The 72,089-nt window shown below is 40.7% G+C and overlaps 1 protein-coding gene and 1 long non-coding RNA gene across 2 annotated transcripts; both read left to right on the plus strand.

Annotated features, from left to right (window-relative positions):
• The first annotated feature begins 18,478 nt into the window (after positions 1 to 18,478).
• Positions 18,479 to 33,754, plus strand: pkib (protein kinase (cAMP-dependent, catalytic) inhibitor beta). The gene is made up of 3 exons (XM_072447096.1): positions 18,479 to 18,611; positions 32,075 to 32,226; positions 33,194 to 33,754. The coding sequence occupies exons 2-3, from the start codon at positions 32,085 to 32,087 to the stop codon at positions 33,274 to 33,276; spliced, it is 225 nt and encodes a 74-aa protein (XP_072303197.1). The 5' UTR covers positions 18,479 to 18,611; positions 32,075 to 32,084; the 3' UTR covers positions 33,277 to 33,754.
• Positions 33,755 to 64,457: 30,703 nt separating this feature from the next.
• On the plus strand, positions 64,458 to 65,975 carry LOC140361387 (uncharacterized). Its single transcript, XR_011927005.1, has 3 exons — positions 64,458 to 64,521; positions 65,253 to 65,407; positions 65,793 to 65,975. It is a non-coding gene; the product is annotated as an uncharacterized lncRNA (long non-coding RNA).
• The last annotated feature ends 6,114 nt before the right edge of the window (positions 65,976 to 72,089 follow it).

Consider the following 72,089-nt stretch of genomic DNA (forward strand, 5'->3'; position numbering starts at 1 on the left):
GATAAACTAAAGAGCCAAACCAGAGCCAAACTATAGCTAAACCATGTCTAAACTAGGACTAAATTAGTGCTAAACAAGGACTAAACCAGGTCTACATCATTGCCACAGAAGTTATAAACACAGACTAACCCATAAAAGCATAACAAGATATAATACCACCTACCAGAACTGAAGAGTAGTCCGCACACCACCAGAACAAGCTCACGTACCCCCAACAGTACATGTGCCACAGTTTGAGAACCACAGCCATTACAGAACAACGTCCATAAATGTCAGGTGATATTACACGGCCTTTTCATTTGGCCTTCTTTTTCATTTGCAGGGTGGACGTCTTTAATCCTGCCGCGATAAGGATTTAAATTAAAAGAGTAACCCCTGAGCACTGCTCCTGAGCGATTACATGCACATGAGCTAATTTGCAAAGCCTAAATGTATCTGTAATTATTTGACGGTGCATGGGCTTGGAGCAGCTATAGGGGATGCTTAATTCTGCATGAGTAGATTGTTACAGTTACAAAGTTATAAAGAGCTGCAGCAAATGTTCGTACTTGTCGTTTAGACTCATCCGCAATTAGTCAAACAATTATTTCTGTTGTACATTGAGACATTTTAAATACATTATCAGCCAAATAAATGTTTAAATATTGTGACCAATAGGTCACAATTTGGGTATTGCCTAGGGCCTCACGATACAACACAGCTCTACATATGGGATGCAGTTTGAGTTAGAAAGGGTCAAAGGTCAGAACAATTGTGATTCGATTACTACTGTTCTGAAAGAGACGACCTCACGTGTGAATGAAGAAAAAATACTATACAAGCATTTTAACATGGTAAAAGACTTAATTTGGCATAATGTGTCTCTTTAAAAGCACTTACACAACCATTATATTGAGTGCACAAGTTAATGCTATATACCCATCAAATCTTGTTTTTAATCTGCCCTTGCCTCCAAAGACTGAGCGATTTATCTTAATCCCCAGTAGAAAAATTCCCCTCATTAAAGCCCAGGCAGCAGATAAAGCCTATTTCCAACTGATATCAAGCCAATTGAGGCTATTTAAGGTGAGGGAGTTGTCGGTGGGCTGTATCTCTGGCAGTCTCTTTTCTTTTTAAAGTTGCTTGATTAGCCCAGCATTTAGAATCAGAATCAGAACAAGGTTTATTGCCATTAAACACAATTCACAAAGTAGGAGCTTGCTTTGGCCTTAAGGTGCAACATACAACAATGAACACTGATAATAGCAAAATATATCAAAAAAGGCATGCATAAAAGTTGAATCTTGAATAAAAGGAGATAAAACTGGTTGGCCAGGTTGTAGTCGTCTGGGCTTGAAGTGATAAGCCGGGGCCCTTTCCACACAGAGAACTGCTGCTTCAGACGTGTGTTGTACTGAGATCTAGCTCTCGACACCTCGCTGCTATATCCATACTTCTGAATCCATACTTCTAAATCCCTAACCTTAGCGGCTCTCTCTGTCACCCGCCCTGTGCCCTGTCTGCAGCTGATTACAAAGCATTTTATCTTTCGAGAAACCAGGAACTTTGCTGTTAGCATACTAATTGTTGTAAGCTTTACTCCACTCTGGCCTCTGAATGTTGTTTTCGGCGAATGATTGGGATGCTAGGAAAACTTTAGGAGAGTGAGGAATAACTTAGCTCTATCTTAGACTGCTGCAGACTATTTAAAATGAACTAGTTCTGTTTTTCACACTTTTATGGTTTGAGGATTGTATGTTATGACCACCCACCAACATACTGATACTCATAACTGTTTTATGTCCTAGTTGGTCACTTGAAGTTGAGTTATGAGCCACATCTTCTATGTTTTGGTCCACAGCAGATTGGAGGAAGTCGGCCTAATCATTGTCATGACTTATCCTGGGAATCTGTTTTGCCTTTATATTGTTAACATAGATATCGGGATTGTGCTGTCACACATCTGAATTAAATTTAGCCTAGCGTTAAATCAATGCTTCATACATTAACTTAATGGAAATTCAATTTATGTTTAAATACTGTGTGATTTATGGATTTTTTTGTCATTTGTTGAAGCAGTTTATGACCACCTTTGTATTATTGTTAGTGTCATGTTGGCTCGTATACATACATGATTCAATTTCGATCATAATACCAGTACTGATCCAGCAGTTAATCCTTTACTTTTATGTTAACATTGTTTTGGCATGTATCTCTGTCAATGTTTTGCACTGCTGCTGCTATAGTTGGTACTTTAACAAATGTTTTTTTACTCTGTAAACTTTTGTTTGTTGTGTTGTTTGTGATTAGCCTAAAGTGCATATAACAGCTTCTCATGTTTTTCTAATTGTGTCTTAGTTTGATGAGAGTCTGTGCTTTGTATTTGTCATAGTTTTATGTCATTTAAATTGCTGTTTGTGATGAAAATCTCATAAAATTACAAGAACCACATTTTAGTGTCTTAAAATGGGCTATGCTAACTTCAAATGTCAGTCATGGATTCAACATATGTTCGTCCTGTTTGGTATTTTGTAGTTATTCATATTAATTTTGTATTTGATTTTTGTATTTTGGTAGCTTGTAGGTTTAGGTATTTCATATTTTATGCCAGGACAAGATCTCATGATTTCGCAAGATATGAAATTCCCACAAGATTCTACACACCAACTTTGAAAATAATTGTAAATTTGTAAAATTCAGAAATGTTGGCAACACGCAAAATAAATGTATAATTCATTACATCAATCTCGTCTTGTTTCGTTGTTGTGGACTCGATTGTTGACGATTTTTGTAGCATGGTTGAATGGGATGTAGCTGAATGGTTGTTTGCATGCTATTCACAGCCGGTAATCTCTAACAAACACTTCTGTCGTTCTTCTGGGAATTCAGGACAAAAAAAACAACTATCTTTAATTTAATCCAGATTAAACTGAAAGTCCCAATGTGGCAAACAGCCATAACATGGTCCAAATTAATCCTATAAGATAACAAGTGTAAAAGAAAGATATGGATGGACCTATTAAGCCTTTTTTGTTCCTTACTTTTTATTTATTTTTCACATGATTATTTAATATTGTTGTCAGACTGCTATCATGTTAATTTGAAAATTAAATGCTCGTATCTGAAGCTAGTCATTCATTCATTATTTGCCTGTATTGACCAGTGACCTATACAAGTTTAGTCAGATCGGTTGCTTCTATAAAATTCCATTGACCTTTAGCATGACCTATAGCTTGCTGCTGTTCGGATTACTTTGATCTCCCTGCCATTAATGACAACTTGTCCAGTCCTCACCTGTTGTGGAAGACCAGACATATTTTTAGACGGAGACCAGACGGGCCTCTGATGGTAATGGAACCAGAACCGGGGCTATTTTTAGCTTTGATGCGTTTTCTATTTTCCAAAAAGCATGATAAATGGCTACCTCCTAGTATTTCTGGGAAAAAAAAGTAGCCGTCTTATTATACTTTACCATTTGCTATCATTATCTCTGCTCCAACTCAGCTTGAACTGATCTAAACATTTAAATAAATAGATAATCAATACATTTCAGACATTGAAGCTGTAAATGTAAAGCTGTTTTTGTGTGAACTTTAAAGTGTTTTTTTTTTGTCTATCACTAAACGCTCTCATTTTATGTAACCAAGATTTAAACACCATGATCTTATTGCCTAACCATTCCTGAAAATGCCATCTGAATCACCTTTGCAATTACACCCCTATGCAAAATAAATCATTGCTTGAAGATTAATACATACGTAAGATGAATACTTTGTTCCACTTCAATCCCTTTATGGAAATCCCCTTCCATCTTGGAACGTTGCCGTTATTTATCAGCGTCATCCATTCTAGCATCTCCAACTGATTAGACCAGGCATTTGTCCGAGTTTAGAGCCTTTATTTTCTGTAAAGACAAAAGCTGCGTTGTCGTTTCCAATCCTCGCCACACAAACACTGACCTTTTCCTCGGATCCTGCCCACACAATAGCGTCGGAGGCCTCGCGCTCCGCCGTCTGTCTAATTACACAGTGGAATCCGGCACGCGATTAATGAGCTTTGTCAGACTTAGAAGTATGTCGAGAGTTCGTTTTTGGCAATCAGGAAGAGAATTGATTTGGAGAGAGTGAGGAATGCAGTGGTCTTAACTTTGAAACACACACAGGTTAGCGTTAGCAGGTTTAAACACGGTAAAACAGCCGTGTGCTATGAATTACATTTTGATCAAGATTTAGTCATTTCTTTTTTATATATTTTATTCAGTTTTTTTAATAGAATAACCACAGAATAGAACACGAGAGAGAGTGAAAATAAAAATAAAAACACAAGTACCAGTTGTAGACATCAACTAAGCATCAATAGAAACAAAATCCTGGCAAATAAAAATAAAGGGAGTGTTTACAGAGCGCAGCCGAAACTGCTTGGCTATTTTGTGCTGCAGCTCCTGAAACTGCTGGGCTATTTGGCCGCGCCGGGTCAGGGTTAGGGTTAAGGTTGATTTTTGGTGAGCTTGATTTTTGGTGAGGTTTGTGTGATCCATTTCTTTGTGATGGCCTTTTTTCCTGTTGCCAGAAGTATGTTGCAAAGGTATCCATTTATTGTGTCCATGACAGGAGTTTTGAGGCCCAAGTACAGAGTTCTATGGCGTGTTTTGTATAGACGCAGCTGAAGTCGGCTGAATGACATTGATAAAAATGTGCTTGTCTTCAATGGCTGCTTTGGGCTAACACACCCTGCCAGCTTTTGCATGTTTTTTCCCCTTTTAATTAGACAAATTATGATAGAATTGAAGATCAAGATCAATCCATATGACAGAAGAAATACATTTTCTTTTGATCTCTGCAGGACAAATAATTGCAGACTTTGCATGTTTCTAATTGTGACCTTTACAAATTATGAGATTGCAATTATTTATTCAAGCTGATTGGTAAATGTTTTCACAAAAGTAAACACGCTTTCAGTTTAAGATTGATTTAGGCAAGTTGGTATGGTTCTGGTTTGATGGTGGTTACTTTTGTAATGTTCATAGTTCCACAATACTAAATTGGTATTTGTAAGCACAAATTATGAATCAGCTGTTCTACAAAATGAAATGAGAAAGTAGGGATACTTTTGAAAGATCAGACGTTTGGCCGTCATGCAGTTGAGCTTAGAAAACCTAAATTGATCAATGTGAATTGACTTTTTTGTTTTTATGTCTGGATTAAGTCTCAAGTAAGTACTAAGTCATCTAAAGTAACAGGGCTTCTGATCCAAGTCCAGTTCTGAGTCACTGGAGTCATTTTCAGCAAATCAATGTTCAAGTCATCAATATAGTGACTAGGGCTGGATATCATGGCCAATTTCCTAAATCGATTTGATTTCGATTCATAACGTCCTGAATCGATTAATCATGATTCGATTTGATTCAATTCGATTCAATTCAATCTGCTCTTAAATAATGAAAATGGCTCAATCGTGTTACAAAATACAAATGCACTTTATTTTTTCTTTTCACCATAAACAGGTTTTAAGTGCAAACTTGTAAATTGGGCAGTTTAAACTTCAGCTGTAAACAAATCTGTCTCAAGTCTCAAAAGTGCAATTTTGAAACATAAAGTCGTTTTTAGACCTGCTTGTGGGGCTCAGTTCAGTGTGTTCAATGTGCATCAGCTGCATTATCTCTATTGCACGAACCATTATTTGCAGCGTTGTCCGTCACGACTGCTGGGTCTTTGCTGGTCAGCCCCCCACTCCTGTATGGCCCCCGTCAACATATTAGCTATATTATTAGCTAAAATGGCCGAGCAGTTTCAGGAACCGCGGCACTGCCATATAGCCTCATGGCTAACCTTAACCCTAACCCTGACCCTAACCTTAAAACGGCGCTTAAACGCGGTCAAATAGCGCAGCAGTTTCAGGAGCCGCGGCGCGCGGCCGGCTCAAAATAACATGCTAGTTTCGGCCGCGCGCCGCGGCTCTGTAGACACGCCCATATTATTAGCGGTGGCTCGTCAGGTCACTGTCAGGTACGACTGCGTTGACCGTGATGTCCAGGTGTCACATGTTATGCCGACTCTCTGCAGATTCTGCATTGTTGTTAGGATTGCGTATTTTCACACACACGGGATAATTTTCTGTCAGATGTTTACGTTGCACCATAACGTAGTGTGGATCTAGCGCATGAACAAGCCGCTTGAAGCGTTCGTTTTGCACTACCGAGTACGGGCGTAAATCTTTGCAGACAAAAGTTGCAATGGCCTCGGTTATCTTTATGACCAGCGGAGAATCAGCTGGTAATGTTAGTGATTCCCTCAGTTTCATTTGTTTTGCCCCTGACGGCTTGTTGTCTGGGGCACTACGTTAGCGTAGTGTGATACCTTATCAAGTGAGGTTTGTAGTATTTCTACAAACCACTTTGGTTTTATCCTGCGAGTTTTACCTGCGTCTTGCACGCTTGACAAGCAGATGGAAACGCGCCACTGCTGCACCATGCACAAGACTGCTGGGGTTAACTTCATGGGGAAAAATCGATCTCATGCCTTATGAATCGATATTGCAAAATTTTAATTACATCGATCCAAAATTGATCAAATTGATTTTTTTACCCAGCCCTAATAGTGACCCAAGTCTGAATCTAAGTCCACACCTCTTCAAATTAGTTTTATTATAGGTGTAGTTCACAGAGATATTCATATTAAATGCTGATGCTAAAAAAAGTTTTCACCATATCAACAAGTTTACAATAGAAGCAGGCTAGCTTCGTGGTTCCATGGCAACGTGTTGCTAGTGTATGTTATGGTTTAAGATAGCCTTAGTTATTTTAGTAGAAATAAAAATAACCCTCAAAAAAGAGGTTCAAGAATGCTATGTATAAAAATACCTGAGCATCCAGGCTTCAGCCACAGTTGCAGTGCAAGAAATCCCACATTTCTGGTGGTGCAGATGAATCCTCTTTATCCTCATTGCACCTCTAATCACCGCCGCGACACAAGGGGCTGACACTTGTGCTGATGCAGTCTGGCAGAGTGTATGTGTGAAAGCGCCTGGGGCCCACGGCGGCGCTCTGGCCTGGGTGCACGTGCCGACTCCCATGATGCATCAGTGTTGACATGACAGTCTAGTTCTTCACGGCGCCCACGGTCCTCGCAGCTCCCTCATAACACCAGTGAAGCAGTGAAATGTTGAGGCGAGAGTGTCCGGCCCTCGACACGCGGGGAGTATGTAGGGCATATGTGTGGAGTTTATGTATATAGGACGCACATGGGGTCAACTCAAGTGCATCAGCTTATAGGGAGGGTTAGACCATGAAGACACAAGAAAAACATGAAGTTGTCAGAATGTCAGCAAGTACATATGGCATTGGAATAACAATGATAATGTTGCTTGCACATTTTTATAATATGTGGGAAGGACCCTGTGATCTGAACTGTTTTGTGGTAGCTGTTCTCCCCCCTAAATGTATAAGTTGCATTTTTTGGGGGAAATTTATTTGATAAAATCCAAGACCAAGAACAGACATTTCATCTTGAAATTCAATTTAAAAATAATAACAGATTAGAGAACATGGTGAATAGGTGTACGTATGCTAACGTAACAACAGGCCTTTATAAAAATAGTCCAGCGGGGAAGTGTTTTTGCTAATTATGAGATGGATCAAGTGGCTTTTTACAAGGGTCAACAACAGCAACATCACATTAGCCTATTATAGCGTTTAGCTCACTTGACGGAGCATTAGCGTGGCAGTCTAAACTACAACACGCACACGGGAAGTAAATTAGGTGTAAATTAGGTGTGTTTACAACGTGTGTACATTTAACCAGTTTGAAATTTGGAACATGTTTAATATAAGACAAACGTTATCCATGGGTTTCAGTTACACATATCCGTACGTACTGTTGTTGTTTTTAAAGTGCTCCCTACATGTCGGACGATTCATTGATTATTATTATTTTGAATTTAGCTAAGAATTTAAAAAATAAATAAATCACAGAATAGCACAATTTTTCTGTTTATAATTTCACTTCCTGTTTGTTATTGATGACATCACACTGGGAAATTACCCAGCAAATACTGGGCAAAAACTCATCTAATGTCACTATTTTATTTATTTGACGAATTAAATTAAATGAGAGCATCTTTATTTTATTGAATATATGTTTAGTGAGTCCAAAAAGTAGTTTCTTTGTGTAAATTATGCCTGAACTTGGACTAGAATGAGTGTCCTTAGTGTGATGTCACTTCCTGTCATTTTCTACTGATTTTTCTATGTTTTCTCCACAAATACCTACTTGATTAGTTTAAAACTATAATTTATATGTACAACAGTTAGAAATACTCCAAATAAAGTCAAAATTAGAAAATCGTCATAGGCACTTTCATCAAATCAAAAATAAATTCCTAACTTCTTACATTTAGAATACATCAAAGCAGTAATATTTGAATTGATTAAAAAGTGCAGTTTTATTTAGCAAATTAATGAAAAAAAAGTTTCCGTATCTTCCAAATTGTATCTTCCCATCTGTTGTAAACGTTCTCTCCACAGTAAGCAGCTCTTTCCTCCTGATTTTCAAAGAGCGTATTGAGTCCTGTTCCTCCCGCCTCATTAGATCCTTTACACCTCCAGATATTTTCTACACTTTGAACCAAAATACACTTTTTATTATTATACCGACGCGTGCCTTTCCCTCCCGACGCATGCTGTACGGCGTTCTTGTCTTCTTTTCCTGCTCTCTGTGGTAAAAGTGCAATGTATTAGTCACACACACCAGGAACAACAGAGTGAAACTGAAATTTAAAGAGGACAGTCACATTTAAACTGGTTTGAGCCCAGTTCAAGCTGAATGTAGATCGTTCCTGTCCTAGTCCTAATTTAGTCCTGGGTTAGTTCAAGTATGTCTAGTTAAGGTTTAGTTCGGTGTTTTGCCCACTGTTTAGTCAGTTTTGATGCTGCATGGGTGTAAGTGTGCAAACAGCCTAAACATGGTCACAAATAGTGCATTCATCTCTATCCAAGGCTTAGCTGTGGCTTTCTTTTCTTCACATTTTTAGGAAAAGGCGTTTCACATGACATCGCGAGCCCTTACGCTCCATTAGCTTCTTTCAAAACTTTTCCAAAGTCCTCTGCAGAGCACTTCATGCTACTCATTTGGGACACAATGCTCCAAAGCTCGCCAAAACTCTCTGCACACTGTATTCACGCAGAGGCCTGAGACGCATGGGCTGTTTTCCTCATTAGTTTTGTCAAATGGCTAATATCATCAAGCGCTAACACAGAGCTAAGCTAATGTACACATAAAAACACAGACAAATCAAATGTTTTTAACCAGGGATCTACAGTTCAAGTTATAAACAATTGTCATGCAATTATCACGAGTAATTATATCATGTGTAAAAATGGTAAAATATGATTTAAGGATTTAACTCATTATTAGTTTTACTCCTTCTTAATTTTCCATTTCTAGTTTCCAATTTTTTCAGGTTGTTTTGAAAAAAAGGAAATCATGTGCATGTTCAAATCTGGTTCTGAACACTTTGCTGCATGTCATTCCCCAGTCTCATCCCCATTTCACGCTGGACTGTCCTGTCAAATAAAACCTATGGGCAAAAAACATAAAACCGCTGAAGTTTAGAGGCCAACCTCCAAAAATGAGATCCGAAAAGGTATTGATTATAGTATTTAGTGTAGGTAATTGTTCAGTGTGAACCAAATCTTGATTATTATTTTTGTATACACATATTTTGCAAAATATTTTCCTACCAGTTATTTTTGAAGCACATTAAAATATGAATTTATGTGTTGGTTGAGTTTGTATAATTAATGCAAAAATATTATTGCTTTTTTTTGCTTTGTGACATTATAGACTCCTCAGTTCCTGGTCTCTCCTGGAACCTTCTGTTAGATTAGAACTTACATGTCTGGGGCACTGTTTTTATTTGTGTAGTAAGAAATGCATTGATTTAATGCAAATGTTATCAACTGTCTCTTCCTGGGGCCTTTGTATCCTTTGTTTCCTACACCATTTGCCTCTCTTCCTGTAAGACCTGCCTGTAAAGAAATGTAAATGTTTCTTTTGAAGTGAGTCATGTGACCACTGGGCTGACCTGTAATCATGGATCTATTATATTATTGCCTGTAATCTATAAAATGAACGTGAACCCCTTGGTGGGAACCAGAGCAATGTAGGAGCAGACAGACGTGTGGACAAATCGGCTCTACATGAAAGTGACTGACGAGTCCACACGAGGGAGAGTTTATTTCTGATTGAACAACATGAGTAAACATTTGAGACAAGACAACTCTATTGCTCTATTGTAGAGATGCACCGATTCCAAAATTCTTGGCCGATACCGATTTCCTTTTTTTAAGGAGATCTGACCTGCCAAAACCGTTTTTTCCGACTGATTTTCTATCTAGCTACTGATTTTCCCACAAAATACCCAGTATTATATATATGAAAAAGGTGCATGTATACAGGACACACATTTTATAATATAAAATCTAATTTATTTTGTGGATATATATATATATATATATATATATATATATATATATATATATATATATATATATATATATATATATATATATATATATATATATATATATATATATATATATATATATATATATATATATATATATATATATATATATATATATATATATATATATATATATATATATATAATTGCCTGGAGAAGAGTGGGGGACACATAGAGGAAAAAGGAGTCCATTTCTCCTGCAGAAGATGCAGCTCATTCATCTAATCTTCATGCTCCAATGGTTCCAGATTGAAATCAAATGAACTATTTTCATATAGTAATTTATACATTTGTAATTCTACACATTCTTTTGAATGAGCTGGAACCCTCTGCAGAAAACGCAGGAGGTGTTCGACGCGCGTTTACATAGACTTTGAATGTAAACTGGACACTTTTTTTGGCCGCCGCTGTCTTAATGAGTCTTGCTAGTTTTTAGCTGTTTTGCTCTGGGCGTGTTGAGCTGCTACGCACTGCGCATGCACGCATGCGGGTCAGTTTGATCGGCCAAAAACCGGCAATTACGACATGGACCGGCCGGTCACCGATTCGGGCCGATTCGACATAAAACTGACTTTTTTAATCGGCGGCCGATTGATCGGTGCATCTCTACTCTATTGTTATACTTTATTTCTTGATGAACATTATAAGTGAATTTCCAAGCATGATTCAGGCTTAGTAACTAACTTCATTAAGGGTTAAGACTTAGAACCATAGTTAACCAGTTACTAAATTAAAAAACATTTACTAAGCCTGAATCATTCTTGTTCACTGTGAATTAAGTCTTTGTTCACGTTTTTCTAAGGCAGGATTTCATGTTACCACCTTAAGTCTTTTCAACTGACAACAATCACACCTTTGGGTTTCAATAACAGCAACACTTTCTGAAGCTTCACTTTAGTTTATTTATACTGACAGAGAAGAGGTTGAACTTTGTGTAAACCAGGTGAACAAATCTGACGGTTAAACAGTGAACTCTGACCTGACTCAGCTCAGTTCAAACACAAAAAATGAAAACGTAAATGCACTCTGGATATATAGATGTATGTATATTTTATTATTTAGCATATTCCCCTTGTAAAATGTTTTTTCTGAAGGAAAAACACTATATTTAATGCTAGGGATGTCTTAAAAATGTAATTTGGTAAAACTTTTTATATATATACAATTTTATATGACACGTTTTTAATATTTTTTCTTTAAGAATGTTAGCGCTTCACTTAAATTTTAATTCTGATGTAATGGCACATTTCACAGAAATAGCTGCATAAACTTGATTTCAACAGTTGAAACACTGACTAAAAGCTTACTTCCAAGCCTCCCCTCCTCCACCTCACGCCTTTCCAACAATGCTGGAGTTTCCATGGCAGCTGGAGCATGTTAAGCTTCAGGATAACCATAAAAAGAAGAGGAAGGGGGAAAAAAAGACGAGGAAGACAGAAAGACTGGAAGTAATCGTACAGTCTAAAAATAGCTCTTCACCAATAATCTGCTGCATTTTTTATTCAGCTCAAAGTTCTGGTGTTTGTCATGGTAATGCTGTTAGTACCAGAGTGTGTGTCCGTGTGTGCGTGTGTAATGCCTGATTGACACAGTGGTAACTGCTCAGAGCTTAATGCAGTGTATTGACTTCTACAAAGCTCGATCGATGGCAAACTGCAAATGGTCTCGTGTGTGGCCGACTCAGGCATTTGTAAACGTCTGAGGGACAATGTTGTGATCATTATTTCTGAATTGATCTAACTGTTCACTGTGTGTTGGAAAGGGGCCATACTTTGTATTGGTTGTGCAACTTGTCAACTATGGCTGCAGCTAACAATTATTTTAAAAGTCGACGAGTCAGCGTTGACTTTGTAAATGTCTAAAGTTCTCTCAGTCCAGTCCCTGGCAGTTGGTTCCATCCTTGTCCTTCATTTCCTTTTTATTGATTTATTGCTGAAGCCACAGAACTTTCCACAGGTATCCAGCTATTGTTTCTAATGTTGGGGTTTTACATCCAAGATACTACATCATTTTAAAGTCAAATAGAATGTCTGTGTTGAAGACAGTCCCCAGTGCCTTACGCCAGGTGGTTGCGGTTTGGGACCCTATGATGAACGCCAGGCAGAGTAAAGGCCAACACACACCAGAACACTTTGCCGTGCAGCATCTATTTATGCACAAAATGACCACGAGCCTTGATTGGAACTTGTTGAATTGGGACGTGGTGCCTGGAAACACGTGTCTCTCCTTTCGTTAATCATTTGCTGATAAAATACTATTTGAAGCACTGCAAGAGTTCTTTTAAAGCCTTTTAAGAATCGTGATGTGCTGCGTTTAGTGTTGACGCATGTTTTGAAATGATCCCTTAAATGATCCCTTAATAGGGCGCACTGGTTTTAAGTACTAAGTCTTGTTGTTCCCACGTTGGTCCTGAACCGCACTGGTGTTGGAGCCAGTGTACACCCGTCGTCATTGATGTCTGGCCAGTATTTATGAATAACAGGACAGTCCTAAAACACATGATACTGAGCCACAGTTTCTCCTACCACCAGTTTTTCCCTGTGAGTAAAGAGCACTTTGACATGGAGTTATAAAATACACTGATACATTTTCAATAGAAAATGTGGTGTCTATAATCTGGAATACTCATAAACCATGATTTTTGGGTGAGGTTTTCAGTTTTGTTCTCCCCCCAACTATAATTGTACAAATAATTGTAATTGTGACATCCCTATTTGTAATGTGTGTTTTCAGATCAAACATTGAGTCACAGTAAAATACATTTCAGGACATAATAAGCATTGTTTTCATGAACAAAGTGATGTTTTTGTTTGCAGAGGACGGTTCAGAGCTAGTGTTTTGATAATCATATTGTTGTCTGAACACATGCATTTTTTTTAAACAAAGGCAATGGCAGTATGAAATCAAAATGTCAAAGTTTAAGATATTCCTTGATAAAACAATTTGTTCATAGATATTTTCATTGTAGAAGCCTTTAGTCACCGCATGTCAACCTTTTATTAGGTTAAAAAGTCTCGATGCACAATAGAACTAATAGTTTCATTCACGACTAAAATATTCATTTTTTGCAGCCCTGACTTTGTTACTTAATCAGTTGCAGACTTAGTGTCTTTGATCAGCTCTATTTCAGCCAAATGGTCAGTGTTTTGCCAGAGTGAATATTGTGACCTGTTGCAGAACGTTGCTCTGACTTTCAATGATTATTTATATTTATTTCTCTCTCTAAAACATGTTGCTGCGACATTTCTCACCTCTGGCGTCTGTTGAATGTGTTTGTGGGCCGTAAACACACAGAGTATTCAACCCGCCCCTTTGTTCCTGCTGGTTCTGTTTTTGCCTCTGTCCATGGTGCTGAAAGCCTTCTATTCACATAGCAGCATAAAAGCAAACTGTGGCTGTGTATTTAGTTTCTGAAGAGCGGATGGACATTATTAGCATCATTATTAGCATCAAGGGCTGTGTGAGCTGTTGGACGGGGCATTATGCGCCGTGAGATGTTCAAGTGCAGTGTAGTACTTGGTCGAGTAGAGTTAAACAGTATGACGGCGACAAAAGTCAGTTTGAATAGTTATTCACAAATTGATATCGCTCATGTTATTTAAAGATCAACGAAAGCTTTAAATTAATAGAAGGCTTTTTCTGGTTAAAATCAAGGACCCTTTCTGGATAAATAAAGGTGAATACGATAAGTAATTAAATGTATAAAAATGCGCTCCACTGAGCTAAAAAAAAAAAAAGAAAAAAAGCTACAATTGATTGTGGCGTGCCTGTTGTTGAGGCTCTTTACAAATGCAGACATTTAAACTGAGCTTTTCAAATCCTAAGTGACCACTCTGGTCACTCTGACAGTGCCATGTTCAGTTTTCAGAAGATATTTCTCAATTTATCTGAGCTATTAGCTAAAAACTTCCTTCCACTGGCCATTACAGACTTGAACAATGCCCTATGAACTTTGATCTAAACATTTATTTTAATCACTTAATCTTTAATAGCTTTCTTTTAGTGTTTATAACATGTTCATTGCTTTATGTTTTACTGTAGGAAAGATTCAGTTGTAGTCATCTGGACTACAACTGATGACTACAACTGAATCTTTTTCTACAATTGAACACTCCTGGGCAAATGAGGGATTACACCGACATCTTTCTTATGTTTTACTGTTCACTTTGAGCTTTTTGCACACATTTTCTAAGATAACTAAAGGCACTGCTTTTGGCTCTGTTATTCAAGTTAGACTGAGCTTTATTTTAACACAATCTGACTATAAAGAACTTGACTTGGTTGAAACAGGTGAGCTGTTTGTGCGGTTAAACCGGTCCTGTTGTTCAAAGTAAGCTAACAAGCATTGAATAGCATTCGTCAGTGGCTGCCCACGAGTCCGAATGTTCATTAGTCCGAATGTTCATTAGTCCGAAGGTTCACTAGTCCGAAGGTTCACTAGTCCGAAGGTTCACTAGTCCGAAGGTTCACTAGTCCGAAGGTTCACTAGTCCGAAGGTTCACTAGTCCGAAGGTTCACTAGTCCGAAGGTTCAGTAGTCCGAAGGTTCAGTAGTCCGAAGGTTCACTAGTCCGAAGGTTCACGGGCACGAAATAGCATAGCAGTTTCGGCCGCCGCGCTGTGGCAAAATAGACACTTCGGTCTTCAAAAGCTGAATTTCCTTTTTGACTACCAATCCTACGGTGATCGGATCACACGTATTTCTATACTTATGATCAAATGAAGGCATAGAACGGAGAATTCGGATCACGCATATTTCTTATGATCAAATGAAGGCATTCGAGATGTTCCCTTGTTATTTTTATATACACAGTACAACTTGCGGTGCCACCTAGGGATGCGTACCGCTACGACGGACCGGATCTGGACTTGTAAAAACGTTTCGGTTCAGGTCCAAAAAACCGAAACCCCGGTGATTCGGTTCTGGACTCATATAAAATTTTGCACTCAAATACTATATCCTTTTTGTTCTAGAATCTAGACTATCTTAAACCTTCCATTGATCGTGAAATTCACGCTGGAAAACACGTAAACACTGCCATGCGCCGCTGTCAATAGCGCACACGGACCCTAATTAGCGACGCACGCGTCTTCCGGGCATAAGTGAAGCCGGCGAAATAAGTTTAAAGATGCGAGAGACGGGAGCGCCTCGTACGTGTCGAGCTGCGCGGAACCGTGTATCCACATGTGAACACTGAAGCCGGTGAGATCGCTGGCTTCATCTGAACTGTTTTAAACTGGGGTGCGATGTTGTGATTGTTTATGGATTGCGTGCGTCGTCGCGTGTTAAAGGGGCGGGGTCAGCGTGGTCTTGTCTGGGTGTAAATATGAATGAAATAACTTAAGTGTTATGTTGTGGTGTGATGTATTTGGCATTAAGTAAATACTAAGTCAAAGTAATATTGCTTAATTGCTGCATTCATTAATTGGAGTTTATATTTTGCAATAGTATTTTGTATTTGTATTCTACAGTTGTTAAATATGGTCTGGTGTTTAATGCTGCTAATATGATGTATTATTTTGATTTGTTGTGTAAAATATTTTCATATTCTACTTTTGATACTGCTAAGTTAATTGCTTTATAGTGATTCAAGTTGACTCTTACGCTAGTTTTTGTAACTCTGTTATTTTACACTGACTTAATTATTTACACTGGTGTTTTGTCTGTTTGAAGGTTTTTACCTGACTTTTGATACCAAAGGATCTGCAAAATTAAAGATGGAAATGTGTCTAAATGCAAACATTGTATCAGATGAAACAGCTGCTTTGACCCTTGACCCAGACTGACCCTGTCAACAATACTCAACATGCTCTTGTTGTTGAGTTGAGTCTTGAGTTGTTTCTCAAGTAAAACACATGAATGTGTGTTAACTGTTAAGCTATAGTTTAGCTTCTGTTAAAAACAGTGAATAAACCAGGCAAGTTGAGTTTATTTCAATCTGCAGTTAAGCCTTGTGTTTGATAATCGTCCTTGTTCAAGTGTCTTCAACTTAATTTAGCGAAGTAGCTTGTGTTACGCTGTTGTAACATTATGCAAAAATGGCATGGTTTAGGTCCGGACTCATTAGGTCCGGACCTGAACCTAAACCTCTGGATTCGAATCCGGACTTGAACCTGAACGTGGGTTTAGGTATGCATCCCTAGTGCCACTTGTGAGCAGCTGGTACACTAAACGTTGTGACGAGCCCCAGTGCGTGTCTTCGTGCTTCGTGCGCATTTTACAGACTGACTACACACCGATGCCGTCCATGCACCTTCACTTTAGCCCTATGAGGAACTTTCGGACTAGCGAACCTTCGGACTAGCGAACCTTCGGACTAGCGAACCTTCGGACTAGCGAACCTTCGGACCAGCGAACCTTCGGACCAGCGACCCTTCGGACCAGCGACCCTTCGGACCAGCGACCCTTCGGACCAGCGACCCTTCGGACCAGCGACCCTTCGGACCAGTGAACCTTCGGACCAGTGAACCTTCGAACCTTTAAAACCTTGGGACTTGTGAACCTTCGGACTCGTGGGGGGTAACCCATTCGTCAACAGTTTTTCACTTGTCACACTCACCTTTTTATTGACAATCAAAACACCTAAACAGGACCATGAGCTCAGGGTTAGCCTCGAGTGATATTAACATCTATAAACTTAGTGGGTCGTGGTTGCCACTAGAGCTTGGAATTGTCATAAATCATAGAATTTCTGTTAGTCAAATGTTAAAACAATGCAGATTTGGTGCATTTGGTGATGCTGAATTACTTAACGTTCATTAAAACATTTAGTGTGATAAATGTATTTACAGTAGTGACCCAGCAGTTCAGATTCAAATTCATCCAGAGGTAAATCCCTATTTCTGCTTTTTGTGTCACTAGAACGCTGAATATTTGGATGTTTGGATGTCAAACTTAACAGTATGTGCATTGCGTTACCATGGTTACCGTTGAACTTCATAGATATAAATGGTGTTCCCTCCATCATTATGTCATTGTCAAGTATCCATAAGGCTGGTAAAAATGTCAAAATGTATACTGTATTGGAGGTTATGATTTAAAGGTGCACTAGGAAACCTTTCTGGTAACAGGTTTCCACCTGTTCGAAGGTGTAATGGATTTGCTTGGAAAGCTAATGCTAACTTTTACTGGCACTGGCTAGCTCACTGTCTTTCAAAGCTAATGCTAACTTTTATTAAAACGTATAGTAATGTTTGTAGAAAAAGGTTCAGTTTTAGAAAAAAACAAGAGTCATTCTCTATCTGCGAATTTAGACCGGAAACTCAGATATTTATCCTATTCTGTGGTATGTGGATGTAACGTATGTGTAAAGTAAATGCTAACTTTTATTGGCAATGGCTAGCTCACTGTCTCTCAAAGCTAATGCTAACTTTTATTAAAATGTAAATGTTGAGTTAAGACTACCTTATTGTTTTCAAGCGTAGTTATCAATCAGTTTAATGTTTTAATTTATTTTATTTGAATTTAACAAAATTAGCATTAGCATTGAGGCACATAGTCTTCCCTTTCTCCGGTGAAGTATTTTCCTCATTTGTAAAGTCTTTAACGTTGTCAGTGACACCCACCCACTGCTCGCTGTCCACTGCCTGACCTTTAAGTATTTATTTATTTCAGCACGACTCGGGGAAACTCCATAGAGATTTAATTAGACAGGAAGTAGTGACGCGCCTTGTGCACAGAGCCCAATAATACCTTGAAAAACATATATTCTTACTGCGAGCGCGGCCGTCTCTCCGCAGATCTGACCTGTAACTTGGTCTAGTGGTGTCATCTGCTTGTCCCCATGGAGATAATGCCATATTGAGAAATATTTGAAGCAGAAAAGCTAGCACACCTTTAACCATTTCCGTTGGCAGTTATATCTGTTTGTATGGACCGAACAGTTTCTTTGATTCCGGGTGAAAGTGAAACATGTGAAGAAGCTTTTGTGACTGATGTCCTCGTCTCATCAGGGATTCTGTTGTGTTCTTTCAGGTGGTGAGCTTGAACGCAGATAACTGATCTTCAGCTTAACAAAGAAGTGCTGTATAATGGTTTCAAGTGGACTGCTGAGGCCAACGCTATAGGCTCTGAAGCTGCGCAAGCCCAAGTCATCTGAGGACAGTCCAGAGGTAACACACTGCAACAGCACACAACAAGCTTTATTTAAAGGTGCACTTGGTCACTTTTCTGGTATGTGATTCGCCACCTGCTCTTCTGTCTCCATGTCATCATGCTTTGACACTCTACATTTCTGACTGGAGCAAAGGTTTCAGTGGAACATAATGTGATTTCGAAATGATGAATGCCACCGAAAATTTAAAATACAGGAGGTTTTGTCAAAGTAAAAGCACTCAGCCACATGTGAGTGACGTCAGATTTAAACACATTTATCATTGGACTTTTACATGATTTGTTTATTTGATGGGAGATTATGACATGTGGTCAAAATCCAGATTATTAGGATTATTGAACAAATACTTACAGAAATGATGAGCCCACACATTCCTCATTTTATTTTATTATTATGAGTAGCTCAAATACAATTTCAAAGTAACAAAATTGAATATGTTGACTATGGTCTACTTCCATTTACCTCCCGTCGCCTCCATTCAGATTTGAAAATGGTGACAATCAATAGTAAACTGTGTCTGTCCGGCATGAACTGCATTGGGTGTTTTTATTGCTCAAAAATACATTGAAAAACATGTGTGATTTTTGGGAGCAAAGTCACCTCTCCATAGAACTGACCGTTTACTTTGTCTGCGTCTCTCCATGGAGATAGATATGCTTAATGCTGTACAGTGAAACATTCAGGCAAAGCAATGACAGAAAAGATGAGTCATAAATGATAGTATTTGTCATTCGGTCTGGAACACTTTTCTGCCAATAGGACAATTCTAGCAACATTTGGAGCCACAACCTTCGGGTGTGTTCAGGCCGAGGAGTCGAAGGGGGCTGCTTTATCTGTGGTGGGTCGGATCTGCTGCATGTCCCGTTCAAGTGTCCCACGCGTCAGAGGCCAGAGTTGCAAGAAGCTGAAATCTGCTTCTGTCACAATTCGCAGCGCCTTAAGCAATCAGGAGCTTCTTCCGAGCAGTGAGAAGCACACCGGATCTAGTCTAAATTAGATCCAGTTCCAGATAAAGGCGTGCTGTGTGATTCTGATGCCATGTCTGTGTCAATGATAAACAAGAAAAACTTCTTCTTCTAACCCTTTTTTTGTTTTGTTTTTTTTACTGTGGATTTACATTTGGCATCTTGTCATTTTTTTGCACATGTTCTCATAAATCTAAAAGATGGACAGAGCCAGGTTTAAATGTCCTGCTTCATTTTGGACATATTAGATACAAAAACGTGTACAGAGGGGATTTTTTTATATCTTAGAACACTAGATATTGGAGTAAACTAGATTTGACTGAGAATTGACATAAAAATTCAAATGTTGCCTCATTTTTTAGTGTAATGTCATCCCCTGCTAACAATGACATAATTTGTAACCCAGATTCTCATTGCGTTCATTTACTTTCTCTCTATGATCTCTATAAACAATAAAAACAACAAACAACAACAACACACCAGGCAAAAACTGCAATGTCATGTTTTTTTTAGTCACAAGTGTCCAGCCCAGACTTGCCCTCCTCTGTCATTTCGCCTCAGTAACAGCGCTTGACCCGAGCTCTTCCGTACCTGCTTGTGTACCGTCCCCTTGGTGAAGAAAAGCCACCCCACACACTTGTTGGCGGAGAAGGATCTGGGTCAGTTTTCTTGACTGGATAATCCCATCTACCGGTATCTGTGTTGTGGGATTAGGGACAAAAATAGAGCCGTTCGACTGATGGGGCGCTGGTCATTCACTTTAAAGCCCAGACAGGGATTAATCCAAGTTATCAAACATATGTTCTAATTGTGGACAGAGCCAGGCGAGCGGAGCTAATGACACTGTGGTGGAGCCGCAGGTCTAATTGTGTTATAGGGCAGGGAGTTCTTCTTTTTATACAGTGCATGCATGTTTGAGTCATATTCATTGTGCTGCAGTCAACGTTGTTTTTAAGCTTTCAAAAGAGCCATGGCATGCTCAGCTTCTCCGACCAGAGGCTTCGTAACATGTTGGGCAAAGTCAAATACTGAATCCAAAACGCTTCTTTGTAGATATTTCCCCTGTTTGGCTAAACAATTTACTAGTTTAAGTTAGAAATGAGTCCACTGGAAGAATGAATCCGGCTTCCAACGGCCAGAAAAAGAGCAAGGTTGTGTTGTAATGTTTTTTTTTTGTCCTTAGCCAATCAGAGACCGGCCTGATGTCATGTGATCCAGTTAAATCTGCCTAGTAACAGATGACTCACTGGTCTGAGGCTGAAAATGGCCTTAAAATACAGCCAAATAATAAAAAAATACTGATATTAATAAGCATAATTTATAATATATTGACTTGTATTGGAAACTTGTATTTAAAGGCATAAAAATACAGTTATAAGATGGAAATGACTGCAAAGCTATTGAGAAGAGATACAAAAGAAACATGATCAAAAGTAGTAATTCAAAAACACTGACTGCTTGGATTTTTTTTTTTACTTTTGATGATGTAAAGTACTTGATTCTACTTTAGAAGGTGATGTTTAACAAGCATAAAAAGTAAAACCAATATACTTTTGTTCCAGTGTAAACTGTTAATCTGCAAATGTCCGCAACATTGACTGACCCCGGCTGACCTGAATCTGTAATTATGTGGATTAACATTGTAAACTGTCACTTCCACCGAAAGTCGTTGTTTTGTCCCTGTGGAGCGGTTTAAAAAAAGCTTTGGAGCCTGAAGCCAAAAACAAACAGTGCACCTGCCAATTCCTCATTAGAGCGCCATTGTCTGAGCGCAGCCCCCGGTTCAGCCCGTTCAGCCCGTTCAGACCGTTCAGAGCATCAGACCTGGTTCAGTCCGTTCAGATCCGGTTCAGCCAGTTCAGACCTGGTTCAGATGTAGTTCAGACCTGGTTCAGATGTAGTTCAGACCTGGTTCACACCCGGTTCAGACCCGGTTCAGACCCGGTTCAGACCCGGTTCAGACCCAGTTCACACCCGGTTCACACCCGGTTCAGACCCGGTTCAGACCCAGACCCGACCTGCCTCTGTCGTACTAAATAAATGTGAGGAGTTTGCCAAACACAAAGCACAGTAAATGTTTGATGCATTTATTGCAGTGATTAATGATGATTACTAAGTTTTTTAGTGTCATTTTGTCAGAAATATAATTCATTACATTGAATCAGGCCAAGGTGTATGGGATATAAATAAACATAATATTGCAGTTGTATTTTTGGAGATATGCAAATTGGAATATTTAGCATGTTAGTATGTCAAAAGGCTACATAAAGAACTAATTAAAAGCACAAGTTTATTTTTTTCACATTTAGTACAATACTTGACCCTCAACATCTACAAGCAGTTTTTTTTCAACCCTTTCAGATAATAAAAATAATAAACATAAAAACAGACACACATTAACTAAACATCAGAAGAAACTAAATCACGGCACATTTACATTAAAATAAAAGTCCCATTTAGTCCAAAGTCTGTCAAATTTGTCCATTTCCAATTTAATTCCGAACATAATTTTTTTTAATTTGTCTGTCTGTCACGATGTCAGTGATGATCATGATGTCACGATGATCTTTGGAGAGGTTTGTGTCAGCCATTTCTTTGTGACGGCCTTTTTTACAGCTGCCAAAAGTATTTTCCAAATGTATCCATCTATTGTGTCCATGGCAGGGAGTTTGAGGCCCAAATACACAGTTCTGAAGTGCATCATTAACTGGACACGCCCAGAACAAGTGACAGTGTTTTTTCTCCTGGGGCCACAGTTTCTCCAACAGTCTGCATTTCCCTGTGAATAATGAGCACTTTGTCTTGGAGTTATGAAAAAACTCCTCCACTGCATACATTACATACAGTACATGCATTTTCCACTGTTCATCTAAACAAGATGACCTCTTTCCCATTTGTTTTTAATATATTCAGAAGAGTAGCGGTCCAGTTTATTGATGCATTGATGTAATTTTGATATTACTTCTTTTGAAAGTTCTGATTTATAAGCCTTGATATAAATTTCAGTCAGAGGGTTATAATGACCAGTGCTTTGTTTAATTTCTTGGTTATTATAAATCCTTTTAAAAGTCCTGTTTCTCAAAGGATTCTTTCAACATATCAAAGCTTTTCATGTGTTTATCTTTTACAATCTGGTGAAAAACGTTTATATCTTTTGTTAACAGGCAGTTATGATCACATTTCTATAGTGTCTGAATACTGCCAGTGCGATAATCCCAATCCAAATAAATCAGACCAATCACAGAGCAGCAGTGATTTGGGCAGAAGACAACGTTTTCTGTGCTTTTCTCTCAACTGGATTTAACGAAAGCTCAGTTTCTTGTTTCGACCAATCAGCGTGCAGTATTTGTCTGAACGTCCCGTCCCGCCTTTTCAGACTGACAGTAGATTAAAGGTGCCGTCTGTAGATTTAAAGGGGCCGTCTGTCATTTTTCTGATCAGTTTCTGGTTTATGTGTGCATCTGTTAGGTTTTGTTAGGTACTTTGATACTCTGAGTGAAGTCCCCTCTCCACAGACCTGACCTGTTACCCTGGATTATAGCACGCACAGTACATCCACATCTGCCGTCACAGTGTGGTCCTCAAACAAACATCAATATTCACCTTCACACGCATAACAAGGACAGGAGAGCATCTACTTTTGGATTGCTCAAGGATGTGGCAGTCATGTGCTGACCTTTTGACCCCTACATGAAAGGCATTGAAGCTTGTCAGACTTATCAGGCAGTGCATTCAGCAGAGCAAGCATGAATAAGTAATGATGGAATGAATTATTAGCAATGCTTGTGTGTATTTGTAGTGATGTTATGTTTGAGTTATGTAACCTTGGCTATTCAAGACAAGTTTACTCATTAAATTATAGATTGTCTTGACTGCCGTGGCAACAAACGCACTTTGAGATGGTCTGGCTGTTCACATGCTGGGCAGAAACACTAAAAGCTAGATGAGAAGAAGATTAAGTTTCATAAGGATGTTTTTTCCTTCATAATTACAGGTGCTGGCTAATGTCAAGTGGAAGTGCTATGACTGCAAAACAAGACGTGAGCCTCAGTCGCAGGATGACACAGGATTTCACCCTGTGGAGACAAATACAGAAGGAAGCATTTAGCAAGCTTATTACATGGGTTATTTGGAGCTCAGACCCGGTAGAAGACATTGTAATTATGGGCATATAGATGTCTCCCCTCAGGGTGTGGAGACTGGTGCTGGTAGATATGAGGAAGAGGGAAGAGTGAATGAGGAGGAGGAGGATGTAGGGAATGCAGAGGAGGTGAAGGGGAGGAGGTGGGTCGCAGCACAGACTGAAGCGGTCGAGCCAACAGCATGAGGGTTTAAATGGAGCTGTGCGCCGATTGGGAGCAGAGGAGGTGCGCCGTGCCGTGGGGAGGAGTAACTCGTTGATTGAGGCTGGAGAGCGGGTGAGCCCTGGTGTAGCAGTGGACGAAGATTGGGTGGAGTTAGGTCTTCCAGGCTGAATTTACGCTGGCTCCATTTCTCAAACATGCAGGAATCTATCCAAATACAACTGAGTAAATTAATGATGAGGAAACACTGTTGTAAGAATCTGTCTCCTTTTTAATATTGAAACATTAAGTTCAAGTACATAGACTTTTAATAGTACTGCGCTATCATACTGTGTCTCCTACATTGCTGAGTTGAAAATTACAATCTCAGTATTTCATTATGGTCCATGCTGTTGTCACGGACATTTGACCAAGGCAGTACTGGGCAGTACCAGGCGGGGCGCTCTGCGTGAGGAGGAGCTTGTGCCATCAAACCCGCTCCTCACTGTGCTCTTGTCTTACCTGAGCGACTCGAGGCTCTGTGCCAATCCAGTGGCCACGCCCTTTTCCCCTCTCTCATATCACCATAGCACACGTGCATCAGTGAACTGCTTTATTACACATTACACAGCGACCAGAAGGACAAAGCCATCTAAACGTCTGTGTCCCAGAAGAAGACAGAACTGTTTCCTATGTTGGTTCAGTTTCCTTCATAATGCGCACCAAGCGGCTGTGATGTCACCAGGAGCTGTTTATCTGTGTTTTGGCTCTAAATATTTTAAATACTCGTATCAGTTAAGTGCAAGTGGCAGCGGTTCTCAAACTGTGGGGGACACAGAGTTTAAAGTGCCTATGACGGGTCGGACAACTCCATCCATCCATCCATCCATTTTCTACCGCTTGTTCCCTTTCGGGGTCGCGGGTGACTGGAGCCTATCCCAGTCACTTAACTAAAATGCAGTTAAGATAAATATATTTAGAATTTAGCTGAAAATGATATATTTTCAATTTTTGTAGCTTTATAATTTCACTTCCTGTTTGTAATTAGTGACATCACACTAGAAAAACACTAATCTAATGTCACATTTTTTTTTTTTTTTTTTTGACAAAATAAAAATATACGAGTGCAACTTTATTTTATTGAATTGATGTTTACAGAGTCAAAACAGTTGTTTCTTTGTGTAAATTATTTGTAAACTTTGACTGGAAAGAGTGTCCCTGGTGTGATATCACTTCCTGTCATTTTCCACAGACTTCAACGTATTCTCCAAAAACAGTAATTTAAGTACACCAAATAGAAAAATCTGTCATACGTCCTTTAACCTCAGTATAATGGCTATATTTATGTGTATATTAGGAACATCATATGAAGCCTAAATGGTCTTAATCAGATGAAACTTGGGCGGTCTTTTTATAAAATACAGTGGAAAACAAGTTCTATGATCAGCGGAAAATACACTGTAACTTACAATAGTATGAAAATTGGAAAAAACCTTCTTGAGCTTCAGCTTTGATTCCTAGCCCACCTGGATCCTTGACTCAGTTTAGTTTACAGCGGTGGGCTAACACACACTGCAGCCCGAAACAATCCATGATCTCAATGATGAAGGAGCTGCGGAGGCTCTGACATTTACTCCACTTAATGTGATTAAAGCTTTTTGACTACCACAAATCATACAAATGACAGCACATTTTAATCGTGCTGCAATTACTTCTCATTACATCTACATTAAGCTAATGCGGCTGACAATTTTATATTCCATTTACTATTTTTATATTGAGGGAAACTGACTCATTTGTGCATGTGATTCGCGGCACTTACACTATTACATAATATTATTACCATTTGAGTGATTCGAGCGATCCGTACACTCTGACCCTCTGTTATGTAAGAATCTGTTTGTCATATGTTGCGGCGGGAGCTAATCTTCTCTCACTGACTATAAAGAGCTAGGATAACGTTGGGGGAAGATGTTAGCCGGTTTCAGTTGTACCTTCTGTCAGTTTTGAGTCGTTTTGGATGCTAGATTCTTGCACCGCTGAAGTTTAAATGTATTTTATAGTCTTTAGAGATGTAAAGTTTGTGTTCTGTGTTGGTTGTTTTAAGAACTGAATATCACACTATCAATGAGCAACTATTAGCAATTAGCGATTAGCCAGTTTTGTCGATTTGATACATTTTGGTTCTCATTTATTAAAAAAAGAAGAAAAAAAAGTTCCATGGTTATTGTGTTCATTAGAAACATATATTAAACACCTATGCTATTAATTTGAAACATAACAGTTCAATAACTTGCAGCATGACTGCTGTAAATGTGTCTAAATGTTATGAATCATGAGTTCAATGATTTACAGCTCAGAACTTTTAACCTGTGGAACACTTTTTATCATTTATATATTTGTATATTTTTGATATGAGCTGCTGGGAGAAATACACTCGGACCTTTCCATTTAGTGCATTTCTTGTCTTTTCCTCCTAACGCTGGCTCTCATGTCTGTTTGTGGTGTCACTCGTCTCCACAGCAGCGACAGCCCTGAAGCTCCTGCCACAGTCACCTGCTCTTAACACACACAACCCTCTCCTATTTTACATCACTCATGTTATTTTATAGTACAAATGAATCGCTTTCGGAGTAAAACCTTTGAAATAATATCTGGAAAAAAAGATTGCAAAATGTGAGTCGACTTACACGCGCCTTCATTTAATGACATATAAAGCCAAAAGTGGTTCTAGTAGTAGTAGTAGTAGTAGTTCATATTTTTCTCATTTCTTGGTCTGTGTTCTTCGTGAACTTGCGAAGGACGCAGCAGCTTAACCTTTTCCTTTCTAACTTAAACATAAAACAATACAGAGCGTATCGAGCGGACACACGCATTGAATCGTGATACACATCGAACGATTCAATATTGTATCGAATATTGTTACATCCCTAGCGACCATTGACCTTTTGTAAACAGTCTGTTGCCTATTGTTGTATCATTCTGATCACAAATACTCTGACACAGAAGATTACAGCTTTGTTGTCGGTGTGTCTGAAGTTTCATCATCAGCTCTCACTCTAAAGTCTGACTCTGACATGAAGTCGATCTGCAGCCGCTGTGATCAGGCTTTGCTCGCTGATCGGTTCAAAATATTGCTGTTGAATTCTGCGTCTTTCATTCTTCATCCCTATTGGCTTTGAACGGGAACGCCTGCTGGTTTGGCAATTCATCTAAAACATTTGGGCTTCTGGATTAAACATGAATACATTTAGTATATATTTACATTTAGCACAAAACAGCGCCAACACTACTCTTTAATTCATCAAAAGCTGTTGAATTGGCACCTGTAAACAAGAAACGGAAACCCAAACGTAAATGCAGTTAAATGTGGGACTGCTCAGACAACACCATATGTCCATGTGGTTGGATTGTATTAAGCAGAGTCACACATTGGTGCTGTGTGTGCGTGTGCGTGTGCGTGTGTGTCTCATGAGCTCACTGACTTAGCTACAATAGCACTCCAGGCTAACAGATGGCCCTTTCTCCCCTGATCCAGATCTTCTTTATTTGACCAAAGTCCACTTTCACTCCCCCGTCTCGCCTTTGTGCAGAGTGTCTGAAGGGAAAGAGCTGGTGTCGGAACATTCTAGGGCCGTTCGCTCGCACATGAAAGGGAAGCTAAGAATAGGTTGTGTTCACGTGACTTCTCAACTCTGACTGTTTAAACTGAGCTGAGACAGGTCAGAGTTCTCAAGTAGAATTCACCGTTTAACTGTCAGATCTGTTGACCTGGTGTTGACCACATGAAACAAAAACTGGCACAAAGTTCCACGTCTTTTCAATCTGTATAATTAAACAAAGTGACCTCAGAAAGTGGTGCAATGATTCAAAAACATGATTGTGTTTATATTTTTTATTTAATTGATATGCTTTTGGGGAATTTGTATTTTTATATTAATTTGAGGATGTATTATGATTTTTCATGGGTTCATACGGCATATTAACCTTACTGTACTGGTTACTTGTTGAGTTGTTTTCAGTACAGCACATTTGATCAGCGCACAAAAAGGGAGCGAGAGACGTAAAAGAAAATCACAGCGCTGCTGTGCCGTGCCAGCGTGTTTTAGCAAGGAAAACAGCAGAAAACATCTCAAATCTAAATCTTAAAGTGCCTATGACCGGTTGGATGAATCATTGAACTAAAATGCAGTTATTTATATATTTGCTAAAAAATATATAAAAACTTTATCACAGAATAGCTATTTTTTTTAGGTTTATAATTTCACTTCCTGATTGTAATTGATCACACTACCCAGGAAATTACCCAGCAAACACTGGGCAAATTCTCATCTAATGTCATGTTTGTTTTAAATTTGATTAATAAAAAAATATATGAGGCACCTTTATTTAGTTGAATCAATCTTCGAAGAGTCAACAAAGTTGTTTCTTTTGTGTAAATTCTGCATAAACTTTGACTAGAATGAGTGTCCCTGGTGTGATGTCACTTCCTGTAATTTTTTACAGATTTGTCAACTTTTCTCCACAATTACCTGCTCGATTGGTGTAAAACTATCACGTATATGTACAGTGGGTATAAATACACCAAATACAGTCAAAATTAGAAAATCGTAAAAAACCTGTCATAGGCCCTTTAACTGTAACCTGCCACGGCCTTGAGAGACTGTGAGATCAAGATTTAAGGGTTACGGTTGTTGTCAAGTTTATGCAAATCCTAAACTAATAATGACACGCTTGAATATTCGTGGATTTCTTTCAAAAACTGTAAATCTCACACAGAGTTACAGTCGCCCTTGTCCAGCAGCTGAGATTATGGCATCATCAAAACTTCTAGAACGTGAATGCAATAATCTGATCTTTGTGCTAACGTCGATGTTTTTAGAATGAGGCAGAATATTTTGTTGTTTGTGGAGGAAATGATGCTGCTCCAAAAACTGCTGCCTTTGCACTTTGCACTCGCTAAGTTAGAAGATTAAATAATGGCGCCGCTCTGTGGATGAGTGGATAGCACATATGCCAGGCCCAGGCCGCAGCGTTGTGAGTTTGATTCTTGCTTTGACAGTTTGCTGAATGTCCTTCCCACTCTCATCCCATCCCCTGTTCACGCTACACTGTCCTGTCTAATAATACTAATAATAACCAAATGGCCAAAAAATCCTTAAAAATAAAATTAAAAAAAGAAAGAAAACATTGAATGTAACTTGTAATTTTTAGTTTATTTCATTGTGTTTCATTGGCTGTCTTGACGTTGTTTGCTTGCTCTCTGTGTCATGTTTAATATTTTGTGTTTAGGTGCAGGGCCGGCCCAAGCCTTCAGGGGGCCCTAAGCGAAAACATATTTGGGGGGCCCCTCACCACGTCATCAGAATCAGTTTTATTGCCATTGTCGGTAAACAATTCACATATGGGAACTTTCTTCAACGCAAACAAAGCACCAAAACTCCAGGGCATCCGTTTGCCAGTTAATTTATTCTCAACACCTCACAAGCTCAAATATTGATAACTTAAATCCCACAATGCAACTTGGTATTCCGCTGACATCACCTCTACTCCCTGTACAAATAACACACATCCCAGATATGTTTTTGGGTGTATTTGTGGGCGTTAAGGGTCTACAGCCACATTAGCAGTTTAAATTAATGAACAGGGGGGGTCTGGGGGCTCTCCCCCAGAGCTTTTCAGACCTCTTTGGGTCTTCTGCTGCATTTTAATGTGGTCCAGCCGGCTAAAGTAAGAGTAAAATGTTGAGGTTGTAATGCTATAAAATGATGATGTGATGAAACTGTGCCAGGAGAAAGTGACTAAAGCCAGTTATTAATACATTAGTGTACTTAATTACTCAATACAATATTGGCTATGAAAATAATTATGATCAAATTGATTAATTTTAACTGAAAATGTAAAATTAATAGTTATCCTTACTAATTTATCTTTTACAGCTCCCAACTGTTCCTTCTTGCCAAAGTGACAAAACAAGTTATATTAAATTAAACAAATGGCATAAGCATTGCTTGATTAACAATTAACACTGATAAAACAGTGCAAACATGTTATTCCCAGAGAATGAACAGAACAAGAAGTGAAGGTCCAAACCTCGCTATAGTGAAGAGACTGCGTTTCTGCAACTTTGCCACTTTTGTATAAAAATATATAGTATTATTCTATAACAGACGCAATCATAATATGTCTGGTTATTTTTCACTATCAATTTATTATAATTTATAACAAATAGTCTAATGATGCTTTTTAAATAAATTGAAATGTTTTATTGCTCTATCAAAAGTTAATTACAATATAAATGTTTGTTCTGATCAGAACATCACACACTGGACTCCTGCATGAAACAATGCTGCGATGTGATTGGCTGATGGACCTTACGCGCATAAACCTTTACGTTCCTCTTATTGCACTTTAAGAAGTAAAACAGACATCACGAGTCACGATTGATCTCACACATGGTGATGTGAGAGAGAGGGGACGCACACTCAAACCTGCTCATCTCTAACTGAGGCTGCACAGGGGCCCGGGACAGGGGCCCGGGACAGGGGCCGCACACTGTTCACTCCAAAGTCTCACATCAGAGGTTCTGGATGAGACGGCGCTCGTCCGGACCGGATCTCCGCCTCTTAGTGACCCGGGGCATAGAGGCCCCTCACCGGCCTCACCTGTAGCTCACACTCCCGGGCTGGTGTAAATGTGAAGCTTATTATCTTTCATTCAGACATATTATTATGCGCGGGGCAGAGCTCTCCTCGCCTCCAGCCTGAGCGAACTAACGTGACAGAATCGTGTTGTTTCAAACAGCAGCATTAACCGTCTCTTTGTAAGATAAGTTCAATACCTGGAGAGTGTTGTTGAGTTTGCAGTTTCTTTACATCGTCAAGAAGTTTCTTCTTTCGTTTTTCGGCATCGGGGGGATATATTCCTCTGGACATAAGGGCCACGCAGGGACCACGTTGTGTTGTGTTTATGTTTTGCTCTCGAGCTCCTCGCGCACAATGAAGTTGACCAATCAGCGCAGGTTTGGTGTCTCGGTTGCCAGATTGTCATTACAAATAAATGCGGTTTGTGTGTTATATGTTACCGCTGTGTGCGCTGCCGCGCCAGCAGCGCTACTACACTAGTGGCGCACGCTGCGCTTGCACTTCTCATAAGACGGGTTGCCAGATTGGGGGCCCTACTAACGCCTCGGGGCCCTACGCGGCTGCTTAGTTCGCTTATAGGCTGGGCTGGCCCTGTTTAGGTGTCTATATTTTAAAAACTGGTAGAAGAAAAGAGAAACTAATTGTGATTTGAGTTTAATTCATTTTGCAGCGCTAATTGAGATTGAGATCAGACTTTGGAGGTAGAAATGTGACATGTTTTAATCTGCTTCTTTCCAGAAATTCATATTTAAAGCTATATGTGTTTTTTTGTTTTGTATTATGTCATATCCCAGCCCCATTGCATGTTTACTTCATTGCCAAAAATTGCCCCCAAAAAATGCACTTCAAGCAGCTATTGTTTTAACCCTATTAAAACCCCCCCCCCCCCGCTCCGTCGCCGTGGCAACAGACTGGCTGTATGCGTACGTGTGACAGGGGATGTAATTCTGCCTGTCACCAGCGGAGCCCCGGCAGCCATCCCCAGATGCAGGTTGCTAGGGAAACCAGACAGACAAATATGCCTCTGCTTCAATGACAAACCCTTTTCTTTCTCTGGGCAAACACTGGAGCAAAGCAGAGGCATGTTTCAGGTTCAGGTTTGTGATCCAAGTGCTTTGGTATTCTGTTATGTACAGAATGTGCAGTGGTGATTAAACAGGACTAGAACGGGACTAGAACTAGAGGGGGACTAGAGGGGGACTAGGAACACGACTATGAACACGTCCTTAACACCTGGTAGCGACAAACACAATTCAATTTCACGGTAAAACACGGTCAAATCATTCCCCCAATTTTGTTTCTAGTTTGTTTTAAGGTTCCTGTGAATCATTTCCCATGAGACAAGTTTGAGCTGCAACATGATGAAAAAACAAAACTTGCAAAATGTGAAATATGGCTTTTACAAATTTCTAATATGAGGCAAGTCGTTTTAAATATGCAGTCAACTGACAATCTGCTGCGGCATATGGGAAAAGACTTGGTAACAATTTGAGTATTTTAATTACAAATGACAATATAGGTCTATCATGAACAAAAATATAATATAATATAATAATCATTCTTTCACAGGTGATCGGAGATGACGGAAGTGGAGCCCGTTTTGGACTTTGCGACTTCGGGCCGATCGGGGAGGAGGAACGCCCTGCCCGACATTCTGGGCTCGCCCGCAGGAGTCAACCCGGGCGACCTGCCGCTCAAACTGGGCGAAATGTCCCTCCAAGGTACAACCACATGCAGCCGCCCGTCATGCAGTCCTGTGCTCTTTACACTGCTGCGCCGCGGTAGAAGCTCTGACCTGGGGAAATGTGTGTTATGGAATTATTAAATGTCTTTTAGAGAATTACAGAGATCAGCCATATAATTAAAAAGTATAATTCAAGTATGATTTAGATGCAATTTATTTAGAAAACATTAGTTATGTTTGCCTCTGCCTCTGGACCTACTGCCAACATGGAGATGCTCTCTGCTCCTCCCCTCAGTGGGACTTAATAACATCAGCCGGCCCAGGGACGACAGGTGGAAATTAGCATTTGAGCTACACCATGGTACCAAGTATCTCTCCTGATAAGGTTCGTGTATATTGTGTCCTGTCCCTGTCTCAATAAATAAACTAACTTAACTTGCTAGAAAACTACTTCTTTCCTAATATAAAATTGCCAGGAGCTTATTGTGTCACTTTACCAACATGACCTTCTCCTGATGGCTGTGGCACCAGAGAAGGAAAAAGGAAATATAAAATACAGTACAGTAGAAAATGCCCTGGTCATCTTGTTGCAACGCTGACACAAACAAACACATCATTTACTTTTGTCATTCAGTCTCATTCACAAAGCACAGACATGCCTGGACTGTTTTATCTTTCTCTTTCATTCCACAAAGTAACTCAATAGAAACATGCTTCGTCATGATTGTACCGGCCATTGTCATTTAGACCCTGACACTGTGCTGCTGCCCACTGTCCACACACACACACACACACACACTCACTCACTCACTCACTCAAGTTCTACAAACATGTCCTGATGCGCACGTGATTCTTGTATTCGTTTAGTGTTAATAACCCTAGATGTGCTCCCAGGCAACCCAGACTTTCTCTCACTAATCCCATGTGTAACCTTACCATAAACGCACATAACTTTTTTACCTTTTTAATCGCACGGTGCCCTCTTCCTCCTCTTGTCTGCGCAGATGGACCGGGAGGAGCTCAATCCCCGGCATCGGAGGAGGCGACCGTCCCGGCGGAGAGCGCCCAGGCCAAGGACGGATCGTAGTCCCCGGCCCTCCCTCCCACCGGACACTCCACTTTTTTCCTCGGGTTCTCCTCTCCTGAGAAGCTCTGCCTACAGGCGACGGGCCGTTCTGTGACGCTCTCGCTGCCCCCCCGACGCTGGAGAGTTTAGACACTAAGAGCCCTGAGCCGGCAAGACCCCGGAAAAACGGCTACTCTCGCCTTCTTGCCACTTTGTCTGGGACTCGATGCAACAACAGATTGTGCAATGAACTATTTTTCTATTATTTAAGAACTGGTCAAAGCTGCAGCGTGTACCGACTTTCCCCAGTGTGTCGTTCCAATATGTGACGTGACTAACTATGCTTTTACAGTACGGCCTCTAGTGGCGTTTTCAACCAGCTACCACTAAAACTATGACACTATGTTGGAAGTAACTGTGCATTGTTTATCCTGTTTTGTACGACCTGACTGTTGCCGTCTTTAAAACCAGGGATTTTATGAATTTAGTCATAACTGAAGATGAGTGCACATCTTGAGACATTCCTTTCATTAAATATTCCACTGCCAGTCGCAAGTCTATTTTAAAGTGCGTATGACAGGTTTGGACCAGGTGTTGTAAATATGGATGATAGTTTTAGTTTGAGAAAAAAAAAGGTCAAAAATCTGTTAAAAATGTGCCATGTTCTAAAACGTATCGATGACATCACCTAAACATCAGAAATAAATAAATAAATAAAAGTTTTGGCTTTGTGATTCGCCAATTTGTGTCACAACTGAATTTGCAAAGTCTGCGCTGCCCAGCTGCTTCTGCGCAAACACACAAACGTTAGTCACCACGGCAACGCATAGTCTACCTGGACAAACAACATCTAATAAACTAAAAATCGGTATAGTTTACTCTTTGAACGTGCTTATTTTAAGTTGAGCAAAACACATTTAAGTGCTAAAAAGCCTGAGAAAAAAAACAGTGCAGCGAAACATCAAGGTAATATTTAATGTTTTACAGGATTACGCTTTTTTTTTTTTTTTTTCATTTTACCCGTCTAATTAAAATTTTTATGAAACTTTCTTAGCAAACTCTATTGAACTTGAGTGGCACGCTAAGTTTAAAGCTGACTATTGTTGTCACTTTGATCAAGGTCAGGGATTTACACAAGAGTGGCATAACAAAATATGACTTTCTTTGTTAAACATTGAATGCTGAAAGAAGTGGTCAAGCAGTGACTGAGGCGTTGTAAAAAGTGACTGAGACTGTTGTAAAAAGGCTTCTGGGTAATAGAGGCGTGGTCCTGCTCACGTTATCATATGAACTCAATTTATGTCCTTTTTTTTACTTAAGAATTTTGAAACTAGTTTTAGAATACAGATAACATTTTAACCATTTGCGGTGAAATTATAGTTATGCTAATGACTAGCATGATTGGAGCAAATTTGGTAAATTACTTAAATTGGGGAATGCCAAGTTCAATCATCTTGCAACAAATACATTTTTTCAACCTTTAAACCTTCATCCAATATAGGTGTTTTCACAGATTTTTATATGTAAAATTATCATTTCTTTCATTTGTCATCTTAGATGCGTTTTTGCCCAGTGAAAATCGCGGTTGCTAGGTAACAGTCAAGGAATTATCCAAGGGGATGTCATGATGTACAATCAGGAAGTAAAATATGTAAAATGTAAACCTAAACTGCCAAACTGGAATGAAATGTGTAACATTTGAGCAAAATTGTTCCTGCTTTTCTGTAAAGTGAGAAGTCTGACCTGACATAGGCACTTTAAAGGTCCCACAGTGTGTTTTTTACAATGTTATAATGTTGTATTGTCAAACACATGCAGTCGTGTTTTGTTTAATTTACACCAGTTTGACTCTTCATTCTTTTGGCTTTCTCCATCATCAGAGCTCCAAATGGTCCCCCACCACCTGGTGATGTCATCAGGTGATGAACCAGGAAGTGCTGCTCTGTATTTGGAAAGTCCACACACACACACAGTCACACACACAGTCACACACACAGTCACACACAGTCACACACACAGTCACACACAGTCACACGTACATATATTCACACACACGTTCAGTGCTCTCGTTGCATTCATTACACTGCAAAACCACTTCATGCTAGCAGCTCTTTGTCGCTTTAACCTCACATCTCATTATGATAATAATTGCCAGCAGGTGGAGTCATTGCGCCCTCTGCTGGTGTTTCACCCATGTCAAAATCAGGAATGGGTTACTCTCCATACACATTTTTTTAAGTTAAATACAACATTTAAAAAGACCCAAGGTAAGGAGACCCAACAAAACTTTAATTTAATTCCTTAAACCTTTTATAATATAAGACCTTTAATATCAGTTTTCCAAATTATAAGAAAAAAAGCCTTGTGGTTTACAGTTGTGGTGTCATTGTGTGAAGTACTGTTATCCACTCCGGGTTACGGAGACATCGCCTCAACGGTTCAAACGCTTGCAAACATTTTTGTACTCACATTTGCAAATCATTCAGAAGAAACGGAAGAAGCTTTCGTCACAAAATGTAATTTTGCAAAAGTACATGACGACGATGACGGTGCACATCAACAAGGCCAAATTTTGTCTAGTGTAAATATGCTCTGTCGTGCTCAAACCCTTGTGTTTTACAGTGGCTAATATGTCTGTTCAGAGTGTTATTTCACAATGCAAGTCATGGCTGCCCAAATGACCTGCTTGAAAATGGCAGGTCACTGTTACGGAGGTGAGAGGATGTTTTTTAGTGAATTCTAATGTAAGTGGTGCGTACATCTTACTTAGCTGGATCGAATCCCTCTTGTTGATTCCATCTGGTGGTGGTAAATTGACATAATAAACTGGAGCTTTATACACACTGATGTCAAATGCGTTTTTTATTAGTAATTAATATGTTCTGTTACATTAGACTGTGAGGGAACACAATCATCACTAACTTATGGGAAAAGGCATAAATGCTTCATCATTACTTCCCCCAGCAGAGTTGCTCCAAGGGCAGCATAGCTGGGAAACTAGTTTTTTATATAAAATAAAGTATTTAACCTGAAAGCAAGTAAGTCTTTGTGTATTAATGTAAAAACATTGATAACTGATACTCATTAAACATTTTCTTACAATTATGATTGTAATTGTAATATTTGAAATTTAAAATGACTCCAGAGAAGAGTAGCCGACGCACTACATGCCCATGTTAATGGGGTAATTAAGAAGACTTCAGGCTTAATAACTACGTCTCTAACTCCTAACCCCTAACTCCTTAAATTAGTTATCAATAAGCCTGAATCATTCTTAATAAACTATTTGTTCATTGTGAATGAAGTCTTTGTTCATGCTTTATTGAGGCTGATTTAGGTGTAGTTATTACAAAGTACCAGCTGTAATAACGCAGTACTGTGCATATTACAGGGACGAATTCTTATTACAGGGACATTAAAACCTTCCTTCATTCATGTCCTGATACAAGTGTGACAAATTGCTCTCTAATTGCGCTGAACACGACTGTCACGGCGCAAACCGCTCGACAATAAGCTGTTTTATGCCTAACACTCCCAGGACACACGCTATAACAATAACACACTCTTGTTACATAATGCTGCAGTTCCTCTCACCTCCAGCTGGTGGCGACACACACTCAATGATCACATCCAGACTGAAAGGGAGGGGTTCCTTTGTTTTGTCAGACACAAAGACCTACAGCTTTCTGCACTTTGAATTTGACGTTTTTGAGGTATTGAGGTGTGTCAGGTTTTTCCTTTTACACATATGTATTTCTCACTGCATTAGAAATCCATGCGCCTGTACTTATGTCATCATTTCAGTTACAGGGGAGAATGTTCATATTTTGTTCTCAATTATGGAACTTTAGTATGAATTATTGATGTTTTTGATGACTATGTTTGATTTGAAAGTCATTGGCATAATGCAAAACACAGACATTCAGGAATGTGGAGCTGGTTCGATCATTAGTGCCTCCTCCTTCGCCCTGGGCGCTGCTACGTAACTTGTTGCCAGGGTAACAAGCGTGGAGAGGAGTTTGGTTCCTGTAGGTTTTGGCGAAGACGATATGATTTTGTTCAGTGCTTTATTGGCATGAGGAACAGGTCAAATGTGTATCGTCGTCCTTCTGCGGGTTTGGTTGGTTTGGTCATAGTTCCAAATGAGGGACAAGAGCTGTTTTTTGTGTAAAAATAATAAGGCCTATTTACAAAGCATTGTAGTGTTTGATTATCATTAACTAATCATCACTGATCGTTCATAATCATTTACAAACCTCAAGCAAATACTGAACTAATCAATATAAGTTCATAAAGCAAACCATTCAATGTTCAAAGTTCACATCTAAACTCCAGATTATTACACAGGTCTGAACATGAAAACACATGAAAAGAACAAACTGAACCTTTTCAGCCTCTGGGTCACTCTAAAACTGTATTTAATTCAAATTAAATCAATATTAGACTAATGCCTCTGCCCCACTATCAGATGACATCACAACATTCGGCCAATAACAAGATAGATAAATATATAAATATAGATGTAGATAAATATATAAATATAGTTAAAACGCAGATTTCTGTTGTGATATAGTGAGTTCTATGGCACAGTCACTGATAGAAATGATCAGGTTCAACATTTGTGACTTCACTTTGGTGATAACAGGGAAAACTGGATCTTGCCCCATCTGGGAGTATGACATCGCATTCTAGAATGGAACGGAGCTAGGAATCGCTATGGCAACGGTAAATATGTTTCATAACTTTGAAATTCATAAACATGTTTCTTTTGATGGCTCACAGTCCTGGACACAATTTTTAAATGCTTTTCATTAAACGCAAAAACACATCTTTAGGATCCAATTGGACAATGTTGTTGTTTCCAGCTGAAAGCGTGCAGTGTAAAAACGTCACCATGGTGATGGGATTGTTCTAGCTTGTGGCAAGGCCGGACTGGCATACTTACTGATGGGTAAGTGGGCCGCTGTGGGCCGAGCGGGTAGAGGAGGAGAGCAGCGCTGGTGGATGCTCCAGGGCCACTCTCTTCCCTCGTCTGACTCCATTTACCAGATCAAGCCCGTCTTCTAAACGAGGGGGGTTTGGATGGAGGACGAGAGCCCCCAGAGCCCCCAGAGCCCCTCGCACCAAACTGACCTCTGGACCAGTTCTCAAAATGATTTCTGGGGTCCCGAAATAATGTGAACATTTGTGAAACTGTCTTAAAGACTTAAAGACACCTTTCAAACACAGTGTAACAGGTGTGTTCCTGCTTGTTGGCCCACCAAACATATTTATTTATTTAGTCAGGACTAAACATGGACCGGCCTCCTGCTGGTGCCAAAGTCAGGACTAAACATGGACCAGCCTCCTGCTGGTGCCAGAGTCAGGACTAAACATGGACCAGCCTAAACGATACAAAGATAACGTGAGGTCACCTAAAATACAGCTCACCAACAGATTTTTACCACTTTCAGAGATGGAATTAAATGAAAAAAGGAAAGATGACGTGGCCAAAATACAGCGAGGAGGATCTGTGCCAGGAGCCAAGGTCACGCAGATTGTTTTAATTGGGGACGGCGCGATAAGTCACGTGACGCATGAAAAGATAAACACACATTCTTTTCCAAGCGCCACTGTTTCTGAGATAACGTCACTCCTTCCAAATATTATGGCTAAGCATGGAGGAGCTAAACAGCTGATTGTGCACGTGGGTGCAGTGGACATGCGGCGGGAACAGACTGAAGTTTTGAAAAAAGACTTCTTGAAGTTATTCGACGTGCTTGATAAAATGGAAATCAAAACATTCATAAGTGGACCTCTTCCAAACATCGACAGGAGGATAAACAAGTTCAGCCGGCTTCTTCAGCTGAACACATGGCTGTCCAAAGAGTGTACCCCTAGAGGACTACACTACATTGAGAACTTCTATCTATTCTGGAAACGAGAGGACCTGTTTAAGAGAAATGGCCCCCACCTATGCAGAGGTGGAGTGAGGGTGCTGACAGAGAACCTGCTCCACGCTCTGAGGCATTGGACTGGGCCTGGACAGGGTCCTGAGCAGATAGTTAGAGAAGAGAGGAATGAGAGAAGAATTCCTGCTCCATCAGCCAGAGACCGAGCCAATGTTTCAACATCAAAAGCACCACAACCTCAGCCTCCACCAAAGGATTCATCAGCAGCTGCTCCACCACCACCAGCAAAGGATTCAGCTCCAGCTGCTCCACATTCACCTCCACCGCCTCCAGCAAAGGAACAATCTTCAAAGGCCTTGGACCCATCTGTGACAAGCCCAACAACATCCCTGTCATCGCCCCTGCCTTCATACCAGCCCTGGGTTCCCCCTGCAACATCTACTCCCACTAAAGATTCATCATTCTCCTTCTCATCTCCACTCTCACCCATGGACCTTCCAGCCATTTTGAAAGTCTGATCAAATCAGGCATTAAGATCACGCCCAATATAGCAAGGGCTATGTCAATACGTATCAACTCTTCCCTGCACAAGCCGACTACACCAACAAAAGCCCCACCACCCATCCCCCCTCGCCTCTCACCTGGTCCCAAACTCTCCTTGGCTACAAAAGCCCCACCACCCATCCAACCTCGCCTTTCACCTGGTATCTCCCATAGCTAGGATGCACTGGGTCTCAGCGTTGCCGGGACTTATTGTCACATTAAAAATCAAACCAACCCGGGGCCCTATTTAAAAAGAGCCCCCCCTAGTGCTATTTCTGTAGTCACATCATCACACAGATGGAAAAACAAAATGCGAGCCAATCTGAGAAACGTGATTCATATTCCCTGTGAAAAGATAAAGCCCAGTCCCACTGAAACTAGTCTGAAACTTGCTGTGCTAAATGTCAGATCCTTATGTAACAAATCTCTCTTAATTAATAATGTTATTTCTTCTTATAATCTTGATTTTATGTTTTTAACTGAAACATGGCTTGACAAAAACACAGGAAATGTAGTTCTGATAGAATCTGCTCCACCCAACTTTAAGTTTGAATCTGAAACACGAGAAAACAAAAAAGGGGGTGGAGTCTGTGCTGTCTTTAGAGATGAAATAATTACCCGCAGGTTGTCTTTTGGGGTGTTTTCATCATTTGAGTATGTATCCTTTAAAATGGAGCTAAAACGGTCTCCATCCATTCTCTTCATTGTTTTATACAAGCCTCCCCAGCACTGCCAACGGTTTATTGATGATTTTACTGAGATGCTTTCAGTCATAAGATATTCCTTTATTGTCCCACATGGGGAAATTTCATTGGTGCAACGCAGGTAGATACAGAGGTAGATACAGAAGAACAGATCACTTATAGGAAGTCTGAAAAACACTTAGTAGAAGATCTCCTATAAATAAATAAAAACTCCCATAGACAAATAAATAAATATGCACAGACTTTGATGGTTTGGTCATTACAGGTGGTTTCAATGTGCATGTTGATAATATTTGTGACAGAAACGCTAAAGAGCTTGATGCTGTCCTTGAAACCTTCAGTCTTACTCAGCATGTGAGAGGCCCCACCCACAGCAAAGGACACACTCTAGATCTCATAATTACAAAGGGGGTAAATATTTCAAATGTTAATGTGATCGATGTTGCTCTGTCTGATCATTTCTGTGTCTTCTTTGACCTGTCTGTTTCTCCCAAACCACCGGTTGGTCCTGCAGTTGTTCAGAGGAGACACCTAAGTGATGGCACAGGTGCACTGTTTATGGAAATGATACACTTTGAAAATGTCTCATGTTCTAATGTAAATGATTTGTTGAACTCTGTTACATCTAGTGTTTTGAATGTTCTGGACACCATCGCCCCTATAAAGGCTAAAATGGTTAAAAATAAGCAGAAGGCGCCGTGGAGAAATGATAATTCGGTCAGGGCACAGAAAAGGGAGTGCCGCAGGGCCGAACGGAAATGGCGCAAGTCAAAGCTCCAGGTTCAAAAAGAGATTTACAAAGAAAAGCTGAACATGTACAACCTAATCTTATGTAGAACTAGGGAAAGATATTTTTCTGAAATAATTGGAAGCTGCAGTAACAACTCGCGTGTCCTGTTTGCCGCAGTAAACAGATTAACAAACCCTCCAGCTCAGCTGCCGTTAGAACTCATTTCCACATCCAAGTGTAATGAGTTTGCATTATTCTTTAATGACAAAGTTCAGGGCATTAAAAATGCTATAAATCCCACAATGCAAAAAAATACCCTAAAACCACCAAGACACTTAGAGCTAACTCACTTTGCACCAGTAACTGACAAAACTGTCCATGAGATCATCACCAGTCTGAGTTCATCTACATGCTGCCTTGATGTGTTACCCACCAGATTTCTAAAGTCTGTGCTGAACAGTTTGTTAGCACCATTCACTCATATAGTTAACATGTCGCTTCAATCTGGAACATTACCAATGTCTTTGAAAACTGCGGTCATAAAGCCTCTCCTAAAGAAGAGCAGTCTTGATGCCGCAGTACTGAGTCATTACCGGCCCATCTCTAATCTGCCATTTTGGGGCAAAGTCCTTGAAAAGGTTGTTTACCAACAGCTCACAGATTTCCTCTTAATAAACAACTCATTTGATGTTTTTCAGTCAGGTTTTAGACCTCATCACAGCACTGAGACTGCTCTTGTCAAGGTGACAAATGACATCCGCCTGAACACTGACACGGGCAAAGCCTCAGTCTTAATTCTGTTAGATCTGAGTGCTGCTTTTGACACTGTCGATCATGGGATCCTCTTACAGAGACTAGAGGACTGGGTGGGCATCACTGGCACTGCCCTAAACTGGTTAAGGTCCTATCTGGAAGACAGGAAGTACTTTGTTGAAATTGGTAGCTGTGTCTCAGACCACATGACCCTGACCTGTGGAGTGCCCCAAGGGTCAGTCCTGGGTCCCCTTCTGTTCAACCTCTACATGCTGCCGTTAGGTCAGCTGATACGCAGTGAAAATGTGTCCTATCACAATTATGCAGACGACACTCAGATCTATGTTTCACTATCGGCAGGTGACTATGGACCAGTAGATTCACTCTGTCACTGCATCCAACAGATCAGTTTGTGGATGCAAAACAACTTTCTCCAGCTGAACTCAGACAAGACTGAAATAATCGTTTTTGGCCCACAGAAACAAAGAGAAAGTGTTAGCGGTCACCTCCAGAGTCTCGCTCTAAAACCTACAAACCAAGTTAGAAATCTGGGGGTAATAATGGACTCAGACTTGAACTTTAATAGCCACGTCAAATCAATAACATCAGCAGCTTTTTACCATCTAAAAAACATTGCCAAAATCAAAAATATAGTGTCAAAACCAGATTTAGAGAGACTTATCCATGCGTTTGTCTCCAGTAGATTAGACTACTGTAACGGCCTGCTCACTGGCCTCTCCAAACGAGCTGTAAAACAGCTGCAGTACATCCAGAACGCTGCTGCTCGGATCCTGACTAGAACCAGGAAGTACGATCACATGAGTCCTGTTCTCAGGTCTCTGCGCTGGCTCCCTGTGGCTCAGAGAATATACTTTAAAGCAGCTCTGCTTGTGTACAAGTCTCTCCATGGCCTAGCACCAAAGTACATCTTGGACATGTTAGTGCCATATGAACCATCTCGGACTCTGAGGACCTCAGGGACCGGCCTCCTGCTGGTGCCCAGAGTCAGGACCAAACATGGGGAATCTGCGTTTCAGTTTTATGCAGCTAAAATCTGGAACAGTCTTCCTGAAGATGTGAGACAGGCTTCTACTCTGACAATGTTCAAATCTAAGCTAAAAACAGTTTTGTTTAGCTGCGCATATGACTGAAACAATTTTTTCTTTGCACTCTTCTCTTTTGTTTGTGATTTTATTAGTTTAGAAAATCAGTTGGATTGATCATTTTTAATTTAGTTAATTTATTGTATTTCTGTAATTTCTTTGTGATTTGAATGCATTTTTCCTGCTGTGTGAAGCACTTTGAATTGCCTTGTGTATGAAATGTGCTCTACAAATAAACTTGCCTTGCCTTGCCTGCTGGTGCCAGAGTCAGGACTAAACATGGACCAGCCTCCTGCTGGTGCCAGAGTCAGGACTATACATGGACTGGCCTCCTGCTGGTGCCAGAGTCAGGACTATACATGGACCGGCCTCCTGCTGGTGCCAGAGTCAGGACTAAACATAGTCTGGCCTCCTGCTGGTGCCAGAGTCAGGACTAAACATAGACTGGCCTCCTGCTGGTGCCAGAGTCAGGACTAAACATGGACCAGCCTCCTGCTGGTGCCAGAGTCAGGACTAAACATGGACCAGCCTCCTGCTGGTGCCAGAGTCAGGACTAAACATGGACCAGCCTCCTGCTGGTGCCAAAGTCAGGACTAAACATGGACCAGCCTCCTGCTGGTGCCAGAGTCAGGACTAAACATAGACCAGCCTCCTGCTGGTGCCAGAGTCAGGACTAAACATGGACCAGCCTCCTGCTGGTGCCAGAGTCAGGACTAAACATGGACCAGCCTCCTGCTGGTGCCAGAGTCAGGACTAAACATGGACCGGCCTCCTGCTGGTGCCAAAGTCAGGACTAAACGTGGACTAGCCTCATGCTGGTGCCAGTCAGGACTAAACATAGTCTGGCCTCCTGCTGGTGCCAGAGTCAGGACTAAACATAGACTGGCCTCCTGCTGGTGCTAGAATCAGAACTAAACATGGACCAGCCTCCTGCTGGTGCCAGAGTTAGGACTTAACATAGTCTGGCCTCCTGCTGGTGCCAGAGTCAGGACTAAACATAGACTGGCCTCCTGCTGGTGCTAGAATCAGAACTAAACATGGACCAGCCTCCTGCTGGTGCCAGAGTCAGGACTTAACATAGTCTGGCCTCCTGCTGGTGCCAGAGTCAGGACTAAACATAGACTGGCCTCCTGCTGTTGCCAGAGTCAGGACTAAACATGGACTAGCCTCCTGCTGGTGCCAGAGTCAGGACTAAACATGGACCGGCCTCCTGCTGGTGCCAAAGTCAGGACTAAACGTGGACTAGCCTCATGCTGGTGCCAGTCAGGACTAAACATAGTCTGGCCTCCTGCTGGTGCCAGAGTCAGGACTAAACATAGACTGGCCTCCTGCTGGTGCTAGAATCAGAACTAAACATGGACCAGCCTCCTGCTGGTGCCAGAGTCAGGACTTAACATAGTCTGGCCTCCTGCTGGTGCCAGAGTCAGGACTAAACATAGACTGGCCTCCTGCTGTTGCTAGAATCAGAACTAAACATGGACCAGCCTCCTGCTGGTGCCAGAGTCAGGACTAAACATAGACTGGCCTCCTGCTGGTGCCAGTGTCAGGACTAAACATAGACTGGCCTCCTGCTGGTGCCAGAGTCAGGACTATACATGGACCGGCCTCCTGCTGGTGCCAGAGTCAGGACTAAACATAGTCTGGCCTCCTGCTGGTGCCAGAGTCAGGACTAAACATAGACTGGCCTCCTGCTGGTGCCAGAGTCAGGACTATACATAGACTGGCCTCCTGCTGGTGCCAGAGTCAGGACTATACATGGACCGGCCTCCTGCTGGTGCCAGAGTCAGGACTAAACATAGACTGGCCTCCTGCTGGTGCCAGAGTCAGGACTATACATAGACTGGCCTCCTGCTGGTGCCAGAGTCAGGACTAAACATAGTTTGGCCTCCTGCTGGCCTCCAGAGTCAGGACTAAACATAGACTGGCCTCCTGCTGGTGCTAGAGTCAGGACTAAACATAGACTGGCCTCCTGCTGGTGCCAGAGTCAGGACTAAACATGGACCGGCCTCCTGCTGGTGCCAGAGTCAGGACTAAACATGGACCGGCTTCCTGCTGGTGCCAGAGTCAGGACTAAACATGGACCGGCTTCCTGCTGGTGCCAGAGTCAGGACTAAACATGGACCGGCTTCCTGCTGGTGCCAGAGTCAGGACTAAACATGGACCGGCCTCCTGCTGGTGCCCAGAGTCAGGACTAAACATGGACCGGACTCCTGCTGGTGCCAGAGTCAGGACTAAACATGTACTGGCCTCCTGCTGGTGCCAGAGTCAGGACTAAACATGGACCAGCTTTCTGCTGGTGCCAGAGTCAGGACTAAACATGGACCGGCCTCCTGCTGGTGCCAGAGTCAGGACTAAACATAGACTGGCCTCCTGCTAGTGCCAGAGTCAGGACTAAACATAGACTGGCCTCCTGCTGGTGCCAGAGTCAGGACTAAACATAGACCGGCCTCCTGCTGGTGCCAGAGTCAGGACTAAACATAGACTGGCCTCCTGCTGGTGCCAGAGTCAGGACTAAACATAGACTGGCCTCCTGCTGGTGCCAGAGTCAGGACTAAACATAGACCGGCCTCCAGCTGGTGCCCAGAGTCAGGACTAAACATGGACCAGCCTCCTGCTGGTGCCAGAGTCAGGACTAAACATGGACCGGCCTCCTGCTGGTGCCAGAGTCAGGACTAAACATGGGGAATCTGCGTTTCAGTTTTATGCAGCTAAAATCTGGAACAGTCTTCCTGAAGATGTGAGACAGGTTCTACTCTGACAATGTTCAAATCTAAGCTAAAAACAGTTTTGTTTAGCTGCGCATATGACTGAAAGGATTATTTTCACTCTTCTCTTTTATGCCTTAAACTGTTCAATTAGGCTACTTTATCACCTTGCAGGTAGTTTATTTTTTGTGTTTGGCGGGCGCGAACATCATCAGTTGTTATGGGGGTCGTGACTGAAAGAGGTTGAGACCACTGCTCTGAACCACGGCGTTGACAGAAAGAACACAGTTCTGTTTAACTTCTTCAATAGAACTGCAGCTGTGAACTTTGGCAAATATCTTTTCATGCATTTATCTTGTTCGTGTGGGACACAAGACTCTGTTACTGTGTATTCCTGCTACAAATAATGCTTAGATCTAACCCAAATGTCAGATATTTAATCCAGTTAAACTGTGGGAAAACAGACTCAGAATCAAGACAATACAACTTCTGGATGTCGGATGATGGGGCAAAATAAATGATTTTTAAAAGTTTCTCAAAAACACAAAGGAAGTAAAAAGACAAACTGCACCGATGAAGAGAAAAGACTAGTTCATGTTGGTTCCCACAGAACACCAAAGGTCCTGCGTTACAAAACAAATCCAGTTTGGAAAGTGAAAGGAAAAACAGTTGACAAGAAGAAATTTAAAGAACATGAAGAAAATGTATTATTTTCAATGAAACTACATAAAATTTGAATCCAATATTTGGTTACTGAAACCAAAAGAGCATCAAGACAGTACCTACAATCAGAAAAAACAAAATGAAACAGAAAAGTTCATCTCTTTTGGAGCGAATAACAAAAACAAAGCCCTGGAGCTCCAGCGCAGAAGAAGAGAGCTGAAATAAATCAAGAAAACAAGAAGCAAAGAAACATGAACAAAAGGGGGACAAATTCCTCGATAGAAGCTAAAAAAAAATCAAGAATGCAAGCACAGCAGAAACTCCACATGGAAAGAGGAGTGGAACAACAGAAGAAAACTGGTTCAAACCCATTTGTGTCCAAACCAAATCAATATGTGGTGAGAGCATCCACAGGAATGGTGGATGAGCATGAACACAACAACGCTTTCCTGATTGGAGAACCTCAACCACTTCAACCACTTCCTGTCCACAAAGGCACCAAGGAAGAAGATGAAGAGTTTTCTAGCAATGAAGAAGCTCCTCTTGTGGCACACCTCCGAATAACCAAGCAGTGCACCAACCATTCACATTGAAAGATCTAGAGGGTCTGATGTGCAAACGGCCCAAACAAGGTTCGCCGGCCTTTCTCAGAGCATGTTGGGGAGATGTGTCTGCCTTCTTCATAGTATCAGGTTAAAACTTGAAATAACAAAAAAGTCATACTGGCCGATTTTATTCAAGCACCATTTAGCTGCTCTACGCTTCACACCTAAACATATGTCTGTACTTGTAAATGATCTGTGATAATGGCGTCACTGTACTGGCTGTACACAGCTTCCGGCTGCACTGAGCTACTTCTGCGCAAGGCAGAAGTCAGTCTTTTTTCACTACACCATTACTGACCCCTACTGGCATAATATAGTATAACTAGAACTGAACAATTATCCACAGGTTAACGCGAGTAAGTGCCACACATAAATGACCCAAAATATAGACAGAAGAATATTACAAACTCAAAAGTTATTGGGAGGTGTATTTTTGTAGTCCAGGGTGCCACACTTAAGGGGCGTTCAGACCGTGACATCCGAATTTGTGCTCGACGCCCCAGTTGGACGTCGGTGCATTGAAAGTCACTGAAACACTTTGAACGCGCGTCCACATAGACTTTGAGTGTAAACTGAACACGTTGATGCGAACGCTCCTTTAGGGAAATGCACCCAAAAGTTTGTTGTGGCAGGTTGTCTCTGCGTTTAAGTGTCAGTGACTCGCCGCTGTAGATACGGTTAAGGTACACTTTATTGTCCTCAGGAAGTGCAGTGCCCGGGGACCCATCCCCAGGTCTTTGTGCCAGGCTTGGTCAGGAATACCTGGAGGATGTTCTGAGTTGATAGGGGAAACTGGAGCGCCCGGAGGAAACCCACCCAGACACGAGGAGGAACATGCAAACTCACAGAAAGGCCCGGTCAGCCCAGGAGACGAACTTGTTACCTTCTTGTTGTGAGGAGAGAGTGCTAGCCTTTCTGCCACTGTGCCATTATGGGATCAAAACCCATCACCTCTGTCTTCTTGAAGTGTCAACCTGTTTTTCAGGACTAACAGCGGAGAGAAAACAGCATGAGTGACGTCTGCAAACAATGTTTTTACCCCCAACCTTTAAATGTTTCAATTCAACAATATAAAGGTCTTTCAATTGATTTCTATTTGTCAAAAAAGATTTGTGTATTGGCCCAGTATACAACATTTTCTAGTTTGTTGTCATGATTTACAATCAGGAAGTCAAATTATAAAAAGGAATTCAAGAAAGTTCAGCTGTAGAATCTGTAAATTGAGCTTTTTAAAAACAGGGCTCATTTATAAATTTACAATAGCTTCATGGTAAAGTTGGGTAAGGTTATAGTTAGGGGTCAATATTTGAGGCTTAAACCAAACAACATCAACAGACCCTTCCCAAATATTGCCAATCTGGGATAACATTTTTATTTTTAGCAAAATGTTGAATGTGTTTTTTTTTTTTTTATTAATCACCCAACCTATCATAGCCACTTTAAATGTATGGCCGTCAGGGAAGATCCACCTGCCCAATCATGGGCCCCTGGCCCTGTGTTTTAGAAGCACTCCTCTATAGAGATTCGCACAAATTCTTTGTACATATTTATGTACAAGGATCTCTAGTATTATAGGCTGAATATCCTCGGTCTTACTCTCCTCTTATGTTACACTTTAACATCTGGAACACAACTGCCCATTTTCTGACCCGGATCAGCTGGAGCTCTCTCAGACTCCTTACAGAATTGAACAGTGCGATGTAGAGGCAGAGTTGGTTGGCTTCCATGAGGAAATTGTCATGTAATCTTCTGACAGAGATGCACTGTGGTTGCCTTATAGCGCGCTAACAGGCTAACGATGTTATCGGTCGAAGTTAAGTGAATAAACGCTAGCCTTTAGCAACTCCAGCGCACTCTTCCTTTCAATATCTGCTTGCCTGACTCTCAACTCTGATGGATGACTCTGCGCTAACCTGCCATGGTCAGGCATTGGCATTATTTAGCTACAAACATTTCCCCCAACATTCCATCCATTTCAATTTCATTCCAGTCGTCTTCCGAGCTTGAAGGTTCCGACTTTTTATTTCCACTGGAAAAACCTTTTAACTCTGAAGTACTTGGAAAACATGGAACATTTCAGATCCCATGTTAGAAAATTGAACATTACTGTGCCCAATGTTTGGTGAAAGATAAATCCCTGGGAGCTTCATTAGTGATAATACTTGTGTTATTTTCCCGTTATTTGGCCTCTCCTGTCCAGTTGGTGTGTTTGAACCTGCTCTTGCGCTCTCTGAGCTTCTGCACATATTATGCACGCTTATGCTAATGTTGCTAACGTCTACAAAGAGCTAATGTAAGCAAAAGCAAAAAATCACTCTTAATCCATCTTATAAACTGAAAATGTAACAACAATGTCCGGGTAAGTAAATGTACATAAATGGACACACTGATTTCTTAGTTTTTTATGATGAAATTGAGTTGTTACTGTAACATTCTGGTAATTGTTTTTTCCGAATTGACGACAGGAACACAGAAACTCCCAGGTCTGAGATCAGATTTCTGATGATGACTGGAACGCAGCATAAGCACCTGACAAAAGTATACTATAATCTCCTTTAATCAGTGCATTTTCTACAGTTCAGACTATAATTGGCACTAAACCAGGACTAGATCCAAAACTAAACCGGGACTAAACTAGAGCAGGACCAAACTAAGTCCATATCAGGACAAAATGGGCTTGATGTAGGACAAGCCTTTATTTCTACCTAGCACGCCTGGATAACGGTGTTATGTCTGAGAATTTGACGTCCAGCCCCTCCCCCTGCTTTGTTCTGGATGTGTCCTTGGGCAAGACACCTCACCCACCTTGCTTCAAGTGTTCGGAGTAGACAACCACGCACAATAGGTCAATTGTATGTGTGGGATGGTGTAATGTGTGGAGGTTGGCAGCCCAAATCCTCCCCCCACATCATATTAAGACTGTGTCCTTGGGCAAGGCACCTGACCCACCTCCACCCTGCACAACAGAGGGAAAACAGATCCACACATGAAGTCATTTACTCTAAAAGTGTAGAACCACTTTCTAATAACTACACCTTAATTGGCCTTAATAAAGCATGAAAAGACTAAATTAACAAATCATTTCTTAAGAATGATTCAAGCGTATTAACTACTTAATTAAGTAGTTAGACTATTGATTAATTAAGTAGTACTAAGTCGGAGTAATTTTTAAACTATTTGGTCACTATCATTTCTCAGGCAAAAATAAATAAATAAATAATGATAAAGAAGGAGGAAAAATGTGCATTGAAACACAAATTTTCATCACTTTTTGTTTTACTCAAGTCTAAAGGTTAATTACGTCTCATGCTTTATTAAGACTGATTCAAGTGTAGTTACTATAAAAAACGGTTGGTTGTGCTTAAAAAATCTACATGTTTGTTATTAAAAGAAAAAGTCTCAATCCTTTGCATGGTTTCATCAAGAGATAAAAAGGACATTCTTGAGTCTGAACTACAACTAATGATATTGATTGAGCTCAGGAATATGATCTGTATTTGGACAGTGATTCATCTCGAGTTACTATTCTCCCCGTATTAACATGCTCAAGTAGTTCCACTAAAGCTAGAGAACACATGCTTTCTTACACTGGGTAATAGAGGCAAACGTGAGTGTGGGTGAGCAGACTGGCATTGGGGCCAAGGAGATACAGGTCACACGTCTGTGCCAGGCAGGCGCCACGGAACAGCCTTCACGTGCAAGCCAACGTGCACATCCACCAGCAGCAGACAGATCCTCCAGAGGGAAGGACGGAGAGGGAGCGGAGAGAGGGAGCGCCATTAAAGGAACATGCATGAAGACAAACGACAATATGTGTAGCATGTATAATTAGCCGCGGCATGATGCTAGACTAATTTATCATGTTGCAGTTGTTTTCAAAGTGAGAGTGCTTGAGAGGATCTAATGTTTCCATTCGAAGATGCTTCCAAAGATGCGTTTGACTTTGCACTGGCCAATAGTCCCTCTGACTTTATTGTCCAAAGGGAGTATCATTTGTTTTCAATTCACAGTTGCATTTCACAGGTTCCAATATTATTGTTCGAGCAAAAGAAAAAAGGTAGACAGAGTAGCTGGAGAAAAACAAAGCATCAGAAAGGGGCCAGTGCTGTGGAGGGAGATTTTTAATCTGGCTCTTCAAAAAACAAAACACCAGCCCAGGCAAACAGGAAGATGGAAGTATAGAGAAAGAGGAAGTACGCAAATTCTAAGGGATTTTTTACAGTACAGGGTGGTGCTGTCTACCGGCTTAAGATGAGTGCGCCTCCACACTGCTGCATGTGCACACGGCAGATCTCATACACGAGTGTACTTAGACACAGGAGGCAAGGTGGGTCAACAGTTTGCACTACAGCCACTGTCCCAGCTTCCATCCAAATACTAACCTTTGCTCTGACAAAGCAAACTCTATAACTTGGATGGACCATGTGTTTCTCTGTCAATCACCGCCATCGGCATGGAGACAGGCTATGCTACCAAAATGTACGCTGCTGGGAAAAGTGTACAGTTTTGGCTGGCCTGGCAACTGAGAAATATAACTTATTTTGGATCTAGGTTTATACTGCAGTTCAATTGCAGGAAATCAACGTCACAGCTGATTGTTCCATGTTCACCCAAGCTAATCATGCCACAGAAACGTGCAATGAAACTCGGATTACTCTGACTGCACATAGACACTGGGTATGCTGGCCAGTACCAGACCAATCTAAAACTTTGTTTCTCTATTTGCTAACACTTTTTTATGTTAAACAGTGTATTTTGTGTCCCTAGATATCTTTCATGAACCAACAGAGATGACACAAACACTTTGCAAACAGTCCAGGCCAGAAATAGCAGAACGCTCTGAAGCCAAACCAAAGAAGACAGATTGTTGAGTGTTTAACTGAAGCCATCGTGTTGGAATCCACTTGTGAGACAGTGAAATGTGTCATGGTCGCTAACTTGACATTGCTTGCAAGGATTATTGTTTTTAATGAAATAGAAAATAATTCAAACACTTTTATGCCATACAAACCTAACCGAACCGTTTTGTCATTATAATCATTATTTGTTCATTCATTCATTTTCAACTGCTTGTTTCCGTTGGGGGTCGTGTGTGACTGGAGCCTATTCCAGTGACTTTGGGTCTTAGGGGGGTACACCCTGGACAGGGGCCAGCTCGAGTTAACACAGAGACAGAGACACAGAGACATTCGTTCACTCTCACATTCATTCACTAGGGCCAATTTAGAGTTGCCATTTTTGCCTAACACATGCATGTGTTTGGACGGTGGGAAGAGCCAGAGAACCCGGAGAGAACCCATGGTAACACGGGTGAGTATGAACTGTCCCAAGTCAGATTTGGCATGTTACAGGTTGTAACTTTGACCTCTATTTCTGCTCAGAGATGAAGCATCTTTTGTGATAAACATAGCCCCTTTGACCACAGATTAACCGGATTATATGATACTAGATAATCATCATAATAATCATCAATAACAAAACCAATCCTCTAAGCTCCACTCCCCAGACAAAATGCCGAACATTTGGGGAGTTAGCTGGAAGTAAGTCTGGACTGTAAAAACATGGAGTAGTTTACTATTGTGACATTGGGAAGCGTTTCCAGGAGGGAGAAAACCAATGTGCGTGAATGAGTACTGATGATCTGCATATTTAATTACGGTAAATGTAGACGTTACATCAGAGCTCGCTTCTGCTTGATTTCACTGCAGAATGTGTCATGAAGACTGTTGATAATGTCTTTGGTGTCTCTTGTGGTGATACATGGAGCTCAGAGGCTTGACCTTTTCAGTCTGTCCTCTGTATTCACACCCCGCTGATCACAAGAAGGCTTTTAATCTGACAGAGAAGCCCACAGTAAATCTCTGTAGTGACCATGTGAGGGCACGTACACTCAGCCCACTATTCATTTATTTATTTACATTTAGCGTTTCATGTTTTTCTATCTTGTCTTGTCACTGACGTCCACAGAGATAGAGTCTGAAAGCATTTATTTCTTTTGTTCATAGACTTTAAACATGTTCTTTGCTTTGGCATGTTTTAGAACTCCAAAAAAATCCATCTATTGAAAGCACGCAATACTTTATAGCTTAGAGGCTTTCTCCTTCTTGCACTCAATTTACTAGCGTACCATGTGAAAATAAACAAAAGCTAGCTTGCCCCACATGCTAATGCGGGCATGCTGTTGTCTTGGTGATGATTTATGGAGTTTAAAACCTTTCCCATTCATATATTTTAGCCGCTCACTTTTCCTGGCATGTTTAAACGATAATATAATAGATCCATGGTTTAACCTCAATCCATTTTTCAAACTAACAACACTTATTTTTCCAGTCCCTATAACTAAAAGGTATTCCTCTCAGGTTATAGGCATGTTAGGTTATAGTCTGTGAATTGCAAATGCTGAATTATAGCGGTAATCCAAGTTTTCAATAGACCCCACCTCATTTGGGGACCCCTGAAATAATTTCTCCTCATCGGAGAATCGGCTTTAGAGAATAAGAAAATATGCATTAAAATCCCAATACAAACATTTACTTAAAAAGGTGTGCAAAATCAGCCTTGTTATGGCTATTCAAGACCTGACTAATGTGCACACAACACACACACACACACACACACGCACACACACACACACGCACACACACACACACACGCACGCACACACACACACACACACACGCACGCACGCACACATGCACACAACACACCCACGGGCACACACACACACGCACACACCCACGGGCACACACACGCACACACGCGCACACACACACACACACACACATACATACCCCCCCACACACACACACACACTCACACAACACACCCACACACTCACACACACACGCACACACACACACACACACACACACATACACACACACACACCCACCCGCACACACACACAACCGCACACACGCACACACACACATACAACCGCACACCCGCACACACACACACACTCACAACCGCACACACGCACACACACACACACACACACACACACACACACACACACACGCAGCACCCACAGGCTCTCTTTCTCGTCTCTGGTGACTTTAACCACGCTTCTCCCTCTTCTGTTCGACCAACATGCACCCAGTATGTTACCTGCCCCACCAGAAACAATAAAACATTGGACTTGTTTTTTGCCAACACCAAAGAGGCTTATTCCTCTTCCCCCCTCCCTCCCCTGGGCCGCTCGGACCACAACCTTGTACATCTGAGGCCTGTGTATGAACCCATCGTGCGCAGGCAGCCTGTGGTGTCCCTTGAGGTGAGGATGTGGTCTTCTGAGAGCGAGGAGGCTCTGAGGGACTGCTTCAGCACCACTGTCTGGACTGAGCTTTATGACCCACATGGGGAGGACATCAACACCATCACAGAGTGCATCACGGACTACATAAACTTCTGTTTTGAGAACATTGTTTCCTCCCGGACGGTGCGGTGTTTTCCAAACAACAAGCCATGGATTAACCGTGAACTGAAGGCTCTGCTGAAGGAGAAGAAGAGAGCCTTCAGGTCAGGGAACAAGGAGGAGCTGAGGACTGTGCAGAAGGAGCTGAGGAGGAAGATCAGGCAGGCCGAGGCCGGCTACAAGAGGAGGATGGAGGAGCAGCTGCGGCAGAAGAACATTCAGGGAGTGTGGAGAAGCCTGAAAACCATCTCGGGCTTCAAAGCCCCCCCTGCCCAGACAGAGGGGGATCTACAGTGGGTGAATGATTTAAATGCTCACTTCTTGAGGTTTGATCGGTCACCCGCCCCTCCCCCTGCACAGCTGCATGCTCCCTCTTCCACAGCTGGACAATGCCCTGCATCTGTTCCTCTTCACTTCTCTGCCCCGGACCATCAGCTCCCCACTTTGCCTGGACTCACCCATCCCCCCAGCACACAGTCCCCCTGCCAACCACTGACTGTCACAGCAGCACAGGTGAGGAGTGAGCTGAAGAGGATTAAAGTGAGGAAGGCAGCAGGACCTGACGGCATCAGCCCCAGGCTCCTTAAGTCCTGCGCAGATGAACTGTGTGGAGTTGTGGAGCATGTCTTCAACATGAGCCTGAAGCTGAGGGTGGTACCACAGGTCTGGAAGACCTCCTGTCTGGTACCTGTGCCCAAGACACCGCGCCCCAAAGACCTCAACAGCTTCAGGCCAGTGGCTCTCACGTCCCACCTGATGAAGACACTGGAGCGGCTGGTCCTGGACCACCTCCGCTCCACCGTGAGCTCAGCCATGGACCCGCTGCAGTTTGCATATCGGCCTGGCATCGGAGTGGAGGACGCTGTCATCTCCCTGCTGCACCGCTCTCTCTCTCACCTGGAAAAGCCTGGCAGCTCTGTGAGGATCCTGTTCTTCGATCTTTCCAGCGCCTTCAACACCATCCAGCCGCTGCTCCTGAGGGACAAGCTGGAGACGGCTGGTGTGGAGTATGACCTGGCAGAGTGGATCCTGGACTACCTCACGGACCAACCCCAGTTTGTGAGAGCCCGGGACTGTGTGTCTGACACTCGGACCTGCAGTGTGGGGGCGCCCCAGGGCACTGTCCTCGCGCCCTTTCTCTTCACCCTTTACACTGCAGACTTCAGACATGACACGGACAGCTGTGTCCTGCAGAAGTTCTCTGATGACTCTGCCATCGTCGGACTCATCACGGACGACGATTATGTGGAGTACAGGGGACTGGCGCAAGACTTTGTGGACTGGTGTCAGTGGAACCACCTCCTCATCAACGCAGGGAAGACCAAGAAGATGGTGGTGGATTTCCGCAGACGTCACCCCACTGCCCCCTCACCAGTGAACATCCAGGGATGGGACATTGAGAGAGTGGACTCATACAAGTACCTGGGTGTTCATCTGAACCACAAACTGGACTGGACTCATAACACAGACGCACTGTACAGGAAGAGCCAGAGTCGGCTCTACCTCCTGAGGAGACTCAGGTCTTTTGGAGTGACAGGGCCACTCCTGGAGACCTTCTACGACTCTGTGGTGGCATCAGCTCCTGTACGGTGTGGCCTGCTGGAGCAGCAGCATCACAGAGAGGGAGAGGAAGAGGCTGGACAAAGTCATCAAGAAGTCCAGCTCTGTCCTGGGCTGTGCTCTGGACTCGGTGCAGGAGGTGGGGGACAGAAGGGTCCTGGCTAGATTCACATCTATGCTGGACCATGAGTGTCACCCCCTGCAGGACACTCTGTCCACTCTGGAGAGCAGCTTCAGTGAAAGACTGATCCACCCTCGCTGTGTGAAGGAAAGGTTTCGCAGGTCTTTCCTTCCTGCTGCTGTCAGACTTTATAACAAACACTGTTAGTCCTGAACACTCGCAATACTGACCTAACCATGTGCAATTCCGTCATATGTGCATTTCCCCATGTGGGACAATAAAGGATTATCTTATCTTATCTTATTACTGTCGTGATTCATGTGCAATTACTGTGAAATTTATCTGCAATCCATGTGCCGTCGTGAAACATATTCATGTGCAATTACTGTCGTGATCACATGCAATGGTATTTATGTATTTATTTATTTGTATCTTTATTTTTTTCCCTCCATCCCTTGTTGGGTTTTGTCTATGGGAGTTTTTTTTTTATAGGAGATCTTCTACTGAAAGTGTTTTTTCAAACTTCCTATAAGTGATCTGTTCTTTTCTTCTGTATCTACCTCTGTATCCACTGCGTTGCACCAATGAAATTTCCCCATGTGGGACAATAAAGGAATATCTTATCTTATCTTATCTTATCTTACACAACACACACACACGCGCACACACACACACACACACACACCCCAACCACACACACACACAGCACACACACACACGCACACACAACCGCCTGGCCACACCCACACAACCACAACCACACCCACACACCCACACACACACACACACACACACACACACACTGTTGAGTCAGGGTTGTGACATGAGGGAGGCATAGGCGGGGCGGGGCAGAGGCTGGGAGCGTGAGCCTGGCACCACACACATGCCACAGACGCTCTGTCACAGCGCTAAGCCTGGCATCAGTCTACATTCTGCACCAAAGGAGACATAAAATAACTTTATAATCCGACTTGTTTAAATGACAAGGGAATAAGTATTTTAGTGTGCTTAATCTGTGTAATTAAGTTCAAGTTAAGTTCACACATTATTTTCAGGAAACTTTGCAAATCGTCTGAATATAAAGGAGACATGATAGGTCAACTTTTACTGTAAAATCAACCACGTATCTCAAAATAATAACAAAAATTTTCCTTTTTCATTCACCTTCATTTTGTAAAAAGTTACATTATAACACATTTCCCTCATGATTTGCAGAGGGTTTTCAGATCCTGGACCAAATTCAAATATTACCTGATTGTCTACTGAACCTGCCAAGGGACTGAAGATGGAAATTAGCCATGTTAGCTTTTATCTTTAAATATTTAAGATAAGATAAGATAAAATAATCCTTTATTGTCCGCACATGGGGAAATTTCATATTTACATGAATAATGTTCATTAATACGTGTTGTCCCTTTACATTTTTGGACTGTAATGGTGCACTGTGCACTATGAAACCTGTTTTTCTCAATTGTAGAATGTTCCACAGTATGGCATTTAACTTAAACTCTGTATCGCCGTGAAGACAACAAGCACAACAAGTTACAGGTCAGGCATCTCATTTATAAAACTTTACATGGAATTCATCTCTCATCAACTCATCTATTTGAGCAAAGATTTCCTTCTGCATCATCTTTGAAAAACTTCAAGCACAAGATGGACAAGATTGATCAGAATGACATACGGTGGTCTTTTTATAGATCACAAACCTAACATGGAAAGTGACATACAATACATTTTTGTACGGGACTTTCTCATGCTTTATAATGAGATTCCAGTTATAAGGCATATTTTACGAGGTATTTTTGAGCTAACTCTAATGCTATACTGCGCATTCAAGTCAAAGCAATAACATGGAAATGGAGACAAGCACCCCACACAGAAAAGTTCCACAATCTCCATTTAAAAACCTGCTGTGACACTTTTTGTGGATTATTTGCTTTTAGTGACAGACTCCAGACGTCTGCAGTGTCCATCTGTTATGCTAATCGAGGCGTCTTCTTCCCAGAGCTAGTGGAGGTCTAACCCAGACCTCCAGACCTCCTTCTGTGTCATCAGTGGTCTCCCAGCACACTTTACACAGGATGACTTCACTGTGAGTCTGCCTTATATACACATATAGAACCTCTTCTATTACATGCACTGATATATCTGTGGATTTAAAGATTCAGCCCGAAAAAAACACCAATACAAGTTCTTTACCCGTGACCCCAAAAGGGAACAAGCGGTAGAAAATGGATGGATGGATGGACAAGTTCTTTATTGTCCTAGTTTCATGTTACTGTTGGAAGCTGAGGGCACAAGAGAGAAAGAGAAAAGCAGTTTAAATAAGGCTTAAAATAGTACCGGTTAGCTTTGACGGTGGTTAGCAGGGTAGTGCAGGTCCTTATGAAAGTGTAGGAGGAAATTCAAAGTTGATACTGATTAAAGAATTGGATCACACAAAGCATGAGGGTGAGTTTATTTATCTGGGGCACCAGCCCATCCATCCATCCATCTTCTTCCGCTTATCCAGGCCCGGGTTGCGGGGGCAGCAGTCTAAGCAGGGACTCCCAGACTTCCTGCTCCCCAGACACTTCCTGCAACTCCTCCGGGGGAACCCGAGGCGTTCCCAGGCCAGCCGAGAGACATAGTCCTTCCAGCGTGAAATGGGGCGCTAGCCATTTTAAGCAAATATTAATTCTCAAATTAAATGTCGAAATTTAAAAAAAACAGTTAGTTAATCTCAAGGTTTGTGAGAATGTAACTGTGCCATTGACCCCTTTTCTGGGAATTAATGAACACTTTACCAATTGTTGTTTATGAATTTTTATTGACCAAATAATAGAAATCAAGACGGTGCTACGCACATCAGGTTCTGTGCCAGGTGCGTAGGAGAAAGGCGTACGTGACGCTAAACTGTAATGGGGAAAGAAATCCCGCACACTGTCTTACTTGCAAAATAAAAGTTTATTAATAAAGAGGCAACGTTTCGGCAACTGGGCCTTTTTTACTATTGACTAAATAATGAAACAGCTCACATCCAAGTGCAATGACTCACTGAATCATCGTGTTACCAAAGTACACAGATTAAAACATCCACAAGACATTTACAAATAAATGCAGGCAATTTTGAAATTTTACATAGTAGGTTTATCATGTGGTAATGATGTTATTTGTGTTGCTCTTTCACAAAAATGTCAGTACAATATATTTAAATGTGCTTTAAATGTCAAAATGTTGGTAGGAATACTTCTGCATGCCACTGTATGTCTGATAAATAGAATTCACCCTTTTTAAGCAATTTGAACCATGTCAGATTACATGCTGTTGTTGCTCAGTTTAAGATTTGGAATTTTGCTTGACTTTATAATGAAAAAATACAATGGGGGAGGGATAAGGCATCTATCAACAACTGAAATTGTACTTTGTAAAAAACAGTGTCTCTCCTCAAAGGTAGAAACAGCCCTGAGAGCACCCATTCTGTTGTAGCCTCGATCCAGTGGATTCACTTTTCACTGTCCACATGAGCTCATGCACTCGTCTGAGCAGGTCTGACTGTGTGTGACGACTGTGATGACTGTTTGTGATGACTGAGGAGGGGCCTTGCTTCACCACATCTCTTCTGATTGTGATAGTGATATCATCCTCACTTTGTACAAGAAAAACCTGATTCACTTTATATTTTTGAGAAGCATTAGAATAAAGGCATATTCTGGTCCTACTCTTTATCAACCAATGTGTTAAAGGTGGTATGGACGATTTTTTTCAGCAATTTTTTTATCATATTTCCTCGTGGCATGGATAAATCATTTGTCCTGCCACGTATCAATCATAAAACGCACCTATCGCTCACCTGCAGCCGCGTGTGGTTCGTGCCCACGTTTCAGCGTGCCTAAGCGCATGGATCTATCATAATATAGTTCCCTCAGTGTACGGGGCAAAATGAAGACGGAGAAAGACAGCTCGAGCTGACGCAGAAGTGGACAGAAATCTACGGGAGACGAGAGATGCGATGCGCTCCGTTGCGCTAATAAACAAACGCACGTGTGTGTTGTATCAGTCCGCACGGGGGAGTGGCATGTGCACTTCCGCCTGCGTTCTCAAATCGCCGAAAAATCGTCCATTGCGCCTTTAACTGATAATTCAATTCCTGTGAAAAGTTACCTTTTTATATTAACTGAATCCACATTGATTTTGCACAATTTCTTTTATTCTCCTTTCTGATCATTCTCAAATAGAATGATAAAAAAGAGCCCGTTTTTTTGTTTCTCCATCTGCTTTTATCAGTGGTCCATCCATGCCAGACTAGAGAGACACTTTTTATCTTATTTATTTTATTGGTCAGGTAGTTACAAAAATAAAGACAGCACTTAACCAAACCTTATCTTTAGTAAAAGTAATTCTGTGAATATTGTTTTTTTTAAGGCAACAAATGTGTCCAGATAAAGCCCATTCTTTAGACTTCGAGACGCTCCTATTTGTATTCATGTAATTGTTTGTTTATTCTTTTGTTTGCTTCTAAAGTTGAAAATATAAGAATTATGGAAGGATTTTACTGGGCCCCAATCAGTATTGTGCACAGAGCCTCCCACAAATCTTTAAACGGTCCTTTGGGTAGTCAAATCTAAAAGCACCTTGTCTTGTTTAATAGTAGAGCTAGATCTCACCATCATCTTCAAACATCTGCCCTGTTTGAGTGGATGATGGTATGATATCAGGCTAACGATAATCGCCCAGATTAGGATTATGATTACCACGCTAAGGTAACACACAAACATAGCCATGTCGCTCTCGGCCTGGAGCCTAAGCTGACCGGACACAGTCACTGTCACTGTAGCAGGCCGTGTCGCTGTGGCAGTCACTCATTAAGCCAGTTAGTTTGAGACGAATCAATAAACTCATTCTGGTTGGAGTTAATTTGATTAGCGTGGACAGGATAGGCTGCTCATTGACGGAATAGAGAACGACTGAACCGTGAGGTCATCTGTTGTGACAAGCCATTTTTTTATCTTTGTTTAGCTTTAATCTTTTTGTGCTTGACTGACAAATTGTTGAAAATTTGATGACATCACTACCTTCTGCTACAGTATAAAGGCGCTGGCCCCGCTGGCAGCCTGCTGCAACGCTCCGCTCTTTTTTCACACTTTTTTCACACTTATTGTGCTTTATCTATTGTATTTTTTCTACTTTACTTGTACGATCGGGACACGCGCTGGAACCGCTTTAATTCAACTTGTTTCGACTTTGTTCGGCTGGATTATTGCGTGTTTTCGTCGTGTCGTCGTGATGTGCGCTGGCTCCAAGTCCCCCCGCGCCCCTTATAAACTTGCTATACGTTATCTGTCCTTTTCCTCTGTATCTACCTGCCTCGCAACAATGAAATTTCCCCATGTGTGGACAATAAAGGAATATCTTATCTTACCTTATCTTATCTTAGTATCATCTATTGCGTTAATGTTGGATATTAGAGCTACATTTTCTGAGGATGCCATTCTGGTGACAGATAAAGAGCCTGAAGAGTTCATGTTTGTGCCGTATATGACCGCATTATATATCGCATGTCCGCGCTTCGTGTGTGTCTTTGTGTTTCGCAATTGAATGAATGTGAACTGGTTGTTTCGCTGGAGATTATCTGTGTAATCATCTGATGAATGCAGATGATCTACTTGTGCTATTCCCCACAGTGCAGGCCTGCAGCAGCTTTTGAATATCTGTTCTCAATATGGCTTAGAACATGACATTAAGTACAATGCTTTAAAAAGTCACATTATGATTGTAAAAACTAAAGCGGTTAAGTTATTTTCTTGTGTATAAATGCTCTCCAGTTCACAGATGAGGTCAAATATTTTGGACACTCTGTTGCTTGGGATCCAGAGTAGACTCTATGGGTAATATGTCGCCCGTGAGTTCCACATGTGCTCCAATCATGTTCAAATTGCACTTTTTAAATCATTCTGCTCGCCTCTGTACACTGACCACCTCTGGCACAGACACGAGAAAAGGAGTTTACAGAGTTTGTCTGTGGCATATAATGATACTTAGATGATGTTATTGAAATTCCCAAGGTTTTGCAGTGCCAGTGAAAGTGTGAGATCATGTGCTATTACTATTAGATACTGTATGTTCCTTTATGGGTCGAGCCACGAGTCAAAGCAGGTTATTCAGGCACTAGTTTGTCCTGAGAGGAGCTCTGTCAGATCCTGCCTGTATGCCAAATGATATGATGTGTTCTTTTATTTATTCATATTGTATCTCTATTATATTTCTCAATCTATGAATCGCTATCAAAGAATGAATTTAATTGGTCATAAATAAAGCCATAAAAAACTTTAAAAGGTTAAACATTAATGACCCTTACCTGGGTGTGCTTTTAAAAAGTTTAGCTTGTGTAGATTGTGCCCCGAAAGTTTAAACACTAAATGCCAAAAAATAACTGCTTTGTCCTTGTTTTATACCGCAAAGATGCAAAAAATTACCAAAATACAAATGTTGTTGATGGCAGGTGTTGAATGCAGAAGAAAACAGAAAATACTTTAGATTCTAAAACCCAACCCAGAATCGCCGAAATGGTTGTGTGTCTTGTTTAATTTCAATCTTTTGCCGTCAGCAGCCTGTGGAATATTTTTCCTCGCTCTCTTTACCAATCCTTCTGTGACCGGCTCCTCCCTTTGGTCCCGGGCATCCCTTTGTCTTCTAACTCGCTCCAGCTCTAGTCTGACATCATCGTACTCCCCGCAGAGCCTCCGGGACGGTGATGATCACTGATTCAGCACAAGTCACTTAGTGTCTGCTCCCCCTGTACAGTGCCCTCCCCCAGACCTGACCCCACCCACCGCCGGCTAGCCCCTCCCCTCTCATACTCACACAGAGCGCTCCAGGCTGCTCGAAACAAGCGCTCCCATGCTGCTCCTGCTCTCGTTTTAACCCAGGGCCGTGCAGGAGACAGATCCTCACTACATCAGCGTGAGGCGTCAGGGCAAAATGAAATATTTATCACACACTTCAGTTTCATCCCTGGAAAGCTGCTTTAGAGGACTTGTTTTTCATGGTTCCTTTGAGTTTGAGCATGACTTTATTCCAATGATATGAACCAAGTTACACCAGTAGGACTTTTCTGCTTGTCTCAGAGGAGATATTATGGCTTTTCTTGGAATGTTCCACAGTATGGCATTACCTATCGCCGTGGAGAAGAGTAGATAACACAGATTTGTGGAAGAGCGATTCCACTCAGTATAAAACTGTAAAGGATTACTGTCAATATTGCCAGGCAAAGCAATTACATTACCATGGAGACAAGGAAGTAACATGTTACATGGTGCAACTTTAAGGAGGATAAGAAACGTTTGCCAAAAATAAGAGATCATGTCATAAATGCATTGTGCTATTTTACACGACATTGTGTTTGTAAGCTGTTTCATGTATTTCATGTTTCTTTTTTCATCGTTGCCGGGAGCTAGTGCACAGCGTCTGTAATTTTGCAGTGAAATTCTGAAAACAGAATAAATGCTAAAGATATAATATACATTAGACAACAGAACACAAGTCATAAATAATGCATTCAGTCAGTGAGCGCTAGCATTTACAGCATGTGACACTGTAATAAAGACAAAACAAAATAAATAAAAATATGTCCTGGGGGCCTATAGCAGTCATCAAACCAATTTCTGTTGGCCCTCAGACTTCCAGTTGAAATTGCCCTATTACCTAGTACTTTTACAGTATATTTTTTAATCTTCTATTAACCTCATTCAGCCCCGCCCACTTTTGCCTCATTTGCCACAGATCATCACTTCTGTTGTAAAGGCACTTCCTCTAGATTTTAGAGGGGTGTCAAACTTCCGGGCCGCGGGTCGGATCCGGCCAGCCAAACGTTTTAATCCGGCAAACATTTTTAATTCACATATTTTTTAAAGAAAATAAATTAAAAGAAAAAAAATAATAAATATATATATATATATATATATATATATATATATATATATATATATATATATTTCCTCCTTACTTAAATGCTATAAAATTAAATATATATATATTTTTTTTTCGTTCATAGAACCGTAGTTACATCCGTAACCGTTTTTATCGCTAAAACTACACGTCCCACAATGCCGCTGGTGGCCGCCCCTCCCCTGCGCGGCTCTTCACCATGGATCTATTATAATATCTGGATAGGGTACGCCCCCTCTGCCTCTGGCTCCAAATTGAGTAGTGGCCACTTCGCAGAATGCAGCCTTTTGGTCGGACCATTTCAGGAGTTCGGCCTCTAAAATTACCAAACATGCTAAATTGTTTTTAGTCTAAAAATAAAATAGAAGGAATTTCACTCTTCAACTGTTTCTAAAATACTTAAAAAATACATTTTTAACCTTCCGGTGAACGGTGTACGCGCACCGAGCGCGCACGTCACCCTCATGAACGAGCCTCGGGAGAACACGTGACGGAAACTAAACACAAACAGAAGAATGTGACCAGACGAGACCACGATACACGTAAGTTGTGTTTGTATGTCATTCCTCACGTTTCACACATCGTTCCATATGAAGTGTAAAACAACGATTACACAGTTAACACAAGTTAACACGAGCTAACACGAGCTAACACGAGCTAACGTAAGCTAAAGTTTAGCTACACAAAGATGCAATAACACGTCGTGATGGCTCGTGCTTCTGCAAATAAATAACTAATTATTTCTCTTACTAAATGTTCTATTAGACAAGAGGTTATGCACAGATCAAGGTAAACTAGAGAAAGAAGGGAAATAAAGTGATGTTTGTATTATGTGCTATAAAACACAACCAATAATTCAAATATAACCTGCTGAAATGGGTCATATCTTACATATATAAATGTAAAGGTGTTTAAAAGTGACAGTGCTGTACTTACAGGGGCTGAGACCACATTTGAGGTTTTATTACATATTTCATAATGACGTGTGCTGTGTTTAAACAAAGCACACGCTTGTTTTCTATAGGAATGTCATGGATTTACTTCCATGGAATATGTAGAGATTTAGCAAACATGTCAGTTATGTTCTAACGTCTAAGTTTTAAACTTATGCATAAATAAATGACTTTTGGTTCTAGCTTTAAAAATTAATGTGAAAAGAGGAACTTTTGTGTTACAGAGCGAAATGTAAATCTGTCAATAACATATTCCAGCTTTTCTCTGTTAAATGTGCAGAATATATCAATGTTCTAATGAGTATCTTTCTCATCTTCAGAGTGCTGACCAGTGAGTTTAGTCTGTCTGTGCTGTCCAGAGCTCTACAGGTCACTGCAGGTCACTACAGGTCACTACAGGTCACTACAGGTCACTACAGGTCACTGCAGACACAGAGTCATCTCAAGTAAACTCCTGACGACTCCAAAGCAAAAGGTATTTTAATAATAACTTCTGCCTCGACTAAAAGTAAACTGTGTAGAATCAGTATTTTGAATTTATAAAATGTCTGTTTTGTTATGACCAAAAAAACTAAATGATAATTGTTCTTCAAAAGAGCCACTGATGTGTCACATGTGTCTGTAAAACAGCTTCAGGACAAACATATGAAGTGTATGTTATATGACTTGTATAATCTATACATATGAAGTGTATGTTATATGACTTGCATAATCTAAAACATATGAAGTGTATGTTATATGACTTGTATAATCTAAACATATGAAGTGTATGTTATATGACTTGTATAATCTAAAACATATGAAGTGTATGTTATATGACTTGTATAATCTAAAGCTGTGACATGTTCTGTTTGTCTCAGTCATACGATGGAGCTGAACGGTGCAGTTACTGAAGTACAGAAGACTGCGTAGCCATGGAAACAAAGTCTTGTTAAATACTGAGATATTCAGTATTTAACACAATAATGTCACATTCATGTGCATATAACTGATGTAAAAAGAGTGTTTATTTTACCATTATTATTAGTATTATTTTGTCTTACGCTGTTTTTATTTTATCTTTATCTTTATTTCCCCCCTCCATTCTTTATTAAGGTATGAGAGGTTCTGTCTAGAGGAGTTTTTGTTTATAAGAGTTCTTCTATTAAGATCGATCTATTAAGAGTGTTTTTTAAACTTCCTATAAGTTTTCTGTCCTTTTCCTCTGGATCTACTGTGTTGCAACAACAAAATTTCCTCATGTGTGGACAATAAAGGAATATCTTATTTTATTCAGTTTGTTCTATTTGACTTATACAGGTTGTTTTATCATTGTTAATATTTTTATGTTGCACTGAATCACCAAAGCAAGTTCCACTGTTTGTGAATTCTGTTCTTTGACAATGGAATAAACCTTTTCTGATTATATTAATGATGATAATAATAATGAACATTACACAGACTCAAACTCCTTAATAAGGGACTCCCACATTGTAGCTTTAAAACTCACTGTAGCTTTAAAACTCAACTAAAACTGGCTAAAATCAATTTATCATTTGTAGTTATAATCAGATTTGCATTTATTGAACAAGTTCATTCATGTTCATTATTTGTATTAAATACATTAATAAACAAATGTGTTTTGTATTTATTAAAGATTGACATGATAAAAAAAACCGACACAAAAGGAAACTGAATATAATTAAATACTGCTTAACTCAATTATGTAACAGAATCGATGATTATATTTTATATTTCTTCTCATCTGATTAAAAAAAATGCATATTGGCCAAATTATATTATGTAAATAAATAACTGAAAAGTTAATAACAAAATAAATACCCAAACCAAAAACTACAGAAAATGATGAGGACGTTATTAAACCTCTAAATGTAATTCATTGTCATTAAACCAGACTTTTTTATCTTAACACTTCTTTATAATTCTCTTAAATATCAGAGCTTTACAACATGATACATGTATATTTATAGATGGATATAACAATCCATCATTATACGTTACGTAAACAGAATATTTCAAGCCGAATTATTCCAAAAGTCCGTGTTGACTGTTCTCAGTCTTTCACGCTGCTGTGACGTGCGCGCTCCCGACGCCAAAGCCTCACGGCGATGACGTCACAAAAGTGGGAGGAGATATACCACTGTTCAGGAAGTAATGCGGAACTAAAAAACTTTTTTGGAACCATGCGCCAATGAGCAGCTCCATAGGTTTCAATGGCGGCCATCTTGGCTTCCGGGGGCTTGCTCTTCACTGCCGTGTGTACTGCCGAGGGAGAAGTACTGAGGGAAGTAAGAGGTGCGATTGCGCACTTTACAGCACTTACACACCTCAGAGCAGAGGTCTGAGCTAGGAAAGAGATGTCTGGTTTGGGAAACACGTGGCAGAAAGAAAGGAGACGGTTTTGTGGATGTTAGAGTTGTGCTAAAAGTGGAGCTAATGTGGAGCTAACAAGAAAACAAACTTCTGTGATGATGTGATGATGCTCTGAGAGGAAAACATCCTCTACAAACCTGGACAGATCAGGAGCCACAGGTAAAAACACAGGTCAGAGTGTAATAAAGTATGAACATGACTGTGTCCACACTAATGTGACTGTGAACACAAACACAATGCACTCATTTGAGTCACTACATGAATCATTTGTCACTAAGATCAACTTTAACTATGAAAATAGCGAGCTCATATTAAGTTTGAGCAGAAACATATCTGTGATATGAACATTTCACATCAGAAATCACATCAAAAGTCCATGTTCCTGTTCTCAGTCTTTCACCTGCTGCACATTAAATGTGCAACAGTCTCCACAACTATTACTAGGCTGTAAAAAAGCTACTTATTTCTTATATTTTTTGATTGTTTTATTTTGTACATAATATTTGGCCCACAATTTGACAAAAGAGTTTGGTTTGATGGAACACTCATACACTTATTCTATATTATTTTCAAGGCAAGAGGCGCAACTTAACCTCCTTACTTAAATGCACTCACATGTATTTAGTGGTGTGTCAGTTCAGGTGAACAGAGAACTACAGATAACTACAGATAACTACACAGACGTGGAAATGTTAGTTAGTACATTTAAAAGGTTTTTTAGATCTTGAGAAGTTTATTTTGTTATAAAGTCAAATACAATATTTTTCAGTTCCAAATACCTATTTAACAATAGACTAAATGTTTATCTCTGTAGATCAACTCTGAAGTTGTAATGCTCATAAACTGAAGCACAGTATTGGTGAAATTACACTTGTCTTTCTTAATACATTTCAGTTTATGAGAACAAAAGTGTTTGTAATTTCTTTTAATCGCTCCAGTAATTGCTTGAAAAACAGCGTAGGCTATATAAAGCTATTTATTTCTTATATTTTTTATTGTTTTATGTTTTACGCTACGTTCGGCCCGCGTCCCAGCCTGAGTGTCAAAATTCGGCCCGCGGCCCAAAATGAGTTTGACACCCCTGCTCTAGAACGAGGAAAAAGTCTTGTCTCTAAAACAAGCTCTGAAGTAGGTTGATTTGTCTAAAATGTCCAACAATTCAACGCTGCACAGACTTCCTGGGCGGACCCGAAAATGGCTTTTTAGTCTGTGAAGAACATATTTTCTCTGGAGGTTGGCAGCTCTGTGTTCACTAATACAACCAGAAGACAGATTATGTCAGATTGACTGTAAAAAACAATCATAATTTGATAATGGTAACTATACTAAACTCTAAAACACATGCGAAAATACCTGTTTATAAAAAAGACTTACAATTTCTCAATTACTCTATTTCTGTAATATACTTTATTTGGATTAATTCTCTCTCTAGAAGCTTTCATCATATTTCCATCTTTATTTCTTTGATAATGTGTCTAAAAAGTCTCACAAAAATAAAAATATTGATTTGACTAGTTGACTAATCAAAAAAAGAAGCTGATGAGTTGACTAAATAATCGTTTGTTGCAGCCCATTTCTCTACCATTAGTCTAAGTTAAGGATCCTAGGGGAAATGATGGTGCTGAAGCGCATTCAAACCTTTGCTAAATGCACTTTACTGTGTTGTTCCCCAGTCTGCTATGTTTATGTGCAATATGCAGCCTTTGGAGAGAAAAGTTTAGACCCCTTTTTGAAGAAACCATGTGTAATGTTTCCACCAAATCTCATGCAATAGCGTTTTTAACCGAGTTCTTATAGGAACCGGGCGTCTTGGAGCCGTGCAGCCTGTTTCATGCCCAGGCTCTGCTCCTTAATCTATATTTATATTAATGTAAAAGCAGTGATTTGTATCAGTACATCATGCCAACAATACAACTCCATAGGAAATATGAGCCACTGATCCAAGCCTATTTCAAACTGCTGACATTAATCTTACAGCTATTATGTACCAACATGCATTATTAATATGGTCATTTATTGCTAATATTCTCTAGCGATGATGGTGTTGATGATTTACAAAGGCCCTATCCACAGCATGGGACAAGACAGGCAAAATGTACTTTCTGTCCAACCAGTAAATCTGCTCCTGAAGATGTTTTATTATTATATTAAACTACTTCATCCATAGATTTCTCTGGGGCAATTTAACTTACAAGGTTGTTTTCTCCCAAAGCATGTTTCTCCCACAGAGACACAAAGATTAGCCCTTAAAAAAGCTCCTACAGACGCCAAACGTCACAATCTTGGCATTGACATGATTTTGAATAATCAAATATAAACAAATCCTAAGATTGATTTTTATCTCCAAAAATGATGACAAATATAACGGGTGGTTTTTGGTATATAGTAGTGTGTTGTGTGCTTTGTCTGTTTGTCTGGGGTGAGGGCTGTGGAGGGGCCAGTAGCAGCGCTAAAGCCCCAGTTCTCATGTTCTTGGGTGGACCATGACGTAAATTCCCCCAGTTCCCCTTTTGGCTCCTAATATACTCTCAATGTATACAATATACAATCCTATGATCAGGAACATGTCAGCAATACATTGTGAACGTTTTTAGATTAGGGGTGGGCAATACATCCAAATTATGAAAAATGTGTGAATGTTGTTTTGGAATGTGGGGTATATCGTTTTTATAAAAAGTTGCTATAAAAGGATGTAAACTAGTATATAAAATGCAACAAAAATAAATGACATGTCCTCTTTACCATCAGCAGCTTTAGACATGGTACTCTGGTGCAGGGCCTCTTATCAAAGCCTGGTGCTGTGGGCGAGTCGGCAGGACAGTGGGGGTCCACACAGGGGCTCAGGGGAGAAGTCTGAGATCAGAGCCCACAAGGAGGATTAGCGAAAACAGGGATGTGCAGCCTCAGGGGTCATAAAGAGAAAGTTCATTCTTGGGTCAAATGGCAAGACACACAGCTTCAGTGATTGATGTGTTTTGTTGAGTGCATAGACTTGCATGTAGTGAATCATCTCAAAAATAAATCAATGTATTACTGATCTTAACAGCAATTCTACTCTCACAAAATACATGGAAATAAGAAAGACATTTTGTTATAACTGATGAAGAATGGGAACATGTATATGCATCGCAATGGTGAAGAACAAAATCTCATGTTTGGAAAAGTGTATGACAGTATTACAAAACACATGTTAAAGTGCACATTACTCACAGGGAAGTGCTAGTTGTTGGAGAAACTGTGTTTGCAGAGCAGCTTATTACCAACATGTGTTTTTGAAATGTCCCCTTATTCAGAACTGATGAATTAGAATAAGACTCTGCAGACAACGCTGTTTCATTTGACTTTAAAACTACGTATCTCGGACGTAAAACCGGATACCTGCGGAATGTACTTTGGGGGAAAAAAGAAAGAAAAAGGAAATGGATGACATGGACTGGAATAACATCGAACATTTACAAAGTGGTAAAATTTACTTTGAAAACTTTGAACATGAAAATGGACACATTTTCCAGACAATGGGACAAATGGGACATACACTTTACAGCCCTGGGTTTACACCTCTCTTTCCAAAAATGTACACTTGCTTGTCGCTGGATTAAACAAGGCCAGCTTGTGTCAGTCGGCATAGCTGTTTCCAATGTTAGACACCATATCACAGAATGACCTTTTATGAGTCATTCACAGTCTCATCATGAATAAAACATGAGTACAAACTGTGTCATTAAAAGTGGGCCCATGCAATTTCAGGGGCTATTTTTAAGTATACACAAAGATATATCCATCAAAAATATCTCAGTTCAATCAATTTAAAAGAAAAAAGAGCACATGTAAAACTGATTAAAAGCAGATACGTTCTTTAAAAAGAGGTAACATCAGCATATCTTTAGTCTCCAAAGAAAAGAATCCTCCAAATTGCGATAACATCATTGTATTGATGCTTTGGTAAATAGTTTCTTATGATTTGAAGGTTTTTGAGATGACTGCTCTCTAATGAAAAAATATGATATTTTGATTTGAACACGAAAAACAATTTTTGGCAACATTTTGCAGTCTGCTCCTGAAGATGTTTTATTATTTGCATTGAATCCACTTGCTCCAAATGCATTCTTCTCCACAGATACATAAGAATCAGTCCTTGAAGTAGCACCTACACACACCAGACTTTAAAATCTTGGACTTAACAAGACTTTAATGGATTGTACAGAAGGATTTGTTGATATTTATTTTTATAACTCAAGAAAAGTAGGTACATTTTGAATTTGTACGACAATTTTCAGTAAGATCTAGTTCACTCAAATACTAAAAATATCTAAAATCCCCTGTGTTTTCTATACATCAAAAATAAAAAAGGGGAAAAAAATTGCTGTTACAATTTTTACACATAAAATGCTTTATTTAAACATTACATGATAAAACATATGTAATAACAATTTCTCACATTTACAGAAATAAACTACAGAAGAAGTTTGGAATTAATAGATAGATAGATAGATAGATAGATTGATTGATTAAGATTTGTTTCCAGTGTGTATCTCCTTTGCACAGTCCACCCCCCCTGCACGTGAAGCCCATATGACTTGCACTTGCACACATGGTCCACTTGTGCAGATCTAATGTATGCAGAGCAGAGAGAGAGAGTTGTGGACTACTTCTCGACAGCCTCGCCGGGAGAAGAGCGGCCGAGGCAAAGATTACATAAGCTGCTCTTACATAAAACGTATCATTACACTGTAACACGACCGACCTAGAATCTAGAGGCAAGATTTGATGAGAGAAAACTGAAT

Source organism: Eucyclogobius newberryi, unplaced genomic scaffold (genome assembly GCF_026437365.1).
Source record: "Eucyclogobius newberryi isolate DKJ021-1_F unplaced genomic scaffold, fEucNew1.0.hap1 SCAF_16, whole genome shotgun sequence".
NCBI classification, from domain to species: Eukaryota; Metazoa; Chordata; class Actinopteri; order Gobiiformes; family Gobiidae; genus Eucyclogobius; species Eucyclogobius newberryi.

Coding starts and splice junctions, on each gene's coding strand:
- pkib (XM_072447096.1), top strand. CDS start 32,085: ATGACGGAAGTGGAGCCCGTTTTGGACTTTGCGACTTCGGGCCGATCG. Junction 32,227..33,193: donor GGGCGAAATGTCCCTCCAAG/GTACAACCACAT, acceptor TTGTCTGCGCAG/ATGGACCGGGAGGAGCTCAA.